The sequence below is a fragment of the Mus musculus genome, chromosome 11 (genome assembly GCF_000001635.26).
Source record: "Mus musculus strain C57BL/6J chromosome 11, GRCm38.p6 C57BL/6J".
In the NCBI taxonomy this organism is placed as follows: domain Eukaryota; kingdom Metazoa; phylum Chordata; class Mammalia; order Rodentia; family Muridae; genus Mus; species Mus musculus.
Window position 1 is genome coordinate 98,682,147 of NC_000077.6, and position 56,773 is coordinate 98,738,919.

The window sequence follows — 56,773 nt, forward strand, 5'->3', positions numbered from 1 at the left end:
AGAGCACGAGCCTGGCGGATTTCATTGGGGACCTGACCCGCGCAAACTGGGAGAGCTTGACCGGGGCGGGGGTTAGGGGGGTGGAGAGGAATCTGCCCGGCAACTCATGATGTCATCCCCATCTGAGCTCCGATAGGTCCTACCCACTTACATGTTAGAGTCTGTTGTAGCCCAGCTTGGAGTCTAAAGTGACCTCTCGCGGACATCCAAAGATGTACACTAGAGAGGAAGATAAAATCACCACTCTCAGGTCCCACAAATTCCTGCAGACTCCTCCCAGTTCCTAGAAGGTCCGCCTTCATCGTTTCTTGAAGACTCCTCCCACTTCCTAGAAGATCCGCCTTCATCGTGCACCTCGGCTGTTGATTTATTTTCCCTCCCTGGACTCGGCCATCTGCTCGCCATGCCTGGCATTTCCCAGAAGCCCCAGCGCCGGGAAGGAGTTTGCAGCTGCTCGGTCATCGTGCGGCCCGACGCGAGCCCGCGCTGGTGTGCAGGCCCGGCTCTGTGCCTGGTCTCTGGTGTGAGGGTTTACGCGAGGCCCCTGCTTCGGTCCCCGGACTAGGCCTCGACCCCGGGCGCCATGAAGCAGGAGGGCTCGGCGCGGCGCCGAGGCGCCGACAAGGCAAAGCCGCCGCCGGGAGGGGAACAAGAACCGCCGCCACCGGCCCCCCAGGATGTGGAGATGAAAGAGGAGGCAGCAGCTGGGAGCGGCTCCACGGGGGAGGGAGACGGCAAGGCAGCTGCGACCGAGCACTCCCAGAGAGAGCTGGACACTGTCACCTTAGAAGGTACGGGAGCCCACGTCGGGGTCGTGCCGCGATCACCGGTGACAGCGGCCAGGGTGATGCGACTTCTTGCTGGGACCTCTGCGTAGCCTCCACCTACCTTGGTTCCTTCGGTCAATGGAGCTGGGGTCAGAAGTGCCCGCCCAACCACCCTGACTCCCTCGACCCCAGCCGATGACCGAACCTGTTCTCCAGTCTGCGGACTGCTCTCCTCCTCTGGGGTTGCATCTTAGTCTCACCGAGCCTTTTCTTCAGTCCTTCCCAGTGATCTACTCCATCCGACCGATTCTAGCGCCTGTTATTGCTATGTAGAAAGTAGCATTTGTATTTGTGTCTAGAGAAACCAGGGTAACAGATTACACTAGCCTCTTAGTTTAAGAGTTTATAAAAATGGGTTCTGTAGCTCTAGGCTCCTTTAGCAAACTCCCTCGGAGAGCCATTTCTACCTTCTGCCTTCCTTCTGTAGTTGAAGCATCTAAACTAAAAGTCCCGGTGCACTTTTCCACTCTCTTAAGGACCTTACCCCTCCTTTCCTAAAGAGTTCAAGCACACGCACGCTTTTACTTCTGAATCAGACCCCCTCCCCCCCCACCCCTGCCTTCTTTCTCTTTTAGTTTATAATGCCTACCTGTGGCCCCGACTCCTATAAGCCAACACCAGAGACCCGTTCTCAGGCTCCTATTGTCCCCTTGTCCCGCTTAAGTTGCTCTTTTACTTTTTCCACTTAGTATATCTTGTCCATGTGCGCGCGATGAGACTTTTCCGGGTGATCTGTAGTTTTTTCTCTCTGTGTGTGTGTGTGTGTGTGTGTGTGTGTGTGTGTGTCTCAACTGCACGAGAAACTACTTTAAAACATGGTGATAGGCCAAGTCATGCCCTGAGTTGTACTTTTGAGTGTAAGTATGTATAGACTGCATCAACTCCCATTCTAAACTTGGTAACAAGATCTGTATACAGTAAAGGTCTTCTTTCCTGAAATAAAAGTTTCCAGTGGCAGAAATGTCACTCAGCATCGTGAAATATTTCATGGTTTGTATTCACTGTAGAAATTCTGGAACATGTGAGCATTTTAAAGCAACAGGGAGAAACTTTTAACCAGAGTTGACATATTTCCTCGTGTATTTTCAAACTGCTCCATAATTGAAATCACTTAAGTATTCAATTTGGATCAGGGCATTCGTATGTAAAGATATTGTCATTTTCTTTTTGTTGTCTTCATTTAATACATCCATGAACATAGGGTTCAACTTATGCAAGAAGCATTTGTTGACTACTTAGTATAGTGATGGAGATTATATAAAGTCCAGAATCCGTTTCCCTGTTTGTGTGGGTGAATTAATAGCATTAGCTGTTTTGTTTGGGTTATTGTGAACATGGGAGCTCATGAGCTGTGCTAGCACATGATAGAAATACATGGTGGGCCCTCCATACATAGTCGCTGTAACTGTAGCAGTTACTGTCACACGCGAAGCACCCGTTGTTAAGTGGGCAGTGAGACTCAGAGCATTCTCTTAACTGCTGCACATCTAAGTTCTTCTTTTTTCTCATTTCTTGCTCTTTTAAGTAGTTTTGCAGTCCTCACTATTCCAAAGTTTTCAATCTACTTTTGTAACTACTTAAATATGGCTTCCCAGAATTTGTATACCTAAGTCAAAAAGGGTAAACATGTTTGAATTTCAGTGTGTGTGTATGTGAGTGTGAGTATCTTATCTGCATGTTTGTAAATGCACCACCTGTGTGCAGTGCCCACCAAGGCCAAAAGAGGTCATCTGATCCCCTGGGACTCTAGTTATGGGCAAGTGTGAGCCACCATGTGGGTGCTGGGAGCGGGGCCTCTGGACAGAGTGGCTGATACTCTTAACCACTGAGCCATCTCCTTACACCCCAGTTCTAAAGTTTTTTATATTGTCCTAAAAAATCTGACTTACAAATAAATGTTCTTTTCCCTACTGTTTAGGTTGCCACTCTTTTAAATATTGCTAATTTATGAGTATAAAAATGGTTCTGTTTTTAGATTTTTGAATGCCACCAAAGCACAGTCCTCCTGTCTTTAGGCGCGTTGCCATCCCTGGTTGTGTCCACGTCCACTTTTGTTCTGAAGTTATGGCAGTAGTTTCTCTTACCTGGTTACAGAAACTCTTTGTGAAATGAGATGTGAGTCCGGTTGTATCGTTGCGTGTTTCTTTTCAGAAGGCTTTTTTGTGGTTACACTCGTGGTGTGACGTCCCTGTGTGAGAGTTCTCCATTATTTACAAAGCCTCCCCATGTTTTGAGCTCTGGTGAATCTCCATGAGTTTCTTCTACTTTGTTTCTCAGCTGTTTTCTTTTCTAGGCCTTCCTGCTGACCTCTGCCCTATCCCTGCCCAGCTAGCTTTTTCCTTGTTTCCTGGTATATCTGAAAATTGGTGTGCCTCACCCACAAATATTGCTTAGCCCTATTGGGCCAAAAAGGGTAAATGTACACGCCACCCCCTTTGTAAGACACTCCATGGAACTGTTCCCCAAGGAGTTGCAAGTCACATCTTTTTCCTCTCTGGTCCTCTGCAGACATCAAAGAGCACGTGAGACAGCTAGAGAAGGCTGTTTCCGGCAAGGAGCCTCGGTTCGTGCTGAGGGCGCTGCGGATGCTGCCGTCCACGTCACGCCGCCTCAACCACTATGTTCTGTACAAGGCTGTGCATGGCTTCTTCACCTCCAATAACGCCACTCGAGACTTCTTGCTACCCTTCCTAGAAGAAGTGAGTGGGGCTAGCTTCAGGGGTGTCTGATAGAATTTGCAGGGATCTTGAGTGTGGTAGTTTCCTCCTTAAGTCAGGACTTCTATGAAACTCTTGACCTTGTTATTGTACTCTATTGTTAGCCTCTTGGCACTCCGGGAGCGGGAGAAGGACTGTCTTTAGTTTTGTCTGCTCAGCATCTGGCAAATTCTCTGTGTATCTTGGGGAACACACGGTGAGTGCCCAGCAGTAAACTCTGTTGTTTGCTCTGTCCTCTCCCAGCCCATGGACACAGAAGCCGACCTGCAGTTTCGTCCTCGCACAGGAAAAGCGGCATCAGCGCCTCTCCTGCCTGAGGTGGAAGCCTACCTGCAGCTGCTCATGGTCATCTTCCTGATGAACAGCAAGCGCTACAAAGAGGTACCCAGGATGCAGTGGGCGTGATTAGCAAGCCCAATGGGGCTCTGGGGGGAGATGAGCTCCAGTGAGAGGCTCACTGGGGACTCTGGCTCTCCATCTCTCCAAGCCAGGTGTGGTAGTGCACACCTGTGACCCCAATGCTCAGAGGCTGGGACAGAATACAAATTCAAGGCCAGTCCAGGCTGTATAGTGAGATCATGTCCCACATTTGCACAAAATAAACTTGAAACGTAGCTCTTTGAGAAATGACAGCCAGGCGGTGGTACATGCCTTTAATCTCAGAACTCGAGAGGCCGTCGCGGGCAGATTAATATAGGGCACATGCATATACAGATAAAATAATCACTTTTCAAAATCATACATTTAAAACGCCAGCTCTATGAGGTTGGAGAGAGAGTGCAGCCATTAAAAGCACTGGCTACTGGTACAGAGGATCCAGGTTTGATTCCCTGCACACAGGTGCCAGTTCACAGCCATAACTCCAGCTCCAGGGAATTCAACAGTCTCTTCTGGCATAGGCACCAAGCAGGCACTCTTACACACAAGAGAAAAATAAAATGGAAACCTCTCACTTGTGGCCGGAAGCGCATCCAGTAAGGCACAGTGGCTGCTTTCCCTGCTTGCGGCTCTGCCTCTCACCAGAGTGGGCCATCTTGCTTGACATGCAGAAATGACAGGAGCCTCTCTCCCTGCTGTTTCGTTCTTTTTCACCACACTGTTTTATTTGTTTTCTAGATAAAATTTGTCTTTTTACTGTATACAGTTGGGTTTACTATATGTACACACAAGGGTTTTACTGTATACACTGAAGGATTTACTCTAGGTTATATATACACTGAAGGTTATATACACTGAAGGTTATATACACTCAAGATTGTGCAGCCATCAGCACTAACTCCAAGGACACATTGCTTGCTCCAGCACAAAACCAATGCCTGCCATCAGTCATTTGCTACCCTCGATCTACCCACAAGCCACCAGTGTGCTTTCTGTCTCTTTGGAAGATTTGCTCCTTGCACTTAATGCAAAGTTTAAAGATTATGCATGGGGTAATGGCATAGCATGGACCAGTGAGCACGCCATTCTGTGTTGTTGTTTAACTGAAGGTGGAGCCTAAGACTTAATGTGTGCTGGTTCTGGGCGGTGCACTGAGCTGTACTTAGCCTGTTGTTTTGCTTCGGTGATTTGCTCTGTGACCCAGGGTGGCCTGAGACTTGTGCAGTCTGGCAAGGGGATCACATCTTTGTGACTGGCTGATATTCTAATGAATATGTCTTACTTTGTTTATTGTTACTATTTCTTGTTTAGTTCTGTTTTGTCAACATTGTCTCCCTCTGGCCCAGCCTAGCTGCCCTCTGGATCTTCCTTCCTCATCCTGCAGCCTGCAGCGCCACACTTGGTTACTTATGCATTCTTCAGCTACCAAGAAATACTGGGCTTATTTTAAATGGTGCAGGTCCCAGCGTTTGTCCATAGGCTTTGTGTGCAACTCTTTGCAGTTCTCTTGGATATGCACCTAGGAACAGAATTGCACGCTCATGATATTTCCTCTGTGACTTTTGGAGGACTTACACTTGCTTCTCTTTTGCCTCCCGACCCCTGCCAGGCACAGAAAATCTCTGATGACCTGATGCAGAAGATCAGCACTCAGAACCGCCGAGCCCTGGACCTCGTAGCTGCCAAGTGTTACTATTATCACGCCCGGGTCTATGAGTTCCTGGACAAGCTGGATGTGGTGCGCAGGTATGGGGAGTCAAGGTCCCCGTGGGATCAGAGCCCTGGTCATCACTAGTGCAGAGGTGTGGGTCTGGAGAGAGTGAGGAACAAGTGGGTGTGAGGGTCTGTGTTAGTCACTGTTCTGCTGCTGAGAGGGGACACCATCACCCGGGTGCTGTATGAAGGAAAACATTTCACTGGGGGCTTACCTACAGTTGTGGAGGTTTAGTCCATGATCGAGACAACTTGTTCAGGCTGGAGCAATAGCTAGGAGCTGCGTCCTTAGCTGAGGGGCTGGGGACTGGCGTGGGCTTCTGAAATCTCAGTGACATGCTTCCTCCAACAAGGCCACGCCTTCTAGTCCTTCTACGTCTGTGACCTCGTGCCCTCCTGGTGACTGAGCGCTCAGGTATCCAAGCCTGATGGACAGTCTGTTCAGTCCACCCTGGGGGGCCCAGCAGGGAGCAAGCCCTGTGCTGAGGGAGTGGCAGCTGTGGGTGAATAATGGGCTAACCTGGGTGAACAGTGGGCTAACCTCTGGGCTTTAGAGAGCTGTCCCCTGTCCTCTGTCACCCACAGGAAGAGAGGGTTGTAGATGAGTTCGAGGTCAAAGGTCAGCTAGGAATGTTGTAGCTTTCTGTTCAAAACCTCCTACTGCCACCCCTAACCCCACCCCTGCACTCCTAAACCCCTCCCCTACCCCTGCACCCTTTAGAAAAGTCCTCGGTAATTTCTGAGAGCTGACATTGTTGCCTCCTCCTCTCATGGCCTCAGCTGTCTGCACTTGCCTACACTCCACCTCCTCTTCTTCCTTGAGCATACCAGACATGCTCCCTCGGAGCCTGCGCACCCTCCTCCTGTCTACCTGGACCCCTCCCCATTTTTTTTTTTTTTTTCTTTTTTGGTTTTTGGTTTTTCAGGACAGGGTTTCTCTGTGTAACCCTGGCTGTCCTGGAACTCACTTTGTAGACCAGGCTGGCCTCGAACTCAGAAATCCGTCTGCCTCTGCCTCCTAAGTGCTGGGATTAAAGGCGTGCACCACCATGCCCGGCTCCTCCCCATCTTCTTCTCTTTTTTTTTTTTTAATATTTTTTTTATTACATATTTTCCTCAATTACATTTCCAATGCTATCCCAAAAGTCCCCCATGCCCCCCCCCCCACTCCCCTACCCACCCATTCCCACTTTTGGCCCTGGCGTTCCCCTGTACTGGGGCATATAAAGTTTTCGTGTCCAATGGACCTCTCTTTCCAGTGATGGCCGACTAGGCCATCTTTTGATACATATGCAGCTAGAGTCAAGAGCTCCGGGGTACTGGTTAGTTCATAATGTTGTTGCACCTACAGGGTTGCAGATCTCTTTAGCTCCTTGGTTACCTTCTCTAGCTCCTCCATTGGGGGCCCTGTGATCCATCCAATAGCTGACTGTGAGCATCCACTTATGTGTTTGCTAGGCCCCGGCCTCCCCATCTTCTTAAGTCCATGGTGCCCTGCAGCCCAGCTTGGTCTGCGTTGGCCTGGGCCAGTGAAATACTTCAGTGGGTAAAAATCCAAACCTGACTTCCATCTCTCAGATCCACATGGCAGAAGATGAAACCAAGTCCCAAAAGTTGTTCTCCGACCTCCAGATTTGTGCTATTGCATACATGCACACAAACACACATGGCACATGCACATATTTTTTTTAAGTTTCTTTTTCTTTCTTTTTTATTTGTTTTTTAAGAATTACTTATTTATTTTCTGTATATGAGTACACTGTCACTGTCTTCAGACACCCCAGAAGAGTGCATCAGATCCCATTACAGATGGCTCTGAGCCACCATGTGGTTGCTGGGAATTGAACTCAGGACCTCTAAAAGAGTAGTCGATGCTCTTAACCACTGAGCCATCTCTCCAGCCTCACACATTTTTTAATGTAATAAATTTAAAAAGCAACCAAACACTAAGTCCAGGGCCTATTGATGATGGTTCAGTGAGTAAAGACTGCTGCTGAGTTTGAGGGCCTGGGTCTGAACTCTGGGTCTTAGGCTATGGACTGAGAGAACCAACCCTGCAGGCTGTCCTCTGCCCTCGTGTCTTCACATAAACAGTGTAAGGAGGAACGGGCTAGAGTGACACCTCGGCTGCCAAGGCCCAGGCTCAGGCTCATGACCCAAAGCAGAAGAAAGCAAGGCCACAGCGCTCGCCTTCGGTGTCCCTGCCCTCTTCCCCTGATGTCCTCCTCGCCTCTGCTGCCATCTGTCCTGCCTAAACCACATTCTTGACTTAAGCACAAGTTTTGTCCGCTCTAGAACAGTACCAGACCATAATGAATATTCGTTAAATAGGACAGCTCAGAGTTGTGTTTGAGGCTTTTCATAGTTTGTTTTGGAGACAGGGTCTCTCTGTGTAACTCTGGCCGTCCTAGAACTAGACAAGTAGACCAGGCTGGCCTCAGCCTCACCTCCACCTCTGCCTCCTGGGTGCTAGGATCAAAGGTGTGCGACACCGTGCTTTTGTTAAGTTCTTTTTGAGGCAGGTTCACTGTGTCACCCTGTCTGGTCTGAAACTCTTTGTAGATCAGGCTATCCTTAAACGCATGGAGGCTTTCCCCACCTCTGCCTCCCAAGTGCTGGGATTAAAGGTGTGAACCATCAAACTTGACCTCGTGACATCCCTTTGTCTTTCCTTCTCAAAGCTTCTTGCATGCCCGGCTCCGGACAGCCACCCTGCGGCACGATGCTGACGGACAGGCTACCCTTTTGAACCTCCTGCTTCGGAATTACCTGCACTACAGCTTGTATGACCAGGCTGAGAAGCTGGTATCCAAGTCTGTGTTCCCTGAGCAAGCCAACAACAATGAGTGGGCCAGGTACCTCTATTACACAGGTAAGCAGGGCTGAGATGGCTCAGGCTCCTTGGTGCAGACTCTTCAGGGTTGGTCTGTTTGGTGTAGACGGCCCTCATCCCAGATAGGCACATGAGGGACCAGGTCACAGCTTGGGCCTGCACATGGGATAATCTACAGATCATCAGGCAAGCAAGAGATGCAGAATTACAAAGCCCAGGTGTTTGCCCAAAGAGGGATAATTGTGGTCGTGGTCGAGGTGGATCACACACTCTTTGACCCACTCTCCCCCTGTGCCCCCAGGGCGAATCAAGGCTATCCAGCTGGAGTACTCTGAAGCCCGGAGAACGATGACCAATGCCCTTCGAAAGGCTCCACAGCACACAGCTGTTGGCTTCAAACAGACGGTGAGCCATGGTTACCATGTTTATCTGGTACCCTAAGGTCTGCATCCCTGTACTGGAGCTGGAGCTTCTTGGGCCATCCTGAGGCTGCCTCGGCTATCAGTGTCGGAGTTGCCAGCGACACTTCAGCTCCTCTGCCAGCTTACGGCTTTTGTTGAGATGAGTTTGGAATATTCCTGATTCCCGGGAGTTCCCAGAACTCGCAGTCCTTCTAGGCATGGGCCTGGGTGGCGTTGATAAGCTCAGGCTTTTCCATATTCCCCGTCTGTTCACAAAGCTGGGGGGCTTGTGTGCACTTCAGAGCCCTCGGACATAGGTGCTCTCTCTCTGGGTTGACCTGGGTGTTGAGCACCATGAATGACCAGAAAGGGAAAGAATGTTGCTGGAACCATCATGGGCCTGTGCATCCAGCTTTGCATCCAGCTCTTCAGCTCTAGCCTCTGTGCCTGCCTCAGCATGGTACCAGCCGCCATTGCTCCCTTCTCAGGGTGGGAGAGCGCTGGAGATGGGGCAGAGCGGGCCAACTTGTTTTTAAAGAATAAGAAATCTTACATTTGAACTGGTTTTTGGAATATTGGGAGGATTTTCTTCACACAAAGGAATTTCCAGACACATGAGATACAGGGGCAGCCTGGTAGATTGCATACAATATAAGCCACACTAAAGTTTCTTTGAAAAGTCACTAAGAGGCAGGAGTGGTGGCACACAGTAATCCACGTACTCCACATTTGGAGGCTGACACAGGAAGGAGCAGGTGGAGTCCAGCCTGGGCTACATAGTGTAAGACCCTGTCTAGAACAACAAAAAGCACTACAGGTACAGATAATGAAATAGTGTGTCACGTGCTGATGAGGTAAACCCCACATCTCAAATAACACGGGAGGGGGCATGTTTCCTTACATGTTTCCTTACAGTGGTGTCTGGGCTAGGGTGGAGCCCAGCTGGTCATGAGTCTTGGCCAGTGTTCAGTGATGAAGCCTGGGACGGTAGAAGGGGAGTGTGTGTGTTCAAGGAGAGGGTCTGTGTGGTGTGTTGTCGCTGTCTTCTCCCCTCCCCCTGCCCCCTCACAGCTTATTAAAACACAGGTATAGTGGGGCATGGGGCCATAGCTGTACACCTAGGCACTCAGGAAGCCCAGGCAAGAGCAGTGCACAGTTGAGGCAACTGGACTGTTGACCTGTTGCTAAAGAAACGTGTGGTGTGTCTGTGTGCCTGTCTGTCTCCCTCCTGCCCACCCCCCCAAGACACAGTCTCGCTGTCTATCCCTGGCTAGCCTGGAGCTAACTGTATAGACCAAGCTAGCCTCTGCCTCCCAAATGCTAGGATTAAAGGGGGGTGCCCCGGTGTCTGCAGTTGCACTGTTTCTGGGGCGCCAGTGCTGCTGCCCGTCAAGAACTGACTCCACTAATGCAGCAGCCTCTCCTCCATAAACCGTAAAAGACATAAATTTTGGAAGCAGATCTGGGAGGATTAGGAGGAGGATGGGGGGATAAATATAATCAAAATAAAGAAATGATAAAACTATAAAGTAAGCAGAAGCACATATATTGGACCAGGCTTCATGGTACAGGTCCTATTCCAGCACATGGGAAACTGAGGTAGGATTGTTTCTAATCTGTAGCAAGTACAGGGCTAATGCAGGGCTAACTTGAGCTATATAACCTAGACTGTATAAGGAAACCCTGGGTTTTTTGAAAAGGCAAACGTATATTTGTTCCCTTTCCACTTCTGAGGTGCAAAGCCTACCAGGAGTCTTCCTGGACTAACATCACAGCAGGGCCGGGCTGGGCTCTCCTGGAGCCCCTGGGGAGGGTCTGAAGGCTCCCCTTAAATATCAGCATCCTGACACGCACTGACGGGCCACTCCAGCCTCCACTTCTCTCTCCCTCTCACTTTTTGGTGTGTATGTTGTCTGTCTGTGTCTGTGTGTGTGTGAGAGAGAGAGAGGATCTCCAAGAACTCACATGTAGATAGGCTGGCCTCAGACTTACAGATCCACCTGTCTCTGCTTCTCGAGAGCTAGGCTTAAGGGTGTGTGCCATGGATTTGTGGGTTTCCACAAAGACCAAAGCGGGTATCAGATCTACTTGAGCTGGAGTCACAGGGCAGTTGTAAGCCACCATTTGGGTTCTGGGGACCAAACTCCTGTCCTCTGCAAGAGCAGCAGATATTTATTAACTCCTGAGCCTTCGCTGCGCCCTCTCTCCCTTTTAAATGTAGTTTGCCTGCCTGCTGACTGTGTGTGCATCCCAGCCTGCCTCCCTCCCTCCGTCGTCCTTGCTATGTCTGATCAGAGCCCAGGCACCGTTTTTTCCCTTGCCCACGGATGTGCCCCGCCCACTGTGCTCCTGTCACGCCCCATGCAGGTGCACAAGCTTCTGATCGTGGTAGAGCTCCTGCTGGGGGAGATCCCAGACCGCCTGCAGTTCCGCCAGCCCTCCCTAAAGCGCTCCCTCATGCCCTACTTCCTTCTCACCCAAGGTAAGGCTGCTCCCACAGCCCTGCCCGGGGCCTGCTGTGGGTGACCATTTACATCAGCTAAACCACCCTGTCCCCACACAGCTGTTAGGACAGGAAATCTTGCCAAGTTCAACCAAGTTCTGGATCAGTTTGGGGAGAAGTTTCAAACGGATGGGACCTACACCCTGATTATCCGACTGCGACACAATGTGATCAAGACAGGTACGATTTGGGTCTGAACAGGATGCAGCTCTCTTTCTGAGACAGGTGGCCTGGTGGGTCAGTGGGTGGTGACCATCACTGTCTCCCTCTCCCCCCCCCCCCCCAGGTGTGCGCATGATCAGCCTGTCCTATTCCCGGATCTCCCTGGCCGACATCGCCCAGAAGCTGCAGCTGGATAGCCCAGAAGATGCAGAGTTCATTGTCGCCAAGGTGCGGTTGGCCAAGGACGTGACCTTCCTGCCTGTTACAGGGGCAGGAGTAGGAGGGGACTTGCCAGAGGTTCAGCAGTAACCCAGTCTCATCAGGAAATGCCAGTACTGTAGCAAAGCCAGGAGCTTGCCAGAAAGGAGAATGAATCTGGGCGTGAGTGTTAGGACAGAGGGCCTGACCAGCACAAGTCTGACAGGAGGTGACCTTTCCTCCCTTTGGGAGCCCATAGGCCATCCGGGACGGCGTGATTGAGGCCAGCATCAATCACGAGAAGGGATACGTCCAATCCAAAGAGATGATTGACATCTATTCCACCCGGGAGCCCCAGCTGGCCTTCCACCAGCGCATCTCCTTCTGTCTGGACATCCACAACATGTCTGTCAAGGTGAGGCACCCTCGGCTACTGCTGGGCTAGTCGGCATTACAGCCCTCACCCCCCCAACCCCCCTGAAGTCCTCAGGGATTAGTACCCAGTCCCCAGCCGGTGTCTACAAACCACTGATGTACGGTGGGGCCACAGGGACAAAAGACTAAGCCAAGGCTCCATAGCCCCGGCCAGCAGGACTGTAGTGCCTTCTGTAGCATGTCAGGGATGTCGCCAGGAAGGAGCAGGCAGGGTTCCAAGTTTGCTCGGTCCCCTCCTCTGAGTCTGTCTCTGCCTGTGAGACATAGGAATTGCTGTCTGGCTAGCCTGCGTCAGGAGTTGCTGAGACTGAAGTCACTTCACACTGGGGAGCACTTGGCCATGCTCGCCTGTATAAAATGAGGGGTGGCCTTTAGTTCCCCAGAAGACCTAAGCCCTTCTCTGCCTAACCACTGAGTTTGGTGCTGTTCCCTCCTGGTGGTCTTCCTTACCCCAGGGGCCAAGGTGTCACTGCCTTCCTTAAGATCTGGCAAAACCCACTGCAGACATGTGAGGGTCTTTAAGATCCAGCCCTTTCTGTCCTCACCTTTAACATCTGGTAGTAGAAGAGTCTACTTCTAAATGAGTGTGCACGCACCGGGCGTGGTGGTGCACGCCTTTAATCCCAGCACTCGGGAGGCAGAGGCAGGTGGATTTCTGAGTTCGAGGCCAGCCTTATCTACAAAGTGAGTTCCAGGACAACCAGGGCTACACAGAGAAACCCTGTCTCGAAAAACTAAAACAAACAAACAAAAAAAAGATAATGGTGCACGCCTTTAATCTCAGCACTCAGGGTGGAGGCCGGTAGAGCTCAGTGAGTTCATGGACAGCCCAGTCTACATAGTGAACTGCAGGACAGCCAGGGCTTGGTAGAGAGACCCCGGTGCCTTTACATGGATGGATGGATGGATGGATGGATGGATGGATGGATGGATGGTCACTTCCCGCTAGACAGGAGAGAAAGCATGGCCCACCATGTTCAGACCCTGGTGTCTGGGACATGCGAAGGCCCAGTGATTCCTGCTTCTCTTTCTCCACCTGCTATTTTCAGGCCATGCGCTTTCCTCCCAAATCCTACAACAAGGACCTGGAGTCTGCAGAGGTGAGCAAGAATCAAGGGTGGCCCTTTTCAAAAGGGAAGTGGGAAGGAGCTGGAGGGCGGGGCAGGCAGCCCCTTCCTTGGGTGAAGCCCTCAGCCCCTCTCCTTGCAGGAGCGGCGAGAGCGGGAGCAGCAGGACCTGGAGTTTGCCAAGGAGATGGCGGAGGATGACGACGACAGCTTCCCCTGAGCCAGGCCGGGGGAGGGGCGGGCTGAGTGGAGACTGGCTTTTTCTCTTTTCCCTCAGGTGTCCCCTGCCCGGGAAACTGTTCTCCGTTTCCCACACACGGCTCACAGACTGCATATGTGCAGGGGTCAGGGATGCTGGGAGCCAACCGTCCCCTTCTTGCTACCATGCCTCTCTGTAGCTGGTGACAGTACCCTGTGGGCGGGAGAGAGGTGGCAGCCTCCAGGAGGCAGGGTCCTGCCTCATGGTGGTGTCGGTGGCAGGAGGGGACGGACAGAACCATGGATTAGGGTGTGGACTAGGGCCTGGAGTTGGGACACGTTGGGTTCTATGTTTTTGAAGCTTCAATTATGATTTTTAAACAATAAAAAGTTCTCCAGAGCTCCTTGTGCACGGTGTCAGTTACTCTGTGGCACTTACTTGATTGACTGCATGGTTGACAGGCCCGAGCGGCTTTATTTTTCTTGGCATCTTAGCCCCAAGTGTGATCAGGATCCAGCATATCTTCAGGAACGGAAGCCAAGGTGAGGTGAGCCGAAGTCAGGAGGCTTGGGGCTCTCACGTGTTGGGTACATTGATGAATGCCCTAGGCGGCTGTGCTCCTGTCATCAAGTAGAGGACTAGACTCAGCCTCCTGGCTGGCTCTTCAAATCAGGAGCCTAAACTTCCCAGAGGCTCCTAGGGGCAAACAACAGGAATGGAAGTCAGTTGACAGAGTGTTTGCCAAGCATGCATAGAATCTTGGTTTGAGTCCCAGCACTGCACAAACCAGGCTTGATAGCGCAAGCCTGTTACACCTAGCATGGCATCAGGTGTAAGCGCAAACCGGGCTCCATGAGACCCTGCCTCGGAAAAGTCAAGGATGAGCGGCTGACCTCAAGCGCTGTGCACAAGAGAACAAAGCCTGGCGGGGTGAGAACAGCCTTTACCCAGTGTATTGTGGGAGATGGCTGACCACAAAGAATCGGGGGTCAGGACGGGGCTCCCCAGCTCCTCAACCGATCCCAGCTGCACCTGGCAAATGTCCCAGCACTGACGACAGTGGTCTGCTGGGTCAGTGCACTTAGGCCTGTGTTCTGGATCACTACTGTGTCCCTCTGTCCCTGCTGAGCTCTCTACCACCTGGGTCACCTGGCAATCCACTTCTTGCTTTCCCAGTCCCGCCTTCCACCTTGCCAGCCTGTCTGCCTCACCGGTGTAGATCCGTGTCCCTGCTCGGGGCCACCTAGTCATGTTTTTCTGAGCAGTGGTTGGTGGCAGAGCCTTGTCTTGCCAGCCTGTCTGTAGGCTCCTGAAGGGATGGGCCTCCGTGGCCACCCCAGTGCCTGGCATGCTATTCGGGCTGGTGTAAGTATTGTGTGTTGGAATGCACACAGACACACCTCACCAGCCTCAGATTTCACTCCACAGGTTTTGGCCTTTGTTTTGGTTCCTGATCCCAGTCCTGGTCACAGTGACCCAGCATTGTTAAACCTCCAATGCCTAGAGCCATAAAATGCATGAAGTTGTTTCTGTGAGATGGGACTCCTTCCAGCCCTCCGCTCTTGCAGATCTCATCCTGTGTCCAAGTTGTTCATGCCTGAAGTGTTCTGTGTTTTGCTTTTTGAGGCAAGGTGCATGGCTAGCTGGGAACTCACCACACAGACCAGTCTGGCCTTCCTTAAAATTTAAGATAGCAAGGAGGTTGACCAAAAAAGATGGCTCACAGATTCAAGAAGAGGGAGAATCAGAGCATCACAGCAAAGCACTCAACCGTCTGGACCGAAGTCCGAAACTCACCGAACCAAGAGGGGGTTCACTTGGATCGGGTGGTAACCATGAGCCTGTGGTACTTAGCGGGCATTACCAGGGCATGACCCTGGATACTGGGCAGGAGAGGAAGCCGTTGGCCGCCCTGCTTGCTGTACATGCAGCTGCACCACAGGCTCAGATTGTATAACGTGAAACAGAAAAGGTGCTCACTTAAAGACCACAGAGAAGGCGAGGAAGATGGCTCAGCGGTTAAGAGAGCAGAGCGTGTTGCTCTTGCAGAGGACCTGGCTCAGCACCATGCACAAGGACGATCCCAAGGGATCCAATGCCCTCCCCGACACAGAACACATGCACATGTATGTATAGAAGGAAAACATTAATAGACATGTATTTTTTTTTTTATTAAGCCAGGGATGTAGAGTGCCTGTTTACCATGCCAGAGGTCCTGGGTTCAGTCCCGAGCCTTGCAAAAAGAAAACAGAAATTCTTTGTGAGCCTTTAGTGGAGTTGCAGCCAGCCTCTCACAAACCACCCTGTCCCTCCTTGGAGCTTCTTCAGTTTAGCCCTGCTCAGCCCCTGTGTGACTTGTCCAGGAAAAGAGGCCATTGCTCCTTGATCTTTTTTCCCCTCATATAGCCCAGGCTAGCTACACACTTGCTATGTAGCTGAGGATGTCCCTGAGCTTCATAGCTGTTTTTATTAGCATATGTAATTACAGGCTCCACTGTAACATTTCCATAGAGTACATCTAACGTGTTCTGACCATATTAGCTCCTTATTACCCCTCAGTTCCTTCCTGCTGGTCCTCTTCCTCCTCACCAGTCCCCTGTCTACTCTCCTGTTGTGTTTAGGTGATCCATAAACTTCCTTGGGGTTCCTTTTTGTTGTTGTTGTTTCAGGAAGGGGTTTCTCTGTGTAGCCCTGGCTATCCTGGAATTCACTCTGTAGACCAGGCTGTCCTATAATTCAAGAGCTTTGCTTCCCTCTGTCTCCTGGGATTAAAAGCATGCACCACCAGCCTCCAGCTCAAGGTTCTTACAATAACATGGAGGAGGAGTTATTAGAGGCATGGGTAACTTGCTATGGCTACTGAAGAAAAAGTCTCTTCTTTCCCCAGTGACCATAAACTGCTTATAAATCCCCCCAGGGGGGTAGGGGCTCACAGGCCCAGTCTCCTATAGGAAACCATCCATCACACAGCTGTAAGCTTCAGTACAATGGCCGTAGCCACGCCGTTTTCAAGAAATCTGCTGATGATGAGGTGTGGCGGCGGCAGCACAGCCCCTTCCTCCGGCCCTGCATTCTTTCTGTTCTTGTCCACGGTCCTCGCTGGGCCGTGATAGGGTGTTACAGCTCTCTCACTAATAGCTAAGCATCCAGCAGTCACTTCTCAGCGCTCTGACCATGACAAAAAGACGAGTCTCTGACCAAAGCTGACAAGCTATGACAGTAATAAACATTATTCAGATGGCAACTGGACAAGCGCATCCTATCTATCAGAACAGCAGTATAGCTTCCCTACTGGGTCCCAGGACTTCCCACACATAAACGCTGACCATGATAGTACTAGAGTGGATTCCATCCTGTGGCCTCAAATCCAATTGGGAAGTCATTGGTTACCCCTATAGATAATCCACTGTTGCACGCCGGTGGCCCTGGGCTCAGTAGTACAACGTGCAGACCCCGATAGCTGAGTAAGCATTGGCTGGCAATCCTCTTAGCAGCCTGCATACACCGTGAGGTCCAGACAGCAAGGAAGACGCTCTGAGATCACGTCCAGCTTGATTCCTCTATGTCCTGTGCCCAGAGCCCGCGGTGTCTTTGGCAACAGAGTCTGGCCACTGAGTTCTGGTTAGCAGCTAGCAGCAGTGACAATTGTTACACTATGTCGGGGCCCTCAGGGCCCCTCTCTAGCCAGGTCTGGTTCTGATCCTCCTACCTCTATTTCCCAAGTGTTGGGATGACAGGTGTGTGCCACCATGCCTGTGTTATGCAGGGTTAGAGATGTAACCCAGAGCTTTGTCCATGCCAGGCAGGTACTGTATCAGTTAAGCTACATTCTGAACGCTGCCCTCCGGTCTTTATTCTCCACTCTCCGAGGTGCACTCCAGCTGGCTGGTGCAATAGAGCAAAGGGGGCTTGTGCAGCTCATCAAGGCCACCCCTCATCTGCAGCCCACCAATTGGTAGACAGAACAAAATAATGGCAGCAAAAGATCCCCACCACCCCCTACACCGTGGCACTCAGCCTTCCTAATACCGAGCCCTTTAATTCAGTTCCTCATGCTGTGGTGACCCCCAAACATAAAACGATCTCATTGCTACTTCATAACTGTGATTTGGTACTGTTATCAATTACGATGTAAGTATCTGATACGCAAGATGTCTATCTGATATTCTATTCGACCCCTGTGGGTCTTGAGTTTGTGACATATAAAGTAGGCAGCTGTTGCCAGTTAGCATGTTTTAAGAATTAAATCTCGCCGGGCATGGTGGCGCACGCCTTTAATCCCAGCACTCAGGAGGCAGAGGCAGGCAGATTTCTGAGTTCGAGGCCAGCCTGATCTACTGAGTGAGTTCCAGGATAGCCAGGGCTATCGAGACAGAGAAAACCTGTCTTGAAAAACAAAAACAAACAAATAAACAAACAGAATGGGAATCCCTTGGCCTGTCCTCTCAAGCAGAGGCTATGTAGTTAATGTCCATGACATCTGTGGCCACCAGAGGGCACCCTAGCCCCAGAGTTGGCCCCACCCCATCAGGTATGCCTCAACATCAAAAAATGTCTATATTCCTTGGCCCCACCTTGGTGGGGGTGAAATAGTTCAGAAAGTACCAGATCGAGATGCCATCAGTCAGACAAGGAATGCCGTCCTCCTTTTTAGGTAGTAATACCCTGTTGGGACTGAGAGCGACTGGGATGTCCCTCCATCCCTACTACCCATGATTGGGCAAGGCATTTCCCTTTCTGGCCCAGTTCACAGAGGTGAAATCACCAAGGTCTCTTTCAGAGCTAACACTGGGCAGAGTTCTAGGATGGGAGATGCAGCTCCTCCTTTCTCACCTCAGCATGCATCGACTCAAGCCAGCTCACACCACTGCTACATAATGAGCAGAGATCGTCGGGACACTCCATGACCCAGCCTCCGACGCCCTCCAGATGCCCCAGACTCCACGACATCGAGGTAATGTGCCAAGGGAAGCAGAAAGGCAAGGTCAGGTGAGCCAGGAGCCCCAGAGGGTCTTGATTCATTCAAGACAGACATCCGGTTTCCTCTGGCCTCTCTGCCAGGATCCAGGGGCTTAAAGAAATGAGTCATAATGGGGGGTATTGGGGAGTTCCCAGCTAATCAGCCTGGGACAGAACGGCCTGAATGCTGGACCAATTTATTTTTATCCAAATGTGGGGCAGGCGTAGACAGCAAGACCCTACCTAGGGTGCTGTGGAGGGCTCCCAGAAAAGCAGGAGGCAGCCACCAGGAAGCTTATGGGTCTGAAAAGAGGACAGGTTCTTTCTTCTCTCGGGATGTTTGTCCCAGGTATAGGTGACTTGAGAATCACAAATGAAGGGCAGAGGGGGCTCCCCAAGCACGTCTGCCAGAGGATGGAGAGACAGAAGCAGTCTTGATCTGAGCACCCATTCTTCCCCAGGGTCTGAGTTCCTTGCTATCCCCTCCAGGGTTTCACCAGCCTTGTTGGACAACTCGGATCCAGATCCAACACCCTGCAGCGATTCAGGCCTGGGTGTGGCTGGAAGAGAGGAAGAGAGTTTGAGGGGGGGACAAGACGTCAAGGAAGGAACAGAGATTCCCCGATTTCACAAAAACTTTCGCAAACAGCTTTTCCCCAACCCCCTGCATTGTCCTGAGCTATCATCAAATTTGCATAAATCCTGGGAAGTTATTACTAAGCCTGAGTTGCCCCAGCCCCAGGTAATTTCCTCCCGGGGCCTTGATGGCTTTATGTATAAAGGCCCCCTGGAGCTGGGCCCTGGCAGAGCCCAGAGCTGCAGCCCAGATCACCCAGAATCCATGGCTCAACTTTCTGCCCAGAGGCGCATGAAGCTAATGGGTGAGTGCCCTGGTTACCTGCCCTGGGTGTGGAATGGAGAGAGGCCGGATAACAAGTGCCTCAGACCCGTCTGTTTGCTCCTAGCCCTGCAGCTGCTGCTGTGGCAAAGTGCACTATGGTCAGGACGAGAGGCCGTTCCCCTGGTCACTGTCAGCGCTCTGCCACCATCCCTGCCTCTGCCCCGAAGCTTCCTGCTTAAGTCCCTGGAGCAAGTGAGGAAGATCCAGGCCAGCGGCTCGGTGCTGCTGGAGCAGTTGGTGAGTGGGGTTGCCATAGGTGTGGAGGGAAGGACTTGGGGGGGGTAGCGGGGGAGGCAGGAGCACAAATGAGAAGAGGGCAGACTAGGAACACACAGCAGTTGACAGTGTTTGCCCAGTGTGCACAAGAGCCTAGATGGCACCCTCAGAATACTGACAGAAACATTGAGGAAGGGAACATGGGGGGAGAAGGGCACAGGAAAGAGAATGAGTAGAGACAGCAGTGGGACCTCTGGATGGGACAGTCCTTAGGGTCACTAGGAAGGTAGGGAGCTGAGAAGCCAGGAGGACCTGAGCTGGACAAAGAGCCTGGCCCAGGTGAGCACCCTCAGTATCCTTCCATCTACAGTGTGCCACCTACAAGCTGTGTCACCCCGAGGAGCTGGTGTTGCTGGGCCACTCTCTGGGGATCCCGAAGGCTTCCCTGAGTGGCTGCTCTAGCCAGGCCCTGCAGCAGGTGAGTATTTTCGGAAAAAGGAGGACCAGGAGGAGAAGGGGGAGGAGGGGGAGGAGGAGAAAGAGGGAGAGGAGGGGGAGAAGGGGGAGGAGGAGGGGGAGGAGGAAGAAGAGGGGGAGGAGGGGGAGGAGAAGGAGGGGAAGAAGGAGGAGGAGGGGGAGAAGGAAGGACTACATCCTACTATTTGGGCTCCTGAAGAGAGCAAGCATCCCAAGATGTACTGCCTAACCCTGCTATCTTCCCCAGACACAGTGCCTAAGCCAGCTCCACAGTGGGCTCTGCCTCTACCAAGGTCTCCTGCAGGCTCTATCGGGTATTTCCCCTGCCCTGGCCCCCACCTTGGACTTGCTTCAGCTGGATGTTGCCAACTTTGCCACCACCATCTGGCAGCAGGTGAGTACCATCTGGAGGGGGTCATGGCAGCACACCTGGGCACCCTGGAAGCTCTCTATATTTTCAGAGGCCTGTTTTTTGGGAAGACACCCCTCGCCCCCTACCCCGCTTCCTCCAGGCTGAGAGACAGACAGACTCTGTCCAGAGACAGACTGGGTTGGAGTCTTGGTCCTACCGTTAACGTTTAATGAGCCCCACAGGCCAACTTAACCAACTTCCCAGCACTTCCTCACCTCAAGGAAGGACTGATCCCTGACTTCATCTCCTCCCCACAGATGGAAAACCTAGGGGTGGCCCCTACTGTGCAGCCCACACAGAGCGCCATGCCAGCCTTCACTTCTGCCTTCCAGCGCCGGGCAGGAGGTGTCCTGGCCATTTCGTACCTGCAGGGCTTCCTGGAGACGGCTCGCCTTGCTCTGCACCACTTGGCCTAGACCTGAGCAGAAAGCCCTTTCCAGATAGTTTATTTATCTCTATTTAATATTTATGCATATTTAAGCCTACTATTTAAAGACAAAGACGAGAAAATGGAGCTCTAAGCTTCTAGATCATTCTCTCCACTTCCGAGTTTTGTTCTCCTGCTTAGAGCAGAGAGAGAAGGCTCTTGTGTCCTCCTGTGGAGGCCAGGGAAGGAGATGGGTAAATACCAAGTATTGATTCCTGCTGCTGCTCCAGGCACCCAGTTCTGTGGCAGTACCCCCAAAAAATCAGTGAGCCCTGCCGTGCTGAGGCACCATCTCAGGGGGGCCCAGGCAGCATCTGGTCTCCCTTCCGGGGGACAAGACATCCCTGTTTAATATTTAAACAGCAGTGTTCCCAAACTGGGTTCTTATATCCCTTGCTCTGGTCAACCAGGTTGCAGGGTTTCCTGTCCTCACAGGAACGAAGTCCCTAAAGAAACAGTGGCAGCCAGGTTTAGCCCCGGAATTGACTGGATTCCTTTTTTAGGGCCCTGCTGGCCTGGAAGTTGGAGTGGGGGGCAGAGGAGGCAGGAGGAAGCCTGGGGGGGGGGTTGGCATGGAGGGAGGCCTTCCCATCCACCCTCACCCTCCACCCCACCTGTCACTATAGCCAAGCTTGCGGATAATAAAGTGTGGTGTTCCAGTACGTGTTTTTTGTCTTCCTTCTTGGTTGGCTAATGCCTGGCTGGGGGCTGGTGAGTGGCGTGGCGTGGTAGGAGAGGACAGATAAAGAAGGCACTGGGAGGAGGTGGGATGCTCTAGCTTGCCCCGACCTCCTCTGGGTGCCATTCTCTACTAATCGATAGGGACACTAAAAATGCCCAGTGTCGCTGCCGCCAAGCCACAGCTTCTTGGGAAAGAAAAAAAACCAAAACTGATGGATGATAAATCAATGGAGAGAGGAGGGTTGGGGGCAGGCTGAGCACGTGCACAGGCCTGGTCTCTTCATCACCTATGAACAGCCCTCTGCAAAGCTGCCCACCCGGCAGAATGACAGGCAGAATGACATCATGCCTTTTACAGTTTAATGTGATTACTGGATCAGAACTCAGGTCCTGGGTTGGCTGGCTTTCCCCCCAACAAACTGTGTCCCCACAATCTCCTGCTTGGCTCACTCCTCAGCTGAAGAAGCCTAGAAGGCCTGAAGGTCAGCTGCAGGCTCCCCCGTGGCTCAGAGCTGCCCAAGAGGCTAACCTGTCACTTCCGCCCACACCACTGACTCCTCAATGCCTCCCACCACCTCCCTTCCCACAGCCTCACAGGACCCTGCCCCTGGACTCGCAGAGTATGGAAGACAGAAAAAGTCCTCACCCTCAATACCAAATAATCTCACAGGAACACGTGGTGAACTCTGGTCCAGAGGGTGGAGTGGGACTTAAAAGACCGAGACATCCTGCCCTGTACAGTACAGTGCCGTGCGGGGCCTTTCACCAGAACATCCTGCTTTCAGTGGTGGTGCCGCTGCTGAGTCCTTACCATTGCAGTGGGACTGTGAACAACGGTCCCACTCTTTCTCACCTCCTCCTCCCTACACAGGATTATGCCCCTCCCTGGCCACCGCACAGGAGACTGCAGGGGAAAGAAACTGTCCCCACACAAGCAACACAGCCACAGCCACAAGGATCTTTATTTACAGAGGAACCAAGGGGGACTCCCCATTCATGGGTTATAAAAATAAAACTTATATACACACTGTGGCCCTATAAAGTCCCTCCTGGAGGTACAGCTACTTGGGGTGACCATAGGGACTGCTCAGAGTCTTTGGGTGCTGGTTCAAAGGACAGAAATTACAAAAGCCACTGGGAGATGTGTAGGGCCATGATGAGTCAGGGCAGGGGTGGGAAGGTCTCACTCTCCTGGCTCCCTGCTTGGATGATGGGGCTGGGACCCACTGCAGGCCACACGGAGCTCCTCAGAGTGCAGCAATGGCTTTGGCGGCCACCTGCCGGCCCAGGGGCAGGCTGAGGTCTGTGATGGCCAGAACAACCTTGGGACTGGACATAGCAGACACTTTCACCAGTTCTGATACCTGCCACAGACAGATGGACACAGGTAGCTTCTGGGGTGACTCCCGAGGAGCAAGACCCCTCCTTTCTCTGTGGGTCGCCCTGCAGCCCCCTGGGACACTCACGGTAGTGAAGGGCATGAACTGCAGAATGCTGCCCCTGCTGTCCTGCTCCAGGCAGCCCACACACTCCTCCATGAACCACTGCACAAACTGGGTGTGGGGGCCAGCGGTGCGTGAACCCAAGATGGAGGAAATGAGCAGGAACAGGTTGGCTGTGCAGAGGGGAACAAGACACACAGTTCTCGAACAGGTTAGACAGGAGAGGGAAGGTGAGAGGCGGTGACAGCAGGCCCGGGCGGGAGATGGCAGTAAAGGGGGCTGACTACCCTAGGCAGACTGTCAGTAGTGAGGGGGGGACGGCATGTGGAGGTGGAGCAGGTTGCCCCTTCTGGGAGACCCAGCCCTGCCTCTGGTGAGGGGGCTCCTTCCAGCTCCGTCTGCAGGTAGGTGCAGCGGGAAGACTCACCCAGGACTCGGTTCAGAGGGTCCCTCATGTTGACTGTGTGGAGCTGGGAGGCTGAGAGGGAGCTGTTCATGGAGCGGTCAGCTGCAGAGAGGGAGGAAGGGAGGGTGCTGTGTCAGCTCTGACTCCAAGGGAGTCTTCCCTGTCCCTTCCACCAGGGAGTCTGCCACATGAGGGTAGGGGGGAGCCGGAATCTGGGGAGCCAGGTCTGCTGAGCACCATCAAAGACCAATCCTGGCACTCCTCAGGCTGCCCGGCCTGCTCAGAGCTCATCTTACACAGTCTGTTTGCTAAGGGCCTAGCTAAGGTCTCAGGTCATAGGTGGGCAACCTAATCTTTCCTTTACACAAGCGTGTGGCTCGAACCCTGGTCCCTACAAAGCTCCAGAGAAAGTTCTAGGGTTCAGGAGAAATCTGGAAACAAGAGAAATTGGATGCCACACAAGAGTTTTTGGCAGAAGGAAGTCTGACAGAGGATGACATGGGCTGCCCTCTGAGTAGGAAGGCGGGAAGGCAGCCCCAGGTTGCAGCCTGGTGGGGCCGGTATTCAGCCACAGGGCATGTCTCTCTGGGTTAGGAAGGAAGGGAGAGGGGGTGAGTCACTAGTACAAGCTGGGAACTCACTGGGTGCCTCGCCACCCTTCCAGTGGTGACAAGGGAGGAGCACCTGAGGGGTTTGGAGGGACCTTGGAGGACAGCTTCAGGTCCTGTCCCCACTAGCAAGCGACAGAGCCCCGACTAGGGACAGAGAGGTGCAGGCTCCTGCTCTGCTGACAGCCAGACGGCCATCAGCCAGAAACCAAGGCAGCTCGTCAGGGAGGGGTGAGTCCTAGGCAGGCCCGGGACACCCCCAGCACTCACTGGGACTTGACAGGATGTTGGCATCATCGTCACTGGAGCTCAGGAGTCGCATCAGCTTCGAGGGCTGCATGTCCTCCACGGGGAAGAGGCTGACATAGTCCTGGGAGACATGGGTCACTGTCACATGCCTGACGGCCTAGGTCTCCAGGAGCTGGAGAGGACTGGAGGGCAGATCTGACTGGAGAAGTGAGCTCTCTACAATCCTTGGCCAGCGCTACCAGTGGTGACCCCTCCCATACCCCAATCTCTGCCCGGTGAGCAGAAAAAGACCTCCCCCATCAAGGACACTCAGGGGCCCACTCAAGTCTCTCCTCTAGACCCTGACCAATCAGACAGGCCAAGCACAGCTGACCTTAGCCCCAACCTCTGCCTGGCAAGGCAACTCTACTTTAAGCCATCAGAAAATGCTTGCTGCGTGCACATATGACCAAGCCAGCAGCAGCCTACCTCAATGTCCTCTCTGTGTCTCTTCTTCTGGCGGGAGGACGCCTGTCCCTTGTGGGAAGAGTAAGAGCTCAGGGCACACCACACAGCCAGTCTAGCAAAAGGAGCCAGGAGGAAGGCATAGTTAAGCTGGGCCCAGAAGCTCCACGCTCATGGTGAAGAAGCCCCTTCAACCCCTCACTCCCACCCACAGCCCAGCTGCCTGGGTGGCACCAAGGCTGACGTGACTGAATCTGGATGCTAGATGCTTGGGGCACGAGGGGGGACCCCAGGAAGGCTCTGGAGAGAACCCTACTTGGCCAGCGCAGTGCCAGGAGGGTCCATAAGGCTGTGCCACTTGGAAGAGTCAGTAAGCAGCCCGGGCAGGATGTGACCCAGCAGGACCAGGGTCACTTGCTGCATGTCCAGACAGAAGATGGAGTAGAGAAGCTGGACCGCCCTTAACGTGTGCTCCTTGCGAGTCTCCTTCAGCAGCTCCTGAGAGGCAGGCAAGTGGCTACTGAGGGGCTGCTGGCTCAGACCCTAGCCACCCCTCCAGCCAAAGGTGCTTTTGGCCCCAACCCCCAAGGTGCTTCTCTGAGGTGAGGTCCTACCTCTGTCTCCTCAGGAGACCACCCAGTTTCTAGCAACCTCTCAGAGAAGCCTGGCCTATCCCAGCCAACCATGTCTACCACCCCATCCACATGGCTGTCCACATGCACCCAGCCCAAGTACCTTAATCAGGTTGTTGCAGAACCAGTAGACGCCGCCCATATGCAGCAGGGTGTCAAGGATGTGGATGGAGCGGCTGTCCACCCAGCCCTTCTCCAGTACCTTGGCAAAGATGTCTGTCAGGACCTCCTTGATGGGGCGCTTGGGAGGAAGCAGGTTCCAGTAGGGCATCGTGTCCACGCCTGTGGATGGAAACTTGATCTGCGTGGCTGTCTGCTGGAGCACGTCCGCACACATGTGTTCCAAGATTGAGTTCATAATCACCACCCTAGGGGAGCAGGGAGGGTACATGCAGGCATTACCCCTGGGATTGGGTTACGGAAACACGGCTGAGGAATGAGACCCACCGCACGCTGGGGGAGACACAACAATACAACCCACTACCGATGAAGAGCTTACTGGCCGGGCAAGATGCCTAGGAGAGGCACAGGCCAGAGATTTCTTCTCTTACAGGTTCCATCAATCTATTCAGACTCTATTCTGTTTCTCCCTCTCCTCCGCCAACTTTTCCCATCCCCCAGGCCCGAGCTCTGCCAAATCAGGGTCATAAGTAAAACACAATCACTTCCACTTAAGCTGAGTACTGGGGGGAGGAGGGTCTAACCCAGCCCTGGCCTCCGCCCAAAGTACACTGTAACTTCCAGGAGAGGCCTTTAGACCGCCCCGCAAGACACTTCCCGGCCCCGGGTAGCTGGGCAAAGTGTGTATAGCCTGGAACCCTCTTGGGAACATCTGGGGCTGTGACCACAGCTGGGGTCTAAGTACCGAGTGCTGGGATGTCAGGAGGGCAGGGAAGGCAGCCTTGACTTGCATAGCCCCTCCTCTACCTTCACAAGGGAGCTAGGATCCCCACTGTGGCCATGTGTGTGTGTGTGTGTGTGTGTATGCGCGTGCGCACGTATGCGCCTGATTTGGATGATGTCCCACAGGCAGGGGAGCCCAAATATGATCTTACAGAGCCTCCCCCAGCTTTGCTTCAGCTGTTTCCACATGTCCCCCAGAAAGCACCCTCCTCAGCTATCCTGTAAGCCAGCCTCCTCCCCACAGTCATGGCACCACTCTCCAAGTCCCCTTGAGGGTGGGTTGGGAGCCCCGAGGGGCATGGATATGCCATGTTACTCAGCCTTAAAAGGAAGGAAATCCGGTCACATGCCAGAGTATGAATGAATTTTGAGGAAATTATGCTGAGTAAAGTCCGTCAGTCATGAAAAAGCAGGTATTACGTAATTCTAGTTATACGAAGTATCTAGCGTGGCCGCTCAGAAGGACAGAGAGTCGCGTGGTAGCTGCCAGGAACTGAGAAGGGGAGGTGGACAGTTGCTTATTGGCTAAAAGCTTAGATACACAAGATGAAAAACGCCTGGAAGTCTGTTTCACAATTCCAACACGTTTCATATCCTGAACGATATACATAAACACGGTTGAAATGGTAAATTTCCTATTGTGTTTCTTGCCATATTTAAAAACCAACGGCCAAACAACTTATCAGTTGGGTGAATAAACAGACACCACCAAGCCCCGTGTAGCGGAAGTCCCTGAAGAGCCAGTACTTGAAATGGTCACCAGGACAGCTGGGGGTGGGGGAGGGAAGCCATAAAAACTGCAGATGCCTCAGAGTTCCTCGACAGTGACACAGTCACACAATCCCTTTGCTCTCTGGCCTCAGCTAGTTTTCTGGAACTTGCAGCCTTGGAGGACACAGGTCAAGCTGTCTGGGGTCTGTATTTCCCACGCATGGCAAGTACAGGGATTAAAACCCTCTCGATACAGAGACACACACCAAACATCTGCTGAGCCAGCTGAGTGAATGTGTGACTAAGAATGCGAGGGAGTGGTAGGGGAAGGCGAAGGAGGGAGCGAGAGTCCAACTACCCTGAATGTGCACTGCCTCAGCAGCTAAGCACGGTGGGCTGGTCGGAGCCTGGATGGAGGAGGAAGTGGTTGCTGAGCGGCTCCCTGGGAAGCGGAGGCCGAGAGCATGGGGTGGGATGTTTGTTCCTGGTGGTGCCGACTCCCGACCGCACACCTGCCGAGGCCGGGGCACTGACCTCTCATTGTAGAACTGCAGGGTGTTCTCGCTGTACAGTGGCCCTGCCAACTGGCGGATCATCTGCAGTGACTTCTCACGCTCATCCAGCCCCAGCATCCGGACGTGGGCCACGAGCCAAGCCACAGCACACACCGCCAGACTGCATACCTTTCCCTTGATATTATCGGTGATTTTCTGTGGGGAGGAGAAGGGAATGACTTGGGGACTCTCTTCCTCTCCCTGGCCATGACTCCCACGGCCTCTGGGGGCAGCTGGGGGTCACAGGTGCTATCCCAAGGTACATTTCACACCTTTGCAACATAAACTTGATTTTCTCAAAGACACCTGGACAGGATGAAGTGGCTAAGAGGAGGATACTATAGAAGACTAACACCAGAACATGATCTCCAGCTTGAGGATTTGTTTGTATGCAAAATAACAAGCTCTCAGTGACCAGCCCCGTGTCTCAGGCAGAGAGACTCAAGGAACGGTAGAGCTACCTGGATGGACTCAAATGCCAGAACCCCATTCTCCCAAGCGTTGAGGATTTCCAAAATGGCTGCTGAAATGCTGAGGCAGGCCTCGTGCCACTTCATCTGTCTACAGAGAAGATTAGGAGAACATCATGGCAAGGGAGCATGAGATGGGATTAGGGGGGAGGGCCTTGGAATGCCCCTCCCTACCACCCGAGGTCAGGACCTAAACCACTGACACTAGCTTCATCTCTGAAGAGTTGTTGAGCAGGGCCACCAAGGACTCGACTTTGGTGGAGTCAGGGCGGAAGCAGGGATGGTCAGGGTTCAAAATCTTGCCCTCCTCGGGCATGCAGGTCTGCATCCAAGTCTCAAAGAAGGGGACTTCTTCTCCTGAGCTCGACTCCGAGAGGATCACCTGGGTAAGACAGAGGGGCACCAGCTGAGAGAAGAGGGCGTGGCACCTGCCAGAGCTAGCCAGGGACTGGGCTCTATTGCCATTCCCTTTCCATAGTCAACTCTAAATCTGTCCAGGGGAATCAGACAGGGAGCGGTGCTGCCACCTAGTGGTCAGCATGAATTTGCCACGAGAGGACCTGTTGACATGGGAAGACAACAGAACAGGCTGGCTTGGGAGATCAGTCTGGGCAAGGGTGAGTAAGGGAGTTACTGGCGTTTCCTTCCTCTTTGCCCCACTCACTTGGGGCCTCTTCCTGTCACCAGCACTCATCACTTACCTCTGAGCCATAGGTCTGGGCCACATGGCATAGCATGAGGAAGGAAATGTCAAAGAGCAAGGCTCGGACCGAGGCTGTTTTCGCTGTGGGAAAGAGAAAGATGCCAAGCTCGGCCCGGGGCAGGAGCCCCAAGCCCTGTATAGATTGGGAGGTGCCAGGGACTGAAGGCCTCATGCACAGTAGCCAAGTGTGGAGGCTACACCCCAGCTCAGGATTTCCTGAAGGAAGGTCAGGGAGCAAGCGGTTCCTTCAAAGCTCTGAGGCTCAGAATCCTTTTCTTGGGTCTTATTAAGAACATCATCCCTTCCTTGGAATCCACAATTTCCAGAACCCAAACCAGTCAAAACTGGTCCAGCTGGGAGAAGGGCAGAGGGTGGTTTTGGCAGAGTCCCTTCCCAGGATTACCCTCATCCCCAGAATGAGCAGACGCAGCCCCTCCCTTCCTTCCCTCCTCAGGGCAGATAGGACCTGCAGATAGACACAGACTTACTGCTCTCTCCACTGCCGTGGGTCGTGAACTCATTCAGACTGTAGGAAGGACAGAGACAGGTAGCATCAACCAGAGCGAGGGCTGAGCAGTGTCACAGGAGAAGGGGGTAGGGCCTGGGAGGGGGCTACACATTCAGAGGGTGGGCCCTAGAACCTCAACTATAAGCTTAAATATAAAATGAGTATTATAATTACAGAAACAAATCACTAGTATTAAAAGGACATGGTGCCTCACACTCTACCCCAACACTGAAGAGGCTAACACACGGAGCATTAGAAGCCAGCTTGGACTACACAGTGAGACCCAAAGATTTGTAAGGAACCATGTTCTACACACAAAATTGCAGGTAGCCCCCCAAAAGTTACAGAATTTAAGAACCCATTATTAGCTGCGTGGTCATACACGCCTTTAGTCCCAAGACTCAGGAGGCAGAGTGAGGCAGATCTGTGCGTTTGATGCCAGCCTGGTCTACAAAGTAAATTCCAGGACAGTCAGGGTTGTTACACAGTGAAAAAACAAAAATAAAACAAAAAACGAAGACCATAAACTAGATAGAGCAGGCTACAAGAGCTCCCATGTCAAAAGTAAATAAATAACTGGGCCAAAGAACTTTTCCATGCCTATTATTCAATGCTTTATTTTTAAAAATTCATTTATCTTTTATTTTTATTTATTTTTTTTTAGATTTTATTTATTTATTTATTATATGTAAGTACACTGTAGCTGTCTTCAGATGCACCAGAAGAGGGCATCAGATCTCATTACGGGTGGTTGTGAGCCACCATGTGGTTGCTGGGATTTGAACTTCGGACCTTCGGAAGAGCAGTCGGGTGCTCTTACCCACTGAGCCATCTCACCAGCCCCCTATCTTTTATTTTTATGTGCATTAAGCATGTCTGTGTTAGCTATGCATCTCATGTGTGTACAAGATCCTGCAGAGGCCAGAAGAGGGCACTGGAGCCCCTGAGACTGGAGTTACAGACAAGTGTGAGCTGCCAAGTAGGCCCTTTGGAGAGCAGCAGGGCCCTCAAATGCTGAGCCATCTCTCCAGACCTCAGCCTCTCCCTGCCACAGGCCTCATTATCTTTGCAAGCGGCTTTATTCCATCTTCAGTGAGAGAGAGAAGACCTCTCAGTCGAGTGACACGTCTGTCACAGTTTCTAGTTAGGATGTTCTGCCCTGGTCTGTACACCTCAAAGGGAAACCCATATCCAGGCATCTCCACCCTCACACGACCTCCCATCGCACAGCAGGGCATAGCTCTACTCACTTGATGAATTTCCGGGCGAAGGATTTAAGCTTCCCAGTGGCGGCGGCAGCAGCCAGCAGCAAATCCAGGCTCTTCCCAGACAGCATATGTCCCAGGACCCCTAGCAGTCCCTCCGGGGACTTGGAGTGATCTGCATCCATTGTCTGGGGACAGGCGGGAGTCCAGTGAAGACACCCTCAGATACAGCCTAAACACATTTCTCTCTGCCTGTGTCCGCTGATTGGCACACTGCACCTTCAAACATAATCTGCCACTTCCTGCTCGAACAGGAAGATCACTGCCAAAATCTCTCCCTACTCTGTGAGCTTTGTGCTCAACTACACAGGTGTGGTGGGGTGGGATACGGTGGTGGGATACAGTGGTGGGGGACAGGATTTGGCTGGGAGCTTCCCTTCTATGCCTTCATGGGGTGGTGTCTGGAGAGGCCCCAGCCACATCACCTAGGGCACAGCGGGAGAGCAACCAATGTCAGCTTTCAGCAGTGGCTGCTTCCTTCACCTCCCCGGTTGTTCCACTCCCAAAGCAGCTCTCCCCAGAGAGCAGAGAGGTCTGTGGGCCCTGTTCATTTAGCTAGAGAAGCATGGGAGTTTACAGTGGCACGGGCAGGGTGCACACACACACCTTGAGAATGTTTGTGACCGTGGGCTCTGCCCGCAGGATCAGGCCAGGATTCGGCTGGATGTTAGCATTTTCTGATGATTTTAGCTGCGGGTCCCGATCTGCCGTGCTATGGTCATCACCCAGAGAAGAAAACAGAAACAAAGAGGATTTTTTTCCTTTTTGAAGGCAGGTCTCATACTGTGGCTCAGGCCGACCTTAAACTCAAGGTACTTCTCCTGTTTCAACCTCTCAAGGTTGGAATTACAGCTCAAAGCTACCTGGCTCATACTTGGCTAAGGAAAAAAAATCTTGATACAGTCTCTAATCCACCGTGTGTAGTAGCTTGCACCTTAATCTTAAACCACTCGAGTGGCAGAAGCAGGCAGACCTCTCTGCATTTGAGGCTAGCCAGCGTTTTTAAGGAAAAAAAAAAATTCTCTAATCCGACTCTAGAAACAAAGGTGGAGAGGAGACAGAAGCATATAGCCAACTGGGAGCTGGCAGTAGCTCAGCCGCAGCACTTGTCTCACGTCACAGCACACTGGGTTTAACCCTTAGCGTGGCACAAGAACAAAGACTCTTGAGAGTTAATGAAGTTTACGTTAGTTAACCTGTTCTCAGTATTACCATTGTTTCAATTTGTCAGTATCGTTGTACCCGTTTTGAAAGTTCAGTTAGGTCTAATGGAAGACTGAAGACTTTCTCTATGGCCTTTGCTCACAAAGGAGGGCAAGTCAAAGAGCAGCGCCGCGGAGGGTAAACTCCCGTCTGATGCAGTCCTGCTCCCTAGACCGACCCAGGAGGCATCAGCCACTGGCAACTCAGACTTCAAAGAGAAGGGAAAGATACCAGGAACCAGTCTGGCAAGAGGGAGGCGGCCCGAGGGGGCTCGCAACATACCGTTTGCCCACAAGGCTGGCAAAGTTGACCTCAGACAGAAGCCCCTGCTTGTTGCACTCCTGGAGGAGGAAGTTCGTGCAGTCGCAACTATGAAGGAAAAGCCAGAGGACTGAGGTGAGCTGGGGCACGCACGGGGTGCCTGTCCGGTCTCCTCCCTCCTTCAGGGTGAAGAAAACTCAAGCACCCAAAGGCAGAAAGAAGGGCTCTGGGTACTTGGCAGTTATGAGCCTCCTGCCTCCTACCTCTGCCAAGAGGGAGAGTCCAACAGAAAGACAGAGTTCCCTGCGGCTCATCTAACAGTGAGCGGGGAAGGACTCAGAACACTTTCCAGTAAAATGGGCTGAGCGGGGTGGGGTGGGGGGCTCGTACTTGCAGCGCTGGTCAGCTTTGTCCAACAAGGGGGTGAGCTTCAGCAGGAACTCAAAAGCACAGTTGACATCCTCCGTGAAATCCTAAAAAGGACCAGAAGCTGCCACCTGGGCCCCACAACCCGGAAGAGCAGCGTTACAAGGACACCTTGCTCAGTAAGAGAGAAAGCCCGCTGTGACCACCACCAGCCCCCAGTAAGGAGGCGTGGGATGTTGGAGGCATAGCACTCTCTATGTGGTTATTACACTAGCCAGATCATCACAGGCAATCGTTCTGCTGGGGAGGAGGGGAGCCAGCCTAAGCCACCATCTTTACTCTACTGCACGTGCAAGGACATACACCGGGGTTCACGGGTCCACACAGCTTCCTCTGGGCACAAGAACACACTACCACTCAGCTGCAGCCTAAAAGACCCACCCTTAGCACACGCCTTTAGTCCCGGCACTCGGGAGGCAGAGGCAGGCGGATTTCTGAGTTCGAGGCCAGCCTGGTCTACAGGGTGAGTTCCAGGATAGCCAGGGCTATACAGAGAAACCCTGTCTCAGAAAAACAAAAAGAAAAAGAGGGGAGAGAGAGAGAGAAAGAGAGAGAGAAAGAGAGAGAGAGAGAGAGAGAGAGACCCTCGCTCGCACTTGCTCATCCTCCCGTTTCCATGCCCTCACACCAGACTCTAACTCACCTTCTCTCCATGAAAGTACTTCTTCAACTTCACCAAGACCTGTGGAATCTAGACAGAGGGAGAAGAGAGGCACATCAATGGCCTTTTTCTCTTTCACTTATCCCAGAAGCCCGCGCATCCCCTGCTGTGGGCACTGAGGTGGGAGGGTTCTTGGGGCTCAGACAGTACTCTGAATAATTTGTAAGCCTACACACGGGTACCTGAGCACCCTATGTCTCTTGGCCTATAGGACACGGGCCCCCCACTTCTGCTGCCTCAACAAGGAAATCCTAACAGCAAATTGGAATCGAGGTCCAGAGGGAATCTGGGGCCACCGTCCCTGGCTCTCTTAGGTGACCAGAACTAACCTGGCTAAGGACGGGCTGAACAAGCAGCAGAACCCCAAGTAGCTAAAGCAGCCAAGCCTCTCAGAGACACTGACCAACTGAGCCTGTGCTAGAGACTCAGGAGGCTAGACTAAATGCCAGCAGGGGGACACACAGGGCAAAGATCCAGCACGCTGCTGCTTCTCCTGAGAGCTGTCCCTCAACTGGTTCTCCCAGCTCCCACGTCACCAGGTACCTTGAGGTAGGTGAAAGCTGTCCACTTCAGCTCCTGCGTGCCCTCGGGGGACTCAATGAGTCCCACAAAGCAAGCTTTCCAGATTTCCAGGACAAAGAGAGGTGTGGGGATATGCTGTAGGAAATCCAAGGGTGATGTAAGAGGCTCCTCCCCGTCTACAGGCTCCAAGAACCAGGCTGTGACTACACAGCAGGGTTCCAGCTCAGAACCAAGATCTGGAGGTCAGATGGCAAAAACTGTGTGAGACTGGCATCTGTGGTCCACCAGGGAATCAAGAAGAGCTCACGCCTTTAATCCCAGCACTTGGGAGGCAGAGGCAGGTGGATCTCTGAGTTTGAGGCCACCCTGGTCTACAAAGTGAGTTCTAGGACAGCCAAGGCTACACAGAGAAACACTGTCTCAGAAAAAAAAAAAAGAGCTATTCCTCTTAAGTACCAGCCTACTCCCTCTTAGCCCAAGTGGCCACCCACCCTGCTTGGCCACGCCTACCTGCATGCGCTTCACCATCATCAGCTGCTCCACCAGGGGCTGCATCTCCCCGGTCAGGTTCATGGTGCCCTCAAGCAAGATGAGTGCGTGGATGGTGGGGAAGCCGGTCTTGTGCAGTTGCTCGGAGTGCACGGACAGCATGCTGGGGATGCTGAAGAGAGACACCATTGGGGACGTGTTGGGAACTGAGGAGACAGCGGGACACACACACACACACACACACACACACACACACACACACAGACCATGGAGCCCATCTTCCCATCTCCGGCAGAAACCTAACCTCCTGATGAGTGTGCCGCAACGCTCAGCTTGGCTCCGGAGCTGGGGGTTGCTGAGATTGGCCAGGATCTCCCCAAGTTTTAGAAGAGAATGCTCTATGGCAGTCCAGGAGGCTGGTGGAGAAAAAGCAAGGCAGAAACTGCTGGGAAGGAGAGGCAGGGCGTGGTCCACACTCCCCGACCGTGGCGCTCCCTGGACCGTGAAAGCATCCAGCAAGGAACCTCTGAGGACGAGGAGGCAGAGTCCTGAGGGTAGGGTAAGGGGAGTAGGCACCGGGAACAAAGACCCCCCTAGCAACCATACCAAGGGCCTGACTTCCAGTGACTACACACAACTGACTCGAGACACACAAGCAATGGGAGCAAGGCACAGGGGTGGGTACAGCATCCAGTGGCCAAGCGGGGACAGTCACTTCTACTCTAGCTCCAAATACCTTGCCAACACAGCTTTTGAGTTTCTGCTCTTTGAATAGCTTACCCAGCTGGTGGAGCCCACTGGACACTCTCTTAAATGGCCGCACTCACGGTCTACAGCACATACTTAGTATTTAATTACTAGTCACTTATCCTAGTTACAAGCCCAAAGGGTCAAATGATGAATGACGGCACCAGTTAGCCAATTAACCTCCATGTAGCACAGGGACAAGAGAAAGACAACTGAGACCTGAGATCCATCAAAATGAAGTATTCATCTACTTTTCTACCAATAAACATTTATCAAGTGCCCAGGAAGGCAAGGCACTGCCAACACTAACAAGAAAGCAGATGAAGAAAAGCTGTCCGAGCAGCCCATTCTGACACAGTGATCGGTCTCTTTCTGGACTTTTCCCAGAGAGACTAATCCCCTAACAACCTCTCCCACTGAGCCCTGAAGACATGGGTGTCACCTATTTTAGCATTCCTGTCAATGGAGAACCCTTAGGTGGCCCTAGCTGCTGGGGCTCAGGACTCATGAAGACTTCCCTCCTATAAATCTGTAAGGTGCCAATGCTTAACAGAACTTGAGTTAAGAGAGAACAGCATCCAGTCATGGCTGACAGGCACTGAGTTTAACTGAAGTTCCGGGTCACACCTGAGTCATCTGCTTCTAGGCGAGCAACATGAAGACAGACAAGAGCAGACGACGTGCCTGTCTTGTCCTCCAATTTCTCCAGGCGCATGGCATTCCAATCTTACTCCCCACCAGTGTGTAAGCTTGCTGAGGGCAGGGACCCTGCCACATGCTCCTTTGGAAGCCCCCATCCCCCCCTCCAGCACCTGGCACAGTGCTGGACACACGAGAAGGCTCAGTAAATACCTGTTGGTTGATTGGCTCGGGTGCCACCCTGCCCAAGTCCCTGGGATGTATGCAATGCTTATGGGGAGAGAAAAAAGGAAGTGGGATGATTTCGGATCCTTCTAGAAAGAAGTGGGATGGCATCCTGCCTCTCCCCTCTCAATCAAAGGACCAGCTACAGAAGCAGCAGCAGGCAGGGTGTGGGGGAGTCAGGGGACATACAGGCCTCCTCTAGTTTGGCGATGTGTAGCAGGGCTCGGTTCTTGGTGCTGCTGAGGGTCTTCTCCAGGCACTGCAAGCACAAGGCAAGCTGCTTCTCCCCGGGGGCCGGAGTGCCAGCCTCCAGCCCTTCCTGGAGTCGCTCCGCAGAAGCTGCTGTACATCGAAGCAGCCAGTGGAGGGCGCTAAGGAGCGCTCGGCACAACCCGATGCATTCCTCTGCTTTGCCGTGGCAACTACCCAAAAAGGATGAAAATTTGTATCTATTCCAAAAGCTGAAATCCAACCCACACCAATGTTCCCCCAGAGTCTCTGGCACAACACTACTAGGGGACAGAGTTGGAAAGTTGGCAGAATCCTAGGTAAGACACCTAGTCTAGCCAGCTTCCACTAGACGAGATCTTAGAGTAGCTCTTCCAAATAGAGAAGAGGCACTTTGTCTTAAGGAAACAGAAGCTGGAGGTGGGAAGGCAGGCAGACAGAAGCAGCCTGGGACCCAGAGCTGGTCTCAGTCCGTCCCCTAGACTCTGGGCTTTCCTCGGCACTGAAAGGATGATGCAATGCTCTGAGCTTCCACATCCATCTCTCACCTGAGTCGGTCACAGAACATGTCCATGATATCCAGCAGAGCCTGGACACACAGGTCCCGGGAAAAGTCATCAAACTGCAGAAAGAACAGCGAGCAATGGAGGGGGCTCAGCACTACCTCTCACAAGCTCTGCTACCTCTCCTCCCCAAGCCCTGGGCCACAGACTTGCCACATGGAAATGTGTTCCTAATTTCCAGGACCTCCTTCCTGGGCGGGGGGCATCAGGTGTTGCCTATCCAGCCTCAGGGGACACATGACCTGAGTGGCCAGGCTGGTAGCCTTATTTGCCCCCTCCCACAGCTCCTGAGAGCCACAGTCATACCTTACTGATGGCGGTGAGCACAGAGGAGCAGGACACCATCTAGAAAGAAGGAAGACACAGGACGTTGAGACAAGTCATCTACTTGGGAGGGGCAAGCACTGATGCTTAAACTGCCACAGCGTGAGGTCCCCAACCCCTTCCCTTCAAGAGGTTTCCTCAGCTCATTAAAAGGCCCACAGTAACATGTGCTGTCCTTATCGCTGCTTCCATCAGACTCAGTGCAAGTGGCATGCGTATAAGCCGAATGAGAGGGTTTCGAGTACCCAAAGGCATCCTGCCTTGTCTTTATGCTGTTCCTTTCCAAAACTAAATGAAGTTCAACTGGCCACTAGTGGGCAAAAGAATCACCCAGAATGACGGTCTTGTCTTGTATGGGGTCAGGGAGTCCTGGGGATGAAGCTCAGCCCCACGCCTGCTAGGCAAGGGTGGAGACGTGACTCTGCTGGACTGAAGATGCACTTCGGTGGTCAGTGCCGGCCTAGCATGTGTCCTAATTTCAACCTGAAGCACAGAGGCGGGTGTGTGCATGTGAACTATTTGAGCCTCTACACTAATCAGGCCCATTGCTCCTTTTATCAAGATTAACTGTGCCGGGCGGTGGTGGCACACACCTTCAATCCTAGCACTGGGGAGGCAGAGGCAGGCAGCTCTGTTTGAGGCCAGCCTGGTCTACAGAGCAAGTCCCAGGACAGCCAGGGCTACACAGAGAAACCCTGTCTTTACAAAACCAACCAACCCACCAGCCAAAAAGATGAGTGGAGGCTGAGGTGTAGCTCGGCAGGGAACTGCAGTAGAGTACCTGCCAAGATGAGCAAGACCTGGGGCTCAAGCCCCAGCACCAGAAAAATTACAACAGTGACCATGGAGGACACAGTGACAGCCCCCGTAGTCACAGCTACTTGGGAGGCTAAGACTAAAGACCCACTGAGTCTTTGAATGTGACATCAGTCTGACCGTCACAGCAAAGCTTTGAGTCAGCAGAGACACGGGTGTGAGTTATCTGATTTGGACAAGGACTGACAAACATCTTCTCCAGGAAACAAGAGGCGCCTACTGCCTCCACGGATCAGGGAACCACTGTCAGTAATCACGCAGTCCTGACATTTGTAGAGTGAATACATGAAAGCATACCCTTAGATCTGCCCTGCTCTGCTAGCAAGAAAGTCACCAGCCATACACCTGAACCTGAGAGCCAGCACTCAGGACTGCTGTAAAGGTCAAAGCCAGCCTGGGCTACATAGTAAGACCCTGGCTCAAAAATCAAAAACAAAGAAATGAAAGGAAAACTCTGGCTCCCCGTGTTCGGTGTGTAGTTCAGTGGTGGAGTATGTGCCTAACATGTACATGTTTCATCCCAGTACTGTAAAATAATTCCATAATTTTAAAAATTATTATATTTTAATTAATTATTTATATATTATATTTTAATGTGTACATGTGTTTTGCCTGCATATATGCCTGTGCTACATGCATGCAGTGCCCAGGAAGTCAAAAGGGGCATGGGTTCCCCTGAGACTGGGACAGGTGACCAGTTTTTGGTTTTTTTTGAGGCAGGGTTTCTTTGTGCAGCCCTGGCTGTCCTGGAACTCACTATGTAGACCAGTCTGGCCTTGAACTCACGGAGTTCCATCTGCCTCTGCCTCCCAAGTGTTGGGATTAAAGGCGTGCGCCACTGTGCTTAGCCAGCAGCTAGTGTTCCTGACTACTGAGCCATCTCTCTGGCCACAATAAACTTTACTCCTCCAGCATACGACCCTCAGTACAGAGCTAGTCAGCACAAAAGAGCAAGTTCTTTACTGTAGAGAATCACAGTGCTCCAAAGCTTCCTGGAGACACCAAGACCCGTTACAGGGGTTGGTGAGCCGTTCAGCGGTAGCAGCATGTACTTAAGGGGCCCCGGCTTCTACCCCCACACTGCAAACAGGGAATCTTTTTCACATGAACACACCTTCTGTGTGATATATGATTTCAAAACCTAAATTAAAAACATAGATAATTACATAATCCTCATTGTAAGACTTCTCAGAACCATAATGCATTTATAAACAATGAGAGCTGACTCAGTGAGTAAAGACTCTTGCTGCCAAATCTGATGACCTGAGATCAATTCCCAGAAGCCAGAAGCTGGAAGGACTGACCCCACCCCCACCCCCACCCCCAACACGTCCTCTGCCTTCCTTCCACACACCATGGTGCACACGCCCCCTTCCCAGAGGTGCACAAGCAATAGCCTCCAAAGTCATTTCATCATGAGATCTCATTTAAGTAGGAGTTCCAAAATACATATTTTAGAAAGTCTATCTGGACAGTAAATTCCTTGTAGATATAGATAATTGTACATTCATATCTGTTTCTCCAGCACCAGGCCTTGGACTTGTCCTTAGGAAATTTTCATTGCTTCAAGTAACTGAGTTCTATTTATGCAATCTAAAAAAATTTTACCTTGCCATCACATTTCTGTTAGTAAATATACTCAACACCATAGAGAACCAGCTTGATAGAACTAATTTGTTCTGAGCAGATTTAAACTTGTAATTTAGTAGGCTGAGGGGTACGGAGCTCAGTGCTAGGCCAGCCTGCTTAGGCCCCGGGTTTGCACTGCAAATGGTAACAGTAATGGCATGCTTGCAGTGTGTGGTAAGTGATGATGGCGGGCATCACCTGAGCAGACCGGCTCAGACATTTAAACCAGACCTCGTGGCTGAGCACGAGCTGCGCACAGGCAGGACTTAAACACAGACAATTAGCATTCAGAGCCGTCAGCAGCAGGACACACTGTGAAGCCAAAGTGAGTGTCTGACAGTGAGCAGAAAGTTGGGAGAATGCCTGGGCAGAATGACCGTGCCGTTCCCGGCCAGTGTTTGTTTATTTATAACCAATGTCCCCATAGCAAGAGCTTGGAGAAGAACTGAACCCTGCTGAATGCCAACCTGTAGGGGGAGCTGGATGGTTCAACCTAAAAAATAATAATAAAAAACGTGGACCCCACACCAGGAAGAGAGAGCCCCGGCTGTGCATGTTCTTATGGAGGCTGTTAAGTCAGAACCTATGGCCTTCACACGGTGTGTTCTGTGCATTGCTTCTAAGTGTATCAGACGCACCTGAAAGCACTTACACATGGTGACCTGTTCCTCCCAGCAGGGCCTACGTCGGCTCCAGTCTTAACGATTCCACCAACTAGACGCTCTGAGCTGACCACAAGACCTCGAGGCTGGAGGCTGGCGTGGCCGTCTGCACACGTGGCTAGCCCAGGCTGACCTGCCAGGCGTCTCTAATCCTCTTGCTCTTCTTCATACCCAACACCCCCAACCACTCCTAAGTGCCCTCTCCAAGCGCAGCACCCGACCAAAGAGCCTCTTAACTCTGGAGGAAGAATAAATTACTAATTTTGCATAGCACTTGACAGGCCGTGAAGATATTCAGTCTTTCTGAGCTTGCCTTTCTCGTCAGTGTTTATGTATCTCAAGAGCCTCCTATTTTAGAGAGCTTCCCACAGACCCCACATTTCACTTAACCACCCTCTCTGTTCTCTTCAACAGAGTTCTCTACTCTCACGATCCTACCTCCACACCTTCTGCTCGCTCTTCAACACACTGAGACCACTTTTGTCCTGACCCCTGCATTAATCTTGTCCTCACAGCTACCAACTAACTCTTGCTGTTAGACCCACGGGCTCTCGCTTCTGATGGAGTCCAGTTTTGGCTGCCAGTGATGTCGTCTAGCACATCCTTGATTTCAGCCTTTCCTTCCTTTATACGTCTACCTGATCCACTCTTCAGTTTCCTCTGCTCACTTCAGATTTGTGCCACGTGCTTTTGATGGGACTGGGTGCTTAGGAATCTGGCACAAACCACTTCTTTTGCCCATATTCCCTGAGCAATTGTCCTCCATGCACACATCCCCCACCGCCATCTGAGTCTGACAACTTGTTATGATTTGTCCCCGACAGATATAACCCTGAAAGCTGACCGGATGAACCGATACACAGAATCATAAAGTGATGGCACTGTTGGGGGTGGAGGGTAGTTGGAGAAAGAGCGGCATGTTTTTTAGAGGCTTTATCTTGTCCCCAGCCCCTCCTCTACTTTTTGCTGCTTCCTAGCTACCAGGACAGGAGCTACTTTACTCCTGTGCATCTGTCTAGCACTCTGTTTCTGCTCCGCCTCATTACTACCTAGAAACGGCAAAGCTGGCCAGCCGTAGCCTAAACAGACCCTTCTCCCCTTAGGTGGTTTAACTCCAGTATTTTGTCACAACAGACACTGACTACACACTGCTAAACCAGACGCTCACATTCAGACTCCTAAGTTCTAGGTATATGGCCACCTCCTTCTAACTGTCTGGCACCATGAATGTAAAAGGCCAGAATCACCTGCTGCCCTCACTTACAGACCAACACTAAGCACACTTCACTCCGGCTCTATTCCCTCCCTCAGGATGCTGACAGCATCCAAACCGGAAATCCGGGTCTCACGTTTGACCTCTTTCCTCCACTCACCCAGCTGATCAACAAGCCCTCCCAACTGGACCTCCTAAACCAGTGGTTCTCAGCCTCCCTAACACCTCGACCCTTTAAAACAGTTCTTCATGCTGTAGTGACCCCCAATCATAAAGGTGGAGTGGATGTGTGGCATGCACCTCTAATCCCAACATTCGGGAGGCAGAGGCAGCTGGGTCTCTGAATTCAAGGCCAGTCTGGTCTACAGAGTGAATCCCAGGTTAGGCTTGGCTGCATAGAGAAATTGTGTCTCTAAAAAGCCAAAGAAGGGAAGGAAGAAAGGAGGGAGGGAAGGAAAGAAGGAAAGGAAGAAGGGGGGAGGAAGGGGAAGGAGAAAGGGAAGGAAGGGTGGAGGGAAGGAGAGGGAGGGAGGAGACAGGCAGACAGAAGAACAAACCACAGTAATCAAACCAGCAGGCAGTGCTAGGGCTGGGCTCTAGATCAGACAGCACTTTCCTAACACACCCAAGGTTCTGGGTTTGATCCCCAGCATACCAAATAATACAAACGACAAAACAGCAAAGTACTTGTGTAAAAAAGGACAAATATATCAGGTCTTGTCTCTAAGAGAAGACAGGACAAAGGATGGCCTAATCAACAAAGCCTGTAACTCCAGCTTCACAGGATCCAAAGCCCTCTTCTGGTCTCAACGGACAACCACATCTCAGTGGAACACATATTTGAGTGCTCACACATACACAACATCTGCAAATAAAAATGACCAAGTCGGCAGTGGTGGTGCACACCTTTAATCCCAGAACTCGGGAGGCAGAGGCTGGAGGACCTCTTATTTCAAAGCCAGCCTGGTCTACAGAGTGAATCCCAGGACAGCCAGGGCTACACAGAAACCCTGGTGCTGGGTGTAAAGGTGTGTGGCAGAAATCCCATCTGAAATGTCCATCCTAGAGAGATTTTTTGAGATATGCAGGGAAATGTATAAAAGAAGGATCTCCAGTGTTTACTGCAGTAAAAACAAATGATGAACAACTTAAACTACAGTAGATGGGGAATATGATACAACAGTTTAAAAGAGCAGTGGGGGACTGCAGTGGGTCCCAGTGCTGACAGGGGGAGCAGACAGACTGCCAGGGACAGAGAAAGCGGATCCCCAGCTGAAGAAGCATGGTCGCAGGCAGGGGCCCCTAACACCCACACAAACCATAGGGCTGCGTTTCCATGCCGACAGAAGTCACTGGGTAGTTGTGGGGATGGAGACTGGATAAAAAGTGCAAGGGAAGTTTCTAAAGGAATGGAAATGTCTTGCCTGTCAGCTATTTGGGGCACTGGTAACATGAATACAGAGAATTGTTAAAAATCACTGAATACCTGGGCATTTTAGGGCTGGAGGTGAGGCAATGAAAGATTGCTTGTGCATGACCCAGTTTCTATCCCCAGAGTTCACCCTATGAAAGACACAACTACAAAATCAGTACATTTTATCCTAATTTTACACATTTACATACACACACACTAATGTGTTTCCCTGTGCGTATGGTATATATGCATATTCGTGTTCCTCTATGTGCTGCTGGTATCTGTGCATGTATGTGCACATGCATGTGCAGGCTGGACCCAGGCCTCATCAGTAAGGCTCGCCTAGCTGGCCCATTACCTCATTTCTACCCTCTAAGCACTGGGGTTACAGGCTGGCTGCCATGCTCACCCAGCATTTTCTTAGGTTCTGGGGATCTGAGCTCCAAGTCCTCAACTTCTCTACCCTACACACACACACACACACACACACACACACACACACACAGACACACTCCCCGGGAACTCTTCCTGACAATAAAAATCTCATCAGTTTCTCTTCCTGAACATGACTACTAGTAACTATGATAAAGCCCACATTCCTCACATTACCACAGGGCCCCTGGTATCTGATCTCTACTTCTCCAAACCACCTTTCTACCCCAGGTGACATAGTGACTTACACCTGTAATCGCAGCATTTGGGAGGCAGAAGGATCGCCATTGAGTGTAAGGTCAGGAGGAACTAAAGATCAAAACTCTGTCTCAAAAATAATAAGAATTGAGCTGGGCCGTGGTGGCGCAGGCCTTTAATCCCAGCAGAGGCGGGCAGATATCTGAGTTCAATGCCAGCCTGGTCTACAGAGTTCCAGGCAGCTGGAGCTATTACAGAGAAACCCTGTCTAGAGAAAATACAAAAAACAAAACAAACAAAAAAATACACCAGTCTCCTTGAAATACTACACAGCAAATCTCAAGGTATGGTTCAAGGACTACTCAGGGTCTCCAACACCTTTTTGAGGGACTGGAAACCCCAGCTATGTTTAAATGAAGCTGAGATAATGACTCAGAAGGTAACGGTACCTGCTGCTAAGCATGACAAACTGAGTCTGACCCCGGGACCCACATCATCAACCCCCAGAAGCCGTCCTCTGACTTCCGTGTGTATGTGATGCTCAACACACAGAGACACAAAGGCACTGAATGTCAAAGATTTTAAATAATACTAAGGGATAATTTACCCCCTAACTCACATTTTCTCACAGTTGTGCAATGGAGTACCCAGAGATTCAATGAGGTGTAATGATACAGTGTAGTTAAATGTGGCAACAGCTAGATTATCTATATAACTCAGTCAGACATTTCCCAGAGGACCATTTCATGATGTTGCAATGCTCAATGCTCATGCACAAAGTTCTACAACCCCAGCACATACCTGTAATCTCGCACTTGGCGGGCTGAAGCAAGAGGTTTAGGAGTCTGAGGCCAACCTGAACTACATAAGCAGACTCAGTACAAAACAAACAACTACACTTCAGTAAAAGATCAGCTCAAAGTACAGAAGGGTCACCGAGGGTGCACGTGGGTGGTCACCTTGTGCCTGTAAGTTCCTGGGCTTAATCCCCAGCACAAGGAAGAAAAGTCCAATGCAGAGAGCCACGTCTTCTACCTCAAGATGAAGGGTGACTACTACCACTACCTAGCCGAGGTGGCCACTGGCGATGACAAGAAGCGCATCATCGATTCTGCGCGGTCAACCTACCAGGAGGCCATGGACATCAGCCTCCAACCCCATCCGCCTGGGCCTGGGCCTGAACTTTTCAGTCTTCCACTACGAGATAGCCAACAGCCCCGAGGAGGCCATCTCGCTGGCCAAGACCACCTTTGACAAAGCCTTGGCTGACCTACACACCCTCAGTGAGGACTCCTACAAGGACAGCACCCTGATCATGCAGCTCCTGAGAGACAACCTGACGCTGTGGACAGCCAACAGTGCTGGGGAAGAGGGTGGTGAGGCTCCGAAGAAGCCCCAGAGCTGAAGCAGCCGACAACCTTGCCCTCCAGTCCCCAGCCTGCAGAGAGGACTAAAACGGAGTGGGACTCTGCCCTTCCCAAACCCTGAATGTTCAGCCACACCTTGGAAGGCTCCTTCGAAGGGGGTGCAGCCAAGCTGAAGCCACCAGGGCGGGGAATCTCACTCTTCGTGTAGCTGTCTGGTGGGTGTTCCCAACCCATCCCACCCCTGCTCTCTGCACCCCCTCCCCACTTCCTCCCCCTGAGCCTCCCTCGGGCACCTGTTACTTCTGGAGCCGAGTAATCCAGGAGGTTCCCCACCCTGTGGCTGAGAACTGGACTGTGACAAGGTCTGTGTGTGTGAGAGAGAGAGAGTGAATGAGAGCGAACACGTTTGCTGGGTGTGACCATGCTACCACTCAATAAAGTTGCCCTGTGTGTGTGTGGGGGGGGGGGGGAGTAGCCCAAGAGAGACCAAGGGATTTGAATGTAACAGCATAAAGTCATCTGTGATGCAGCTCATGTTACCTGTTACAGTTTAGTAGAGTAACAAAGAATAAACCCAGGGGTGGTGGCGCACACCTTTAATCCCAGCTCTTAGAAGCAGAGGCAGATGGATCTGTCAGTTTGAGGCCAACCTGATCTACATAGTGAGTTTCAGGACATCCAGAGCTACACAGAGACAGCTTGGAGACAGGGTTTCTCTATAGCATTGCAACATCATAAACAAACAAACAAACAAACAAACAAACAAAAACAGTACCTTGTCCATGCTAGGCAAGCACACTACTAACAGAGCTCCATCCCTATCTCTGGGTAAGTGTACCTTAAATTTCTGTCTCGATGCCTATGATATCACATATGTGATATAATAAACAGAAGTGCTGGGTAGTGTTCAGCTCTGTTGCACCAATGCCAAATATCCTTCAGGTTTTTTGTGGTGCCGGGGATCAAATCCAGGGCCTTGTCCCTGCTAAGCAAACACTTTACCAATGAACTGTATCTGCAGCCCTCACTTTCAGTAGTGGATAACTTATAATTTGTCCAGCCCAGCCTGTGTAGAATTATAATTTCCTCTCTCTGCTCTTCATTCTCATTCATCTGTGTGGCTAACTTCTACTCACCATAGAGACCTTGGTTTAAACATCACTTCCTTTAGAAAGCCTTCTGTGATTGCTCAGGCAGGACTAGGCATCACTTCCATATCCTCTCTTCATTTCTATACTCTGCCCTAATCATACCATAAACCCCATCGCTCAACGATTAGCGATAGTCTGCATTGCCTTCAACTTCCCTTGTGTACTGGGATCAAATCCCCAGGACTTACCATTGTGTGACAAACATTAACATTTGCAAACACCCAGAGAGGGATTATAATAGCTCAAAGGTAGAACACTTGCCTAGCATCTGCAGGTCCTAGGTTTGATTATCAACACCCACCCACCCCCAAATCAATTGTGGGAGGCGGTAGCAGAAAAATCAGGAATTCAAGTCCATTCTGGGCTACATAAAACACTGTCTCAAAAACAGAAACAAGGATCTGGCAAAGAGGCTCAGCAGGTGAAGGTGTTTGGCGTGCTAATATGAGTTCAAATCCCCAGAAAGGTGGGAAGAACTCTACAAACTCTACAAAAGTATCGTTTTTGTTTTTTTTTTGGTTTTTCCAGACAGGATTTCTCTGTATAGTCCTGGCTGTCCTGGAACTCACGTTGTAGACCAGGTTGGCCTCGAACTCAGAAATCCGCCTGCACCTGCCTCCCCAGTGCTGGGATTAAAGGCGTGTGCCACCACGCCTGGCTACAAAAGTATCTTACCTCCACAAGCATTCTGCGATGTGCATGCCCTCCCCGCCCATAAGTACATGTAGTTTTTTTTTTAAGTTTTACTTGTAAATGTATATGGAGAGAGTAAATAAATGTAATATTCATTCATTACAACAAATGGAGTGTTATTTTTGCAATAAATTAAGCCTAAATGGACAACTGTCAGTTCTCCAGGTGTTTCACCTCCAAAAGCCAAGAGTCGGGAATCTTTACCTGGGAACTAATGGCGTACTTCAGGTACGACAGGATCAGAGGATTGGGGGAAGGCCCAATCATAGCCTGCTCCAGGAGCGCTTCTGCAAGGAAAATTAAAGTAAGGCTGAGTGTTTACAGCTTTTCTGAGGACACCCCTCCCATCCTTCTTTGCCCATTTTACTTGAGACCTGCTAGGTTGAGAATGTCCCAGGTGGCTCCTTTGGGGAAGAATTTTTTCATGTTGATTGCCCATTGGTAGTCACTCCATCGCTCTTTCCAGGCTTGCAAAATGGCCTGCTTCAGGTTCACCACCTTCATGATGTCACTCCAAGGAGGCGAGATGAGTGACAAGGTGGGAGTTTAAAAACGGAGCCAGATGAGAACTGGAGTTCTGAGGGAAAGAACAAGGGAGACATAAATAGAACGGAAATTCGAGAAGGTTTAAGCAAAACAAACAAACAAACAGAAAAATAAACAGAGAGGAAAAAAACTAGGCAGAGTAGAAGGCGTCAAGTTAGCGGCTCTGTCACCTTCTCGGTTTCTGAACAACCGTTTCTCGAATTGGGACAGAAAGTGTCAACAAAGCCCTGAAGCGAGCAGGAAAGGGTTAAGCCCGCTCCGGTTGTCTAATTATGCCCTTCGCTCTAGCTGCGTTCCTCACCACTTCCACCCCAAACCCAGATCTACCCTCTCCCCATTGCCTCTACCTTCCTCGGCCCTGAAGTTGTAATTCCTTCTTTTCCTACATCTACCATCTCCCCAAATTTAAGCCTACCATACAAACCGGTTGTACATCGTAGGCAGCGCCATCTTGACACCTACTAAGGAAATCATTTACCATTGGCCGGCGGCAACACACACCAACCAATAGAAACGTAGCAAGAGGCGAGTCCTGCCACAATACCTTCTGGGAATTGTAGTTCTTTGTCTAAGACTTGTCTAAGCTGCCAAACAGGCAGAAGGATTAATCTAATTGGTTCTGGTGGTTTTTATCTGAGATAATCCGAAGAGCTGAGGTACGCTGGTACCCAGAGTCTCAGGGTCTATGGAGAAACCAACTCTCTGTCTCCCAGTGATGTTGCCATCTATCCCTACCTTCAATCATTCTGATACTGTGGCTATTTCCCAGAAACGAGGCATAACAGTGAATTCTAGCCTGGCTTCTGTTTTGGCTTCTAACCTGGCTTCTATTTGGGTTTTGGCCTTTGTTCTCGAAAGCCCCTGTAGGCACTAGAGCTCTCATTTTCATATTTCTATTCCAAAAGAGACACTGAAGTGTGGGTAGCAGCACACATACCATCATTTTAACCCCAAATCTGACAATTCTCCCAGAATTCACTGATCCTGAATACTGTTTGGATACAAAAGGAAATAAGGAGAAAACAGAAGCTGAGCATGGCACCACGCCCTTAGTGCCAGCACTCAGAAGGCAGAGGCAGCTGGGTCTCTGAGTTTAAGCCTGGTCTACAGAGTGAGTTCCAGGACAGCCAGGAGGACTACACAGAGAAACTCTGTCTAAAAAACACAAAACACAAAAACAAAAACAAAGAAACAAAACAAACAAACAAACAAAACAGAGGAAATATGGGTTAAGATTATTGGGTGTCTCAAAAACTGTTTAAGAAGGCCTCGGGGGCTGGTGAGATGGCTCAGTGGGTAAGAGCACCCGACTGCTCTTCCGAAGGTCCGAAGTTCAAATCCCAGCAACCACATGGTGGCTCACAACCATCCGTAATGAGATCTGACTCCCTCTTCTGGAGTGTCTGAAGACAGCTACAGTGTCCTTACATATAATAATAAATAAATCTAAAAAAAAAAAAAAAAAAGAAGGCCTCGGGATCAAATGTGGTATTGTGGCTAAGACCATTCTGCACATTTGGAGGCAGAGCTTTATCACCCCTCTTTTTCTTGGCTCCCAATCTCATATCCCAAGGAGATAGGTCAGCCTGTTTCTTCAAATTCTGTCTATATTCCCCAACCCATTCCTCTTCTGTCCCACATTCCTCTTTGTACAGCTATGAAAGCACTCTACACTGAACTACAGCCCCCTCCCTGAGCTACCTTTTGACTGAGAATCAGGATAAATATTGAGAAAACAGTCCACATGGGCTCTAAAACTGGCCTTGTAGACATGTAGGAGACTAATAGGATCCTGGGTACCTGGAGCACGCTATGAACAGGGAGAGTATAGCTGGAGTACGGCCAAATCACATCCTTCTAAGATGGGTACTGCCTATGGTCTTCCTCCATCTCTCTCTACACACACACACCCATTTTTATTCTGCTCTTTTGTGCCTTCCCAGGGGATACTATTCGAGAATGGTATTTATACAAAATAGCTGCCAAGAATGTGGAGCCAAATCTTCCAAAGCAGGAAGGAAGGAGTTCTCAGACTCCTGATTCATAACCTTCAGACTCCCCCTCCAAACAGACCTGCACTCCATACTGCCACATTTGCCCGTGGTGAGCCCCCTACTCCTTTCCTGTTACACAGCCCAATACCCTACCACCACCATCACCATCATAAATTGTTTCTGGATACAGCTGCTCTTTCCCTACCCCTCAGAGCTCAAACGGCCCCTCTTGGAAACAGGCTGTCAATTCTGTGAGTGCTCCTTATTGAATTAGTGAGTGTTGGTCCACCCATATGGGAGGGGGTGGAGATATTTAGGCCTGGGGATGGTTAGACTCAGAGCTCAAATCCTTCCCTCTGGCACAAATCCTGGCAGATTTCTGAGAGGGAGGGTGCCCCGCCTCCACCCTTCCTAATGCTGAGAGGCAGCAGCTTTTGGTATTGAGCCATCTGCCTTCCCTGGTCCCCGACTCCTCACCAGCCGCCCAGGCTTCAGGCTTGGCAGAGTTTCCTCAAGGACTCAACTGTATGTACAAGGACTACCTCAGCCTCTGGGCAAGGACCATCACCGAATTCTCTACTTTGACCTTCCTGCTTCTCTGGTCTGCAAATATCAGAGCTGCTAGCCTTTCTCTAACCCGCCTCCTTCTCCCTCCTGGGAACCCTTTTAAGCTCTCTGATTTACCTACCACACACGAAAGACTTTATGATAATGCTCCCAAGAATGAGAGAAAAGATGCTATGTTCCCTTTGGGGTGTATGCAACATGCCTCCCCCTCCTCTCAAGCTCCCCCACCTGCCTCGACTTACTCCACTGTCTCTAGCTGTTCCTCAGAAGCTGGGCTCCCACTTCCTAGTTCTGGGCCCCAGTATCTTTACCATTTATTAATTTATTTTATTATTTATGTGTAGTGTGTGTGCGTGTATGATCATGAGTGTGTGTATGGGTGTGCATGTATGTGCATATGCACACGTGCAAGCCAGAGATTGACTCCTGTTATCCTTAATTGTTCTCTACCCAATTTTTTGAGACAGAGTCTGCTTCTGAACTTGGAGGTCACCGCATTGATTTGACTAGATAGCTGGCCAGTGGGCTCTGGGGATCCACCTGATTCCACCACTACCACTCCCCCAGCACTGGGCTTATAGATGTGAGCTGCTACTTATGGGTACTGCTCAGGTTCTTGTAAGCAAGCACTTTACTGACTGAGCCATCTTCCTATCTCCCCTCCCTTTTGGCGACAAGATTTCTCTGTGTAGTCCTGGCTGTCCTGAAGCTCACTCTGTAGATCAGGCTATCCTTGAACTCAGAAATTCACCTGCCTCTGCCTCCCTAGTACTGGGATTAAAGGCATGCACCACCTCAGGGCTTCTATCCTTTAAAAAAATTCTTTTTTGAAACATTGTATAGCTCAAGCTAGTCTGAAACTTGCAGTGTAGCAGGTTAGCTTCAAACTCTTGCCTCCCCAGGCAGTGGCAACAGATTTCTGGTAGCACTTGGGAGGCAAAGTCTGGTGGATTTCTGAGTTCCAGGCCAGCCTGGTCTACAGAGTGAGTTCCAGGACAGCCAAGACTACACAGAAACCCTGTCTCAAAAAAACAAAAACAAAACAAACAAACAAAACAAAAAAACAAAAAACAAACTCTTGCTTCAGCTTCCTTGGTAATAGAATTATAGGCTTGCATTACCACACTAAGCAACATCTTCAACATAGTGGATGGTCTAGCTGGAGAAGGAGAGTAGCTGGAGAGGATGAGTAGCTGAAGAAGAGGAGTAGCTGGAGAAGAGGAGCACAGAGAAGCCAACAGGTTAAGTGACATGGAAACATCTGGAGCCACTGAATAAATAAAGTATTCTGCCCTTAGAGCAAGAAGCTGCAAGAAACAGGGCTTGGGGAGCCAAAGAGAGAGCTTGTAGTTAAGAGGACTTGTTGCTCTTATAGAGGGGCCAAGAGATTCAGTTCCCAACACCAATATGGTGACTCATAACTCCACTTCCAAGGAATAAAATCCCTCTTCTGACTTCAAAACGCAACACATGCACACATGCATACACATGCAGGCAAACCACACATTATTAAAAAAAAAAAAAAACTTTAAAAAGGAACAGGGTTGGGCTGGAGAGATGGCTCATCTGCTAAGAGCACTGACTACTCTTCCGAAGGTCCTGAGTTCAAATCCCAGCAACCACATGGTGGCTCACAACCATCCATAATGAGATCTGATGCCCTCTTCTGGGTTGTCTGAAGACAGCTACAGTGTACTTACATACAATAAATAAATAAATCTCTTTTTTTTTTCAAAAAAAGGAACAGGATAATCAAGGTGGAATGAATGTTCCCAACAACAACAACAAAGGGTAAAAAAAAAGTACCAAGAGCTCAGACCCAAAAAATAAAAATCCAGAAACAGTAAAATCACTTAGAAGCATACAAGGCCCAGAGAATTTCAGATTCCTTTTTTTTTTTTTTTTCCAGAAGGAAACTTGAGTCTTTCTCTCTCCTGTGTGGAACATTTTCCTCCGGAGGCTTCGCTGACTTCTCATCCACGAGCTCCTGGTGTGAGGAAAGAAAGCCTTTCTACACAGTCGCACACATAACTGCCCAGTAGTTCCCAAATTGGAATCCCTGCTTTCAAAGGCTGGAGAGACTAGATGGCTCAGTGGTTATGGGCACTGACTGCTCTTCTAAAGAACCCGGGTTCAATTCCCAGGACCCATATGGCAGCTTACAACTGTCAGTAACTCCAGTTTCAGGGGATCCATCATCCTCTTCTGGGCTCTGAGAGGCCCACACGCAAGTGATACATAGAGACACATGCAGCAAAACAACCATACTAGTGGAATAATTAAAAGATTATTTTAATCCCAGCACTCAAGAGACAGAGAGAGGTATATCTCTGAGTTGGAGGCCAGCCTGGTCTACAGAGCGAGTTTCAGGACAGCCAGGGCCACACAAAGAGACCTTATCAAGAAGAAAAAAACAAAACCAATCAACAACAACAAAAACTAAATAAACAAAAACCCCACCCTGATTTCTACTTATTTGTGGAAAGAAATCTATAGGTGATTATACCTTCTGGACAAGCCTTGGGTCCCAACACTGTCTCTATCTTCCTGTTAACTCAGAAATGGAAGACAAATTTTTCTAGGGGTTCTTTGTTTTTTTTGGAAAAGGATTCATTTGTTTTTATTTTATGTGTATGAGTGTCTTGCTTGTATGTCTGTGTACTGTATGTGTGCAGAGCCCATGGGAGCCAGAAGGGGGAGCCAGAGCCCGTGGAACTGGAGTTAGAAGTGGTTATAAACTATCACATGGGTGCTAGGCACTGAACCTGGGTCCTCTGAAAGAGCAATTAGGACTCTTACCCACAAAGCCTCATCTCCAGCCCCTAGGCCTTGCCACGTGTCCCAGGCTGGATTGGAATTTACTAAGACCCGTGACCTGGACTGGACTCCACCCACCTCCTGGTCCTCTGGTCTTTGCTTTCTGAACTGTGATCACAGGTCTACTAGGTATGTTGTACATACCCAGACAGAAGGATGGAGTCCCAATCAATTCTTGACATTTCCTCCTGTCTGGAGGATGTCTCCCTTCTCCATACTCCTGACAATTGAAGAAAGGAAGGGAGATGCTATAACCCCGGAGCCCCAGCCTTAGGGAGGCCAGGCCAGCATGCCACTCTCTTTGTACTGCCTTTCCCTCCTGACTCACCTAAAGCCCCTCTGTCACTGACTCTATACTTGTGTGTGTGCAGAGGAGAGGTCTGGGCATGTCACTGCTCAGGTTTGTGTATTTGTTTATTTATTTCAGCTAGGGTCTTTCACTGGCTTGGAATTCACCCTATAAATTAGTGTAGCAAAACCCAGGGATCCACCCATTTCTCTCTCCCAGCACTGAGATTACAAGTGCTTGTCACCACACCCAGCTATGTTATTGTTTATTTGTTTGTTTGTCACGGCGTTTTGTCTCCTAGGTAGACCAGGCTGGCCTTGAACCCTTAGATAGCCTCTGCTCCTCAGTGTGGGGCTTTAAGATGCGTACCATGATTCCTCGCTGAGACACATGGGTTTCCTTGTGGGTTTCCGGGGACAGAACTGAGCGCCTCTCACCTACAAGGCCAACAGTTTGCTGCCTTAGCGCCTCTCCTCAGCCCTCCCCTTGTGCTTTCTGCTCTTGACCTCCATGGAGACTGTGCCATTCTCCCCTCTAACTGGAGGTGGGGAGAGCTGCAGGGTGGCAAGCCTCACACTTGGACAGTAAATACTGGCCTCTGTTCCAGTCTCTTTTCTCTCCTGTTGGCAAAGGAAGGATGAAGGGATAGTGGGAAGATGAAACCAGAAGGAGGAAACATTTGGAGGATCCAATGCCTGGCACACATGAAATATTTTTTTAAAAGTCAAATGATGGCTTAGTTGTTAAGAGCGCTGACGGCTGGCTTGTTGCTAAAATTCCTTCCCACGAGGAGATGAAAGCAACGGTTTATCTCTTCTCCTAAGGTCTCAATGACAAACTGAGGCACAGTCCTACCAAGGTTCACTCTAGGGAACCAGTGAGTGTCCTGGGCTTTTTTTTTTTTTTTTTAATTTTTTTTTTGTTTTTTTTTTGAGACAGGGTTTCTCTGTGTAGCCCTGGCTGTCCTGGAGCTCACTTTGTAGACCAGGCTGGACTCGAACTCAGAAATCCGCCTGCCTCTGCCTCCCAAGTGCTGGGATCAAAGGCGTGCGCCACCACACCCGGCTTGTCCTGGGCTTCTTTATAAAGCACAGGGGAGGGTTTACATACAGAAGTGTGGTGCTCCTTCTCCAACAAGCTACCTCTGAAAACCTTCACCCAGTAGGGTTGAGGACTTCCCCCTTACCCAAATAGATGGACACAAACACACACACACACACACGCACACGCACATGCACACGCACACGCACGCACGCCAGTCCCACATGCTTCCTTCAGTCCCTCCTGGAGACCACTTTTTTTTTTTTTTTTCCTGAGACAGGGTTTCTCTGTATAGTCCTAGCTGTCCTGGAACTCACTTTGTAGACCAGGCTGGCCTCGAACTCAGAAATCCGCCTGCCTCTGCTTCCCAAGAGCTGGGATTAAAGGCGTGCGCCACCACACCCGTCTCTGGAGAGGACTTATAATCAAGGCAGGGTTGCTCACTGCAGATGGTAGAGAACACCTGGAAAGTCAGGCAAGGGTCTTGTAACCCTCCTCACCTCTCCATTGGGAGCTGTAAACAGTCAGCAAACCCACTGAAGATGGTCCTTTTGCAATGGAGAATGCCTGAACTCCCCAAGATGGCAGTTCCTTGACTCAGAGGACAGTCACCTACAATACTGCTCAGCCCTGGGACCTGAGTTTGATTTCAGCACTCACATGGTGCTAACAACCATATCCATCTCCTCTCCCGGGGGAGTTGATATTTTCTTCTGGCCTTGGCAGGCAGTGAATGTGGTACACAGACATGAATGCTGGTAGAAACACCCATAAAAATAAAGTAATTTTTAAAGAATGAAGTCAGCACTCAGGGAGCAGAAGCAAGCAGATGGTTGAATTCAAGGCCAGCCTGAGCTATACAGCAAGTACAGCCTCCAGGACAGCCAGGAGTGGCCACAGAAGAAGACCCTGTCTTGGGCCTGGAGAGATGGCTCAGGGGTTAAGAGCACTGATTGCTCTTCCAGAGGTCTTGAGTTTAATTCTCAGCAACCACATGGTGGCTCACAACCATCTGTAGTGCCCTCTTCTGGTGTGTCTGAAGACAGCAACAGTGTACCCACATACATGAAAAAAGAAAAAAGAAAAAAGAAAGGGGCACGCCTTTAGTTAGCCTTGGGAGGCAGAGGCAGGCGGATTTCTGAGTTCGAGGCCAGCCTGGTCTACAGAGTGAGTTCCAGGACAACCAGGGATACACAGAGAAAACCTGTCTTGAAAAATCAACCAACCAACCATCCAATCAATACAAATAAATAAACCAATGCTTTCTCCGGGTTGCTTTTCAAGATTTCTCCTACCTTTAGTTATTCATTTGATTTTCTTTCCTTTTTATTTTATTTTTGAGACAGGGTGACAGGGCTCCTCCTCCTCCTCCTCCTCCTCCTCCTTCTTCTTCCCCTTCTTTTCCTTTCCCGTCTCCCTCTCCCTCTTCCTCTTCTTCAAAGAATTATTTAGCCAGGCAGCAGTGGCGCATGCCTTTAATCCTAGCACTTGGGTGGCAGAGGCAGGAAGATTTCTGAATTTGAGGCCAGCCTGTTCTACAGAGTGAGTTCCAGGACAGCCAGGAACACAGAGAAGCCCTGTCTTGAAAAAAAAAAACAAAAAAACAAACAAACAAAAAAAAAAAACAAAAACAAACCCACCACCGCCCGGCAGCTTATTTTTTCATATCTTCCTTTAGTTGCCAATATCAAGGCTTACTAGGCCTGGTCCTTCCCCTGGCTTCCTCTTTAATGATCCACCTGATGGAGCAAAGGTGACTGATAAGGAGACATTAGTGGTCTCTTTAGTCTCATGAGGGTAAACACTCATTTCCTAGATTCTTTTTTTTTTTTTTTTTTGGCTTTTTGAGACAGGGTTTCTCTGTGTAGCCATGGCTGTCCTGGAACTCACTTTGTAGACCAGGCTGGCCTCAAACTCAGAAATCTGCCTGCCTCTGCCTCCATTTCCTAAATTCTTGTGTCTTCCAGACACTTACCCCCCAGTCTCTCCATATTGCCCCTTTTTCCTTTTTTCTTCATTCCTTTTTTTTTTTTTTTTTTTTGAACTCTCTGTCTATGGAGCCATTCTTTCATCATTTATTTTAAGACAGGATCTCTCTGTGTATCCCTGGTTGACCTGGAATTTGCTATGTAAACCTGGTTGGCCTTGACCTCTGAGATCTGTCTGCCTCTGCCTCTTGTGTGCTGGCATTAAATGTCTGTCTCCTTTTGTCCCTTTCAATTGCATTCATGTGGATCCAAGTTCATACACATACGTAGAGAAATAAGAGGACAACCTGCAGGAATGAGTTCTCTCCTTCTACCATGTGAATCTCAGGGATTGAACTCAGGTCCTTAGGTTTAGCAGCAAGCCCCGTTAACCACTGATCCATCTCACTGACCCATTTCCACTATCTGTTTTATTTGTCTAAGCTTATTTTGTGTGTTATGAGCATCTTATCTGCATGTATGTATGTGTACCACATGTGTATCTGGGGCCTATGGAGGTTCAGAAGATGGTGTTAGATTCCCCCTGGAGTTATAGATAGTTCTAAAACACCATAGGGTGTCTAGAAACCAAACCCAGGTCCTCAGCAATAACGCTTGCTTCTGACCATGAACCATCTCTCCAGTCACTTCCAGTGTTTCTTAATTGAGAGAGCATTCAGGAAAGAAAGAAATATTTGGGTTTCGGTTCTCTTGGCTGGTGGTACTTGGCCTTTCTTTTCTTTCAATTTCCAATAGATGGGCTTTGTCTGCAGCCCCAAGATCTGATGGAGACCTCATTCCTTCCTGATGTCACTCAGCAAGCTCTGCATGAGATCACTGAGGCCTGGGCTAGCTAGCTGCAGGGCTGGCTGGCAGGCGGGCCTGCTCCCTCGTTCATCAAATTGCTAAGGAGCTCCAAGCTTCCCAGAAGAGGTGAAGGATGCTGAGTGGGTTTGGGCTGCCAAGCTTTTGAAGGAGGCTCTGCAGAAAAGATATCTCCTGGTTCACAGGGTGGGGGGGGGGGTGGAACTCTCAAGAATCTTGGGGTGCTTCCTAGCAACAGCCTTTGGAGGAAGGGAGGGAGAGGAGAGAGGGAGGGGCTTGGGCATGTCTGCTCCCACTGGAGCCTAGAGAACAGGCTGTTCCTGCTGCCTCCTTGGCAACCAAAATCTAAGCTGGAGGGGAGGGGGCTGGCAGAGAGAGCCCCTTGGAGGGTCTGTAATGATCTCGATCAAGATGGCCTTCAGGCTTTTGCGAAAGGTGAAGGAGCATCTTGAATCAGAGATAA

The 56,773-nt window shown here is 50.7% G+C and overlaps 3 protein-coding genes, 1 long non-coding RNA gene, 1 other non-coding gene and 1 pseudogene across 14 annotated transcripts; 3 read left to right on the forward strand and 3 right to left on the reverse strand.

Annotated features, from left to right (window-relative positions):
* Nucleotides 1-407: 407 nt before the first annotated feature.
* Nucleotides 408-13,832, forward strand: Psmd3 (proteasome (prosome, macropain) 26S subunit, non-ATPase, 3). The gene is made up of 12 exons (NM_009439.1): nt 408-791; nt 3,336-3,526; nt 3,788-3,925; nt 5,532-5,668; nt 8,317-8,507; nt 8,770-8,873; nt 11,237-11,351; nt 11,433-11,552; nt 11,659-11,762; nt 11,992-12,147; nt 13,217-13,267; nt 13,377-13,832. The coding sequence occupies exons 1-12, from the start codon at nt 584-586 to the stop codon at nt 13,452-13,454; spliced, it is 1,593 nt and encodes a 530-aa protein (NP_033465.1). The 5' UTR covers nt 408-583; the 3' UTR covers nt 13,455-13,832.
* Nucleotide 13,833: 1 nt separating this feature from the next.
* Nucleotides 13,834-19,364, reverse strand: Gm38985. 3 transcript variants are annotated; one of them, XR_003949769.1, is made up of 4 exons: nt 19,291-19,364; nt 18,636-18,952; nt 18,267-18,372; nt 15,065-15,666 (listed from the first exon to the last, which is right to left on the reverse strand). It is a non-coding gene; the product is annotated as a predicted gene, 38985 (long non-coding RNA). The 3 variants fall into 3 exon arrangements; XR_001780319.2 differs by lacking the exon at nt 15,065-15,666 and adding an exon at nt 13,834-14,129 and having other exon boundaries at nt 18,267-18,952; XR_880201.3 differs by having other exon boundaries at nt 18,267-18,952.
* Csf3 (colony stimulating factor 3 (granulocyte)) lies at nt 18,037-21,485 on the forward strand. 3 transcript variants are annotated; one of them, XM_030245517.1, is made up of 6 exons: nt 18,037-18,087; nt 18,214-18,387; nt 18,882-19,530; nt 19,880-19,987; nt 20,234-20,380; nt 20,656-21,485. In XM_030245517.1, exons 3-6 carry the CDS (start codon nt 19,165-19,167, stop codon nt 20,812-20,814), a joined length of 780 nt encoding a protein of 259 aa, XP_030101377.1. In that variant the 5' UTR covers nt 18,037-18,087; nt 18,214-18,387; nt 18,882-19,164; the 3' UTR covers nt 20,815-21,485. The 3 variants fall into 3 exon arrangements, with proteins under 3 accessions (XP_030101377.1, XP_006532191.3, NP_034101.1); NM_009971.1 differs by lacking the exons at nt 18,037-18,087; nt 18,214-18,387 and having other exon boundaries at nt 19,167-19,273; nt 19,358-19,530; nt 20,656-21,483; XM_006532128.4 differs by lacking the exons at nt 18,037-18,087; nt 18,214-18,387 and having other exon boundaries at nt 18,766-19,530.
* A 965-nt stretch (nt 21,486-22,450) lies between these two features.
* Med24 (mediator complex subunit 24) lies at nt 22,451-47,273 on the reverse strand. 6 transcript variants are annotated; one of them, NM_001361993.2, is made up of 27 exons: nt 47,235-47,273; nt 46,639-46,841; nt 46,469-46,551; nt 36,672-36,710; nt 36,351-36,424; nt 35,764-35,996; nt 35,563-35,619; nt 34,268-34,379; nt 33,985-34,135; nt 33,496-33,609; nt 32,935-32,982; nt 32,256-32,338; nt 31,887-31,973; nt 31,008-31,113; nt 30,387-30,529; nt 29,117-29,154; nt 28,627-28,709; nt 28,129-28,307; nt 27,917-28,016; nt 27,436-27,611; nt 25,391-25,655; nt 24,972-25,153; nt 24,680-24,770; nt 24,233-24,332; nt 23,376-23,456; nt 22,973-23,121; nt 22,451-22,870 (listed from the first exon to the last, which is right to left on the reverse strand). In NM_001361993.2, the coding sequence occupies exons 2-27, from the start codon at nt 46,766-46,768 to the stop codon at nt 22,754-22,756; spliced, it is 3,021 nt and encodes a 1,006-aa protein (NP_001348922.1). In that variant the 5' UTR covers nt 46,769-46,841; nt 47,235-47,273; the 3' UTR covers nt 22,451-22,753. The 6 variants fall into 6 exon arrangements, with proteins under 6 accessions (NP_001348922.1, NP_001365855.1, NP_001348923.1 ...); NM_001378926.1 differs by having other exon boundaries at nt 47,226-47,273; NM_001361994.2 differs by having other exon boundaries at nt 47,158-47,273.
* On the reverse strand, nt 28,840-28,943 carry LOC115487912. The gene has a single exon (XR_003949952.1). It is a non-coding gene; the product is annotated as a small nucleolar RNA SNORD124 (small nucleolar RNA).
* Nucleotides 37,125-44,870, forward strand: Gm31252 (annotated as a pseudogene).
* Nucleotides 47,274-56,773: the final 9,500 nt, after the last annotated feature.

Coding starts and splice junctions, on each gene's coding strand:
- Psmd3 (NM_009439.1), top strand. CDS start 584: ATGAAGCAGGAGGGCTCGGCGCGGCGCCGAGGCGCCGACAAGGCAAAG. Junction 5,669..8,316: donor AAGCTGGATGTGGTGCGCAG/GTATGGGGAGTC, acceptor TCCTTCTCAAAG/CTTCTTGCATGCCCGGCTCC. Junction 8,508..8,769: donor CAGGTACCTCTATTACACAG/GTAAGCAGGGCT, acceptor CTGTGCCCCCAG/GGCGAATCAAGGCTATCCAG.
- Csf3 (XM_006532128.4), top strand. CDS start 18,766: ATGAAGGGCAGAGGGGGCTCCCCAAGCACGTCTGCCAGAGGATGGAGA. Junction 19,531..19,879: donor CGGTGCTGCTGGAGCAGTTG/GTGAGTGGGGTT, acceptor TTCCATCTACAG/TGTGCCACCTACAAGCTGTG. Junction 19,988..20,233: donor CTAGCCAGGCCCTGCAGCAG/GTGAGTATTTTC, acceptor TATCTTCCCCAG/ACACAGTGCCTAAGCCAGCT.
- Med24 (NM_001361993.2), bottom strand. CDS start 46,768: ATGAAGGTGGTGAACCTGAAGCAGGCCATTTTGCAAGCCTGGAAAGAG. Junction 36,711..46,468: donor AGTACGCCATTAGTTCCCAG/GTAAAGATTCCC, acceptor CCTTCTTTCTAG/ATGGTGTCCTGCTCCTCTGT. Junction 27,612..27,916: donor TGGCATTTGAGTCCATCCAG/GTAGCTCTACCG, acceptor TCCTCCCCACAG/AAAATCACCGATAATATCAA.